The following is a 54,129-nucleotide window of genomic DNA, read 5'->3' on the forward strand; positions in this document are numbered from 1 at the left end:
CAATTTATATATATTAAGCTGATATGAGTGTATATCAAAATATATTGTATTGTATTGTATTGGCCAATACAAACTGATATTAAAGAATACACAGTGGTACCACTACCACTGCACCTTCCTTTCTTGTTAAAAAATGACAATAGCGTGACTCAAACCGAGCTCACCTAGTGTCTTGTGTCTAAATCCCAAATACAACCTTAAATCACTAGGTATCATCTTGTGATATTAAATGAAATAAAATAGCTATTATTAACTTTAATGTCCACATGCAATTTGATGATGCACGATCTGAAAGCTCCTACCCATAGAGGGGTTGATGCCCTTATATAGTTGAGCTGCCATGGTTCTCACAAAACAATTCCAAGATCTCTAGCCTGAGTAGATGAGATTCGTTTCCACATTAGACAGGGAGTAATGTATCAGTCAATGAAGTTTATCGTTATCGCCTGATCCGGGCGGGGAAATGATATGGCATGCCGTTATGCAACGTGATCCCAGAAGGTTCGGAGTCCACTAAGAAGCTTTTGGAGTCAATTACGTGTCACTTCGGTTCCTAGGCCCTGAACTGGCTTAGGTGCTGAGGTGCCTCTATACCGATGTAGCTCTATGCCGAGGTGGCTTTGTACCAAGGTGACCGAACACTCGAGCTCTGAAAACTATTGAGTAGGCTCCTCATGCTGAGTTGTCATCCTACTGGTAGATCGCGTCCATGTGACCTTTACTTACTAGGTTGTGCCAAATTACCCCTCATCAATTGCCCCCCACTCCTCGTGCCAGGGGTCCTATCCCGGCGTGGGGAGTTCATGACTAGCCCAGGTGGATTTGGCATGATGTCTAGGTGGTACGGACGACCGATCTTTGGTTGGACTTGTTCGACTAAGAAGTGACCTAGATCGCGTATCAAGTACGTGTGGACGTCAAGCCGATTATAAACTCAGTGGATGTCAAAACACACGCTCAACTGATTTCAACCTCGGGTAGCATGCAGTCAGTTTTCCTAGGAGTCATTGGATCGCATAAATTTCGACCGTTGATCCCTGGACATAATGGCTATAAATAGGGGCCGAAGGGCCCATTTTCTTCGCCACAAATAGCGAGTCTGAAGTCCTTGAGGTCACGCTCAAGTCTCCCAACTCGGTGTCAGCTATCCTCAAGTCCGAGGTCGTCTCGCTTCCTTTAATTTTCACAGTGAGTTCGTCTTCCCTTGCTCTGTTGTCTTTTTCCCTTCTTAATCCAATGTGTCTAACCATAGTGTAGATAGTCTCCTTGATGGGAGTGACGAGTCCGTTGGGGCCGAGGTGGGTACCTCGGCCTATGTTGAGGAGTTCAGTCCTACTAGGGCATGTACTTCAGTTGAAGGTCTAAATTTCACTTTGGGTAGGGCGAACATGTTGGGTCAAAATCGCGGGGTGTCCGAACAGGGAGCGTCCACCTGGCGTCGCAGCTGGAAACCAAATAGCTTCGGCCCTTCCACCATGACCATTGAGAGGCTGCAATTCTTGGCTTCCTACTACTAGTTCCTTGACAACCACGTGTACAACATTCCCTTGGGTTAGCATCCCTAGGATCATGAGTCAAATGAGATCGTTGTTTACGAGGAGCAGCTCATAGTAGGACTCCATTTTCCACTTTATCCCGTCATTGTAAATATCCTTCAATTTTTTAACGTTACTATAGACTAGCTTCACCCGAACTCCATCAGGTCCATTGTCGATATCATTTCCCTCTTCCATGAATATAATAGACCTCTTAACCTTGACGTTTTTAGTTCAATCTATGCTATTAAGAAGAACTCGGCCTATGCCTTTAAGGATGAGAAGTGCAACTACTATATTTCTCCTCGACGGGGGTACAAAGTCTTGCATGGATTCCCTAATAAAGTGTCGGCTTGGAAAAGGTGGTACTTCATAATCTCTATAGCTGGGGGTTGGCCATTCTCGATAGAGTGGAGGACAGCCATTAGTGATCCCAGAGTCCAAATGAATAATGAAACTTCAGCGATGATCCGCTCTTGGGTCGATCTCAACCTACAACTAAAGGACTTCTTGTCCAAAGAGAAGCTCGTGAAAGTCGAGTTGAGTCCTTCAGGTAGGCCGTTACTTTAGTGTATGCACATATATTTTCTTTTTCATAGTTTGTGCTTAAATCTGCGGCTAACTTGTTTGTTACTTGTTGTTGTTGCCATGGCTGACATCCCCATCGACGAGCTCTTCGAGAGAATACAAAAGGGGAAGAAGAAGAAGAGGACCTCCAAGAAAGCTCGGCTCCACACCGAAACTACCACCTCCAACGTCGGCGCCTCCATCCTCGAGCATCCACCAATCGCCGAACAACCTCATGTGATCGACTTGGTTGAGGAGGACCAAGGCAAGGCTACTCCACCTCGCATGCCTGAGGAGACCACATCTTCCGAGACCCAACATGTACCCGAGGAGACCACATCTTCTGCTCGAAGAATTTTGACTCCGAAGTTTGGCCTCCTCAAAATCAATGATGTGGTATTCACCGAGGAGTTCTCTCATTGCGTTGACTTATCGGTCACTCAACTTGGGGCCAAAGTGGCCACACACTGCATGGTGGTAGGTATTCAATCTTTGGGTTAAATTATACTTAGATTTTTCTCCATACTTAGATTTTGGTTCTTCTTTTGGTAGGTGAACTCCTCGCTCCATGCCCTGGCCTACCAATCTGAGGTGAACTTGAAATGAGCTCTCAAAGCCGAGGAGTCCTCCCAAAGTGCTCACTCCGAGCTCAACTTAGCTCACAATGAGATCAACCAACTAAAAAATGATGCGTAAGCCAAGAAGGAGCTATTGACTTTTCTGATGGCGGAGAAGGAGCTGGAGGAGCGTGAGGTGACTCTAAAAAGAGAGAATGAGAACCTCAAGGCACTGGTGAAAGAGCAAACTGAAATTCTATTCCAAGTTATGGAGGATGCCAAGGTCAAGGCCGTCGAGGAGTACAAGTCTTCGGTAGAATATCGCAAGAAGCTGGTTGAGGCCAGGACAACGGGCTACCGCAAGAGGTTTAAGCTCATTAGAAAGTTGACTCGATGTGAATTTCACCACCTCGACCTCAGTGCCATCACTATATCCAAGATCACCAAGAAGATGGCCATCGAAGCCTCTAAGGACCTAGACTCCGAGGAGGAGAGCGACGACAACCTTCTCAACAATGAGACAGCGAGAGAGGGAGAGGGAGCTGATGCCACCAAGGACCACATGGAGACAGATTTTCTTGCCGACACCTCTGTTGGGGATGAGGAGCCCCGAATTGACTGATGCATCTTTTCTTGGACCTCCTTTGTAAATACTCGATGTTCCGAACCACCAAGCTCGGCTAAATAGTTATAATCTTTTTATTGTTTTTTTTACTATGTACCCGAAGTGCTTTATCAGTGGAATACAAGTATTTTGCAAAACTCTTTGTATGAAAATTTTTTTCTAAGTATAGATTACTCCCAAGCTGGCAAGCTAAACCAAATAGGAGAAAAATTTTTCTAACTGTAGATTACTCCTAAACTAGCGAGTTTGACACGAATAGGAATAATCTAATTGTCATTATACGCCAGGGTGTCTTGTCAACTTGGCACCATAACCCTTAGGCTTCTGAAAGTGACTTAAGGTCCTCTCTCCAATTCATCATCTTTAGGATCAGCTCAGTGATCCTATGGACTTAGTCGTTTTTTGTTTGCGTTGAGGTTTACAGATAATTTCTCTTTAGGTTGTCCATGTTCCAAGCTCGAGGTACCTGTTTCCCTTCCATGGTCTCGGGCTCGTAAGTTCCTTCTCTAAACACCCGTCTCACCTGGTAAGGACCTTCCAAATTCGGACCGAGCTTACCCATGCCGGTCTCAAGTACCATTATCTTATGGAAGACCAGGTTGCTGACTGACCCAAGCATTATAATACCAAGCTACCCGTTGTTGGTAAGTCGTAGTTCGAATGTGGGTTAGATCGCATACCTCCTCAATGAGGTCCAAGTTAGTTTTGAGCTCGTCGCTATTCACCTCTTCATTGTAAGCTTCGAGCCGCAACGTCAGCACTTCAATTTCTGATGGGATCATAGCTTTCGTGCCATATGTGAGGTTTAAAGGTGTCTCGTCAGTCATGGTCTTGATGGTAGTCTAGTAGGCCCAAAGGACACTGGGTGGTTCGTCCACCCACAACCCTTTATCTCACACGAGACGACCTTTCAATCCGTAGAGGATAGCCTTGTTCATCACTTCAGTTTGTCCATTTGCTTGTGGATATGCTACCGAAGTGAAGTTTTACTGAATCCCCATCTTGACGCCAGTTCTAGAATTTGATGTCCTCGAATTGCTTCCCATTATCCAAAATCAAGACTTTGGGCAGTCCAAAATGTCACACGAAGCTTTTCTAGAAGAAATTTTGCACATTTCGGGCTATAATGCTTACCAACGGTTCGACTTCCACCCACCTCATAAAATAGTCCACTACCATGACCAAGAACTTCCTCTACCCGGTTGCCAATGGAAAATAACCAAGGATGTCGATTCCCCACTATGCAAAGGGCCACGGGCTAGTAAGATACTTCAAATTGGTAGCAGGTTGATGGAGGATGTTGGCATGTCTCTGACATCTATCGCATTTCTTGACGATCTCGAGTGTGTATGCCTTCATTGTGGGCCAATAGTAGCCCTACCTTAATGCTTTTTGGACGAGGGTTCTGCCCCCCAAGTGTCCTCCACATAATCCTTCATGGATATCATGAAGTACAAACTCAGCCTCTGAGGGTCACAGGCAACGTAGGTAGGGGAGCGTGAAGGATCTCCTATACAACCATCCATCTGTAAGGACATACCGTGGAGCAAATAATCAACGAGCGGGTCAATCCAGCTCGGTTCCGCTTGCAACACAGGAGTGGCCTCTTCTGCCCCCCCCCCCCCCCCCGAGAATTTTTGGGTCGAGGTAGGCCTTCTATGTACACAGATCACATGGTGTTGTCGCTGATACTTGCTAGTCATGAAAAGGCATCAGTCTCAGCATTCTCGGACCTCGAAAGTTGACTGATGAAACAAGAGCTAAAGATTGGTAGGATCTCCCTGACTTTGGTTAAGTAGGCCGCCATAGTCGAGTTGTGTGCTTCGTAGTCACCATTGACTTGGTTAACTACTAGTTGTGAGTCACTACACACGATGAGATGTTTTGTACCCATTTCCTTTTCTAAGTTTAGCCCGACAATTAATGCTTCATACTCTGCCTCGTTCTTCGACGCCTCAAATCTGAACCGGAGACTCCAACTTCACCTCACTAGGGCCGTACAATATCAATCCATCACTGCTTCCTCACTGGTTGGATAAGTCGTTTTCGTGGAGGATCCAGGGCTCCTTGTCCCAGGTCAGTACTGCTCTGACCGGTGTGTTAGCAGGCTCAGTTAGTTGCCTGGACATTGATGATGTGTGATCTAAAAGCTCCTATCTGGAAGGTTGCCTAGACGTTGTCCATGTGGAGAACTGGATCAAACTGTAAAACAAATATCAGAGAGACCGGTGGATGACCCGGTGAGGTCACTCCGATGCTTAAGTTAGTATTCTTGCTATGGTTGTGAACTAAAAGATTGAATGCTAGAGAGCTTGAATGTAGATAATCGCGCGTACCTGGGCCCTGGAGGGGTTGATGCTCTTATATAGTTGGCTTGAGTAGATGAGATTCGTTTTCGCTTTAGACGGGGAGTAACGTATCAAACAATGAAGTCTATCGTTACCGCCCGATCTGGGCAAGGAGAGGATAAGGCCTTCCATTATGCGGCGTGATCCTGGGAGGTTCGGAGTCCGCTAAGAAGCTTCTGGAGTCAATTACATGTCACTTCGGTTCCTGGGCCCCGAACTGGTTTAGGTGTCGAGGTGCCTCTATACCAAGGTAGCTTTATGCCGAGGTGACCGAACACCCGAGCTCTAAAAACTGCTGACTAGTCTCCTCTTACTGAGTTGTCATCCTACTGGCAGATTGCGTCCACGTGACCTTTACTTAATAGGTCGTGCCAAATTACCCCTCATCACAATCTAAATAAAAATACATATTTATGTTTAACATTTCTAACTAAAAATTAAAAAAAATAATAATATTCAAAATTAGTATTTTATAAACTAATATATGTATGTATATATATACATATACATACATATATATATACATATATATACATATATATATATATTGTATATTAATATAATTATTAATCAATATTTCAATTTACATTAAACATCAGCATATTTATCATTTACAAAAAAAGAAATTGTTTACAAAACATTTGAGAATATAATACTAAATCGAACCTATCAACTCTACTAATCTACATTTATATCAAACTTATTTTTATAATTAAAATTATGAATTTCATATGACATGTCTCTTAGAAATTTTAATAGAGTTGGCATATTTTAAGTTGAGATTTACATTTGTGAATTTAATAGTTGGTTGATCTTTTTATTCATCTAAAAATGTAAAAATAGTAAAATTGAAAATAATTGATATAATAATTAATAAGTGCACATTTTTTGTCTTGTACCCTTGATTGATGCATTATTAATGAAATTTTATGATATCTATGCAACCCACTATTAAGAGTAATATATTTTTTCATATGCACCATTAAAATATACATTTGCTAGGTATCCATATATTATTTATATCTATTTGACCTTAAAGCATATCCGTATTTGCATTCATATCCAAATTGTCCAATATATTACTCGATACTAATACTTTAATCCTTACTCAAGCCTGCCAAAAAGAATAATACATAAAAAAAAAACAAAGCACATACACAACCCAATTTAATCTAAGAATCGGAAGACCAAGATTATCTTCATGGATAAGTCTTGAAAGCTCTCCTAGCAGTTTTTTTTTTCTTTTTCTTTTTGAAATTCTCCTAACTCAGTGTAAATCAGATACAATGGTTGAAAGTAGAAAATCAATCAGGTTTGAGGTCTATTAACGCAATGTTTGGTTTGAAGGAAAAGGTAGGGAAAGGAAGGGAAAGATAGGGAAACTATTAACTAATACAAGGTTTGTAAAGGTTTCCCTACCTTTCCCTATATTTTCCTTCAAACCAAACATAACATAAGTGAAAAGACCAAATCGTGCCACTTATGGGTTTTATGATTAGCCTCTCTAGGAGTGTACTGAACTAAGTGGGAAGGATCAGATCATGCCTGAAACTGAGATGCTTGCACCATTGACCATTCCATTTATTCCTCTTTGAATATTCATATATAGAGTTATGAGGACAGTTTTACCAAAAAAAAAAAAAAAACGCATCTGTCACGTTAAGGGAGTATTGTGTTTGTATCATGGTTTTTAAAACCGGACTGAACCAGACGATTGAATCGGAAAATTGGAAACTGGTCAGGTGATCGATTCCATTTTACCTTAAAACCATTGTTTTGCCAAAAACTGTTGATTTAATCAGCAAACTGTTGACCCGGGTGTTCGAACCGTTCAATAGTTTTGGCCGTTTTTTATTTTTTATAATTTTTTAATTGTCAGAATGAACCATCTATTTGGTTCAAATGGTCGGACCCAAAAACCGGACCCTTGACCGATTTATTGTCCGATTCAGTTTTAAAAACTTTGATTTGTATAAAGTTAGTAATCATCTTAATTTCAGCTTTCAGCTTCATGAGCTATTATATTCAAGAGCTCACAACCTCTTTACAGACTTATTCACTGCAAGACAAAGCAATAAGTGATTCATCAAGTGCACGCTTCTACTGAATTTTCTTTTTAAATGGACCCATTTTCTTTTATTTAACTCTTAACAAAGAAAAAAAGTGAGAAATAGAAAGTTGTTAATAAATATGATGCCTTAAAATTTTTAAAGGCATGTTTGTAGAGTTATACTAAGGTATACCTGGATCCGATGGATGGGTTATGAGAAAAGATAGACCCAAACCCATTATAAGGACTGCCATGAGTAACCAAATTTACTTTTTTACTTAGACTCTGTTTGGAAGGAGTACAAATACAATTATGTAGTGCAAAGCCTTGCATTTTGTTTTATTTTACAAGTATTTGTACTGTATATATTTGTATTTGTACTCTTTCCTAACTGAACCATATGGTAAGTATAAAATTTATTTCAAATCAAATGCAGCAATGTCAAGCTGTCATCATCATCATCATCATCTAATCATTTTCCCAAATATATGTTTGGACCTTCTCCTCACAGAGCACACCTCACACATACCTCATAGGCACATCCCACCTTGCATTGGGAACATCTTCCATGGTGGCCGGTGGGATGTTTCCGATACATGGTGGGATGTGCCTGTGAAGTCGGTGTAAAGGCACCGCCTTATGAGGAGCAGATCCCAATTACCCAAATATAGGGGATTGGCTTAAAATGCCCTATTCTTTGGAGTCCAAATCGATTGGAGACAAAAGCATATGTATCAGATTGAGCAACCTATCATGAATGAACATGCCAGTGTTCGGTACACATAAAACATGGGCCCCATGTGTATGTAACAACGGTGTGCTCACTTGCCTTGCGGCCCTAGCCTGATGTGAATGATTTTGTCTCTAGTCCATATGATCCCCCATTCTTTGAGCCTAAATATGGATGGTTCAACAAGATTCAAGCAAGAGGAGATTCCCCCAAATGGTCCCCTATTCTTAAAAAGTGAGTCGATGCAGACCTAGAAGCTGAACCAACTCTTTAACAAATTTGGCCTATGAAGGATGGCTAGATGTATGAATTTAGCACCCAGTAAGCATCATAGTTCATACTTCATACCCACATTACACCCAGTAAACATCAGTTGTAATGTGGGTAGATGTGGGAAATGTTTGTAGGTAGGAGATCTGAGCTCTATATCGTTAATTTGGGCACAGCCATATGTTTGATCAAAGAAGAGGGTAATGAATAATAACCCAGACCCCATCAAAAGTTTTGTTTGGATATACATCTATGGATTGGATCAATTTTAGGATATGGTTCCTTTTTGGCAATCCATATCCACTAAATATGGGAATAAAAGTCGAATAAATCACAGATCTCAGTCCATGGTTAGGATTCATTGCACCTGTACAGTGGAGCTAAGATTTTTAAGGATGGAGTGAACAGTAAAAAACCCAAAATATAATATTGACATGATGGGTTGAACTGTTGATTTGAACAGTTGTTGAAGTGTTGACTCATTGACCCACAATGAAGGTAGTTCAACCTCCAAATCAGGTTTTAAACCACTCGTCATATTACCTTTTCTAACACATAATTAATAAATAAAATTAAAAATATTCTTTAAAATATATATATTAAAGAATATTAGTTATAGATTGTTTTGATGAGTAGAATATTAGTTATAGATAAATTATAAAATCAACGGGAGTAAATATAAACCACCCAACAAGTGATATGTGATTCATTGATTTATTTGGTGAAGGCAGAACCAGGCAAGTTGATTGATAGGATATGTAGGACATGTTCTACCAAAAAAAGGAGTCACAAGTTGGTGAGATATGGCTTTCTTGAACGAGATTGATCAAAATGTACATTTCAAAAGAGAAAGTCCAGGGGCCCACGTTGCCCAAAGGCCCCACAAGGATCGATTAGAGCCGCTAATAAATCAAAGCTTTCATTCTTGGTTGGTTCCTAGTTGCACTCTTGATGAAATGCATGCAAAGACATAAGATTGATCAATTGGTGAAGAGATCTTTCAATTGATTTAGACTATTTCATTTGATTTAACACAGTGAGGAATTGTAAATATTGCGGATAAAGGAAAAGAATGAAAGAAAAAAGTGAAGAATATTTAATTGATTGATTGAAACTTAATTTTGTGATTATTTGTAATCATGAGTTTTGCACCAATAATTTAACAATGAATATGACATAAAGCGGAAGGATAAATTTTAATAATAATGATAATGATGATGATAATCTTTTGTAACCATGAATTTTCCTATTATACTTCTGCCTAAGAGATAGAACGTGGGCATCTAGAAGGAGACCAGCTTCCCTCAGGGCAAGCCCATACCCACACCGTTCCAATCCAATCGCCATTTGCAACTTTGCATGGGGAATATCTCTCCAATAAATAAAACATATAAATATGGAGATATTCTCAATGCAAGACTGTAAAGGCTGCTCTAATAGGTTTTATCCTGAACTCATCTAAAAGACTTACTTGGCCAGGCTAACATTTGACATGATAGAATCATTTTATTTTATCTATATCCCCTCTGTTGAAGAATAAAATGGGCAGAATTTTTATCACTGCCAGAACTAAGGTTATCCTCACTTTGTATTGACATATTTTTGGAGTGATATTAGTCAATCCTAATTTTAATTTTCAGTTTAAATTTTTCTAGAATCTATTCTATATATAGTTAATGTAGTTGTCCAGGTCATCAGCTTATTCTCTCTTCTCACATGGCTTTTCAATACCCTTAAGATTTATGTTTTTTTTAATTAAAAATATAAAAAAGTCAAAATATAAGAGTATACAACAATCACTCCCTATGGAACATGAACATCTATTAACAACATCCATGTATATCATGAGTTTCTTCTAGAAAAGGCATATTTTGAAGGAGTGGGAAGGGTATTGTCTTCAGATTTGTCCCATGAATAGATGGTGGCCAAACGAATATTTGGAGAGCAGCCTTGTAGTCTCCATCCATTGCCAATGTGGAAAATTTCGGTTTGCTTCAGGCTTTTCACTAATAAATGACTTGAATAGTAGACTACAAGTATTCAATTCGATAAAATATTGAAAATTTATTTTGAATTTGAATTTGATTAAATATTTAAGTATTCAATTCAAGCTAAATTCGATAGGTTATTTATTTTAGTAAATTAATATATGTGATATGTATTATTTATATAAAATATATAAATTATTAATATAATTTAAATGTTATATATATAACCCAAAACATTCAAATATTTTATATATTATATATTAATTATATAATTGGTTGAATTTGGGTTTAAATCTAATTAGGTTACGTTGAAATTCGATTTGATTTGAATTCAAAGTTGGATTTTCGAATGCCATCGACATCCTTGGCAACTACCCCTTGATAGGGTTTTTATTTGAAAACCCTTTTAAACTACATTTCTTAGGATTTTTTTTTTTTTTTTTGTGATTAGATGGCTTGATTTTATTTCTTTTAAAGATTAATTACTTGTATATACCCTGTATATTTAGGAAACTATTTAAATATATATTAAACTTTTAAAACCTACTTATATATAACAGATAAAATGTAAAAGACAAAAATAACCTTAACTGTTCATTATATTTTCAAAACATGCCATATTCTTTCTGTGAATCTCACATTTTTCCTTGCTGTGAATCTCACCTTAATTCCCTATTTTCCTTACTGTGAATCTCATGACCTTTCCTTAGGTCACCATAGTGAAACAGAGATAGGTTTTCAAATTTGGGTTTCTAAGCGAATTTAGGCTGAAAATGTCTGCTATTAAAATATCACAATATTTCTGATTTCCTTCATAGAAATCACAAAAGAAAAATCATCTTTATTTTTTCTAATCTCCCCAAGAAATTACTGTTCATGATTTTGAAAATTCGTCTTTAAATTTTCGAAACATATCATGTAAATTAAAAGCTATAAAATGGAGATAACAGGAAATTTTGGGTAAATTATTGACTACTGTTGACAGAAATTATTTCAATTATGGCTTTGTGGCGCCTGTGGTCTCTTCAAGTTATGATTATTGGGAGTTTGGTCTAGTTCTTCTCTATTGTTGTTGCTAGTGTCGTTGTGTTGGGAGACGTTTGATTCGGTCACTCGCGTTCATTTGGTTAAGAGAGGAAAGGAAGGAAGAACAGTGGTAAAAATGAAATTATAAAAGAATTTAATAACATAATTAACAGTTTTGATGTTTATTTTAACAGGTGACCTATTCGGAATTTAAACATTTAAGTAGTTTTCTAAATTTAATAATTTTCAAAACAAAATGGTAGAATAGGATTCATGTACCCAACCCATTAAGATAATGCTTAGGTTTAAGTAATATATTAGGTGGAAGCTTCTATCTATCATATGCATATGCATGGTTAAAATATAAATGGTGGCTAAGCCTTTATTCAAAAAGAAAGGTCATTAAAATAAAAATTAAACACGAACCCATAATTCTTCCATCTATCTTGAGATCTCTTCTCTTCATCATCTAAGCATATTGTCTTAATGGTTGGTCTTTTCATACAGCTATGGCCTTCATCATTTATCAGATACATCTTTACTTGATGGTTAGTCCACAGAGGCTAGAGTGTGTTCAGAATAAGTCTTATTTGGGAAACATTAGCATCATTTGGCGTGTCTTTTTGTGTAGTTTTTCGGCTGTTTATAAACCAGAAAGATTTAGCTGCCAAGAGATGTGCAAAGCCCATTTTGAATTAATTTTGGGAAGTTTCAAATAAAGTTTCTCACATCTTTTACATTTTAATCTCATGCGGAAATATCCGAAACGATGCATAGAAAGACGCATGTCTGTCAAATCATCTTTAAACTGCCTAGATCTCATATCAAAAGTTCAATGCATCTATTGATTGTCAGAACTACGAAAATATCTTCTAAAAAAAAAACTTATCAAAAGTTCAATGCATCTATTAATGTGGATTTCTTTCCACGGAAGATATTTCATGGTCATATTAATCGTCTCTCTTTGAAAAGTTGAAGAAATGATTATCATGTATAAATCATTCAACACTTTGATAGAAAACCCAAATAAAATGTTTCTCCTGCGTATCCTCATTAATTAGCAAGTAATATATGTCTCACCTACCCTAACTTGATTAATTATCACAAGTCTCCGGCTTCCCATCAATTAAGGCCCCTCTCCATGACCCCAACATACACGTTTGTTTGGTTTTGTGAAACAAACAAAAGATGACTCACATGCACGCATTAACTACATCAAAATGTCCCCTCCGTTCACCTCCTCTGGGCCCTTGCTTTCATTTTGTAAACCAAAAGAGAAATAAATACTAATTTAAGAGAGAGAGAGAGATTCTCACAAGGCAAAATATATCACTTACACTTTTGAAATATAAAATAAGGAGAAAACTTCAAATCCATACAATAAAAAAACATAAACTACTAAAAGAAACCCAACACGATTTATCTTTTCTGTTGTTTATTTATTATCACGCAGATTGTATGGGATTTAATTAGGAAATTCTTTTATTAGTAACGGTTATTATAACATTTGTTCCCAAGATTTCTATTTTATTTAACTTCTTAGATATTTTCAATTTTACTTTTTTTATGAATGGCACAAATTTGGTTAGTCATGTCGAATGTGGCTTGCCCATAGTCATACAAGACAGATATACAAATTTAGACTTATCATCCACGAGATTTCTGAGCCCAATCAGGTCTCATTTCTGGGGCTTTCAACCACGGAATTCGATTGATTTTGGCACTAATAATTCCCAAGGATGAGACCCACTGAATGAGTAGCTCTACTTGCATTCATGTGTTCCACATTTCAGCTATAATGGGAGAGAAGTCTTGCCTTATTATCCACTACTGAGATCAGACAAGCTTTACATGAAATCATGAACATACATTTCAAAGTTATGGCTGAGCCGTGCAATCAGATAGGCTGTTGGGCCAGATCAAGAACATTAAATTTCTATCATGGTCCCCCTCCTTTTATCATCTCCTCTCTGGAAGAACCTGATAGTGACTCCTTGGCCCTTGCCTGTAGCTATTTTGCCAGTGAATTCTTCACAACTTTTGCAGCCGGCGGCCGACACCGACAGGATGGAAACCCACAACTGGTTATGGGCTTATGGCCATTGAAGGTTTAAGTCAATAGCAGACGATTTGGACCAACTTAACCAAGAAAAAAAAAAAAAAAAAAACTTGTGTATTATTTATCTGAAACAGGTGGAGTCTAGTCCTCCCAAATAAAATTCAGGGTTTCTAAGTGGCTAAGTTAGACAAATTATAGCCCAGAGCCCACCAGAAATCCAGCCAAGTTGAATTCATTTGGCCGAGTTCAGAAATGACATCAGAGGATAGTTATAAGCTGTCGTCATTTGAAATGCTCAACATCATCAATTGATAATGTATTTATATTAACCAAGCTGGATGACTATCAAACAATCAATCACATCTCTTTCTTATGATCTCATATTTTCTGCAGCTTACGCAATCCCTGATATTGTCTTGAAACTGCACTGAAAGCTAAAGGCTTTGTCTTCATGTGGCGTGCTCAAATGGAGGCCTTCGATGTCAAGGTTCTGTTTGAAAACACTGTAGATGTTTATGGAATCCTCTCATGGAATTAAGGTTCTCTGAGGTTTCTCTTCCCAAGAAAGGTCCACCATTCTTGTACCCATGGGAACACATTTGACAAACAATTAATTAGGGGATTCAGACTGAAAGTAAAAGGAAATTATATATCAGGAAAAGAAAATATCTTGAATTTCATGCATGATAGGCAAAAGAAAAGAAATAAAAAAAAAAAAAAGGTGTTGAAGGGACCAGCCATTTATTTATTTAGCATTTCACTTTCAATCTCTTGCATTTTATTAAAACTACAAGAAAAATAAAGATTTCATTTAGAAAAAGATATTTGGAATGCAGAAACTTTTTTTATGGGCTATTCCTAATTTCTTGTGCTAACCAAAAGTCATTTTCATGACTTTACTAGGGGTGAACATTTCTAGTCTGGCCTGGCCTGGCCCAGCCCGCATCAGGTCCAGAAATTTGTGGGCTGGGCCTGTGCCCAATACCAGGGGTTTCCAGCCTAAGATGTGTACATGTAGAATCATTATAACTTTCTTTGGTTTGAATTTTGAAACTTTGATTGGGAAGGGTCCAAGAACCCAACCCAACCACGACCTTCATGATCATGTTGGACTAGGGATGAGTAGATCAGTCTTAAGATCAGGTTAGGTTTTAATATATCAGGCTGGTTAGGGTTGACCTCAATCTGAATCAACTACGACTGCAAATTGAGTTGAGGCTGGGGCCCAGGCCCATTGAATATTTTTTCGAAAGGACCATTTGAAAACTCAACATATTCCCAACCCAACCTGACCCAAGTTGCAACAGCCACAGCAGACAAGACACATGGATACGTGCTCACCCATGAAATCGTGTACGGGTATCATAATGCATTCTCATGCATTGCAAAAGCATTTAAATAAGTATTTATGACTATTTTGTCAGTCATATTTTTTAAATTTTACAAAAACAATTTTATAAAAATAATTTTGTGAAAGTATTTTTATAAAAACATTTTTATGGAAGTACTTTTACGAAAGCATTTTTATAGAAGTGTTTTTACGAAAATACTTTTTATGGAAGTGTTTTTACGAAAACAGTTTTGCGAAAATGCATTTATAAAATTCAACTAGGGATAGTTTTATAAGTGGTATTTTAAAATTCAACTAGGGATAATTTTGAAAGAAAAAAAAAAATTTGAACAAGTGCTTATTGTATCAGCACTTAAAAATTTGAAAATTTGGGTTTAAAAAATAAGCCCTTATTTTTTAAATAAAAATTTATTTTGGGCTTATTTCCCAAACACCAATAAATATTTATTGGTGTTGTTGTGGCCCAAATAAGCACTTATTTTTAAGCACTCTCAAACTTGACCAATAAAATTTTCAAAATTCGAAAATAACTAAATTTAAGGTCTTAAGAGACACCAACTCCTCTCCCCTTTTCCAACGTTTCTGTCTTTCAAAGTTGAATTTTTGGTGGCATCAGAATCAATTATACATAGGGTATGTTTCGTACCATTGCTGTTTCCAACTGAAACCCTGCCAAATCAACCCCACCTAGGCGTTTTGAATTGCAATGGAAACTTTTTATTTAGTTGAGATTGCTTTAACTCAAAATAATAATAATAATAAAAAAAAAAAGGTTTTGTCTGAAAATTGAAACGAGGGGGCATTGGAGGAAACATCAAATTAAGGTTTCCCCCAATAGTCTTTGCATCTCAAAATGTTTTAGTTTTAGCTGATATCGCACTTACCTGTCATTGGATGTGGCATGGTGATGAATTGATATGGTGCATCACGTATCATACAACACTTCAACGTGATTGGTGTTTACATGGGAGAAAAATAAAATTTGATAAAATCTTGGATTTGGAAAATTCTTGCCAATTAGATTGGCATATTGAAAGTGTGATTGATGTATCGACCTGTATCAGTGTTTTTTTTTTTCAAAATCGATTCAGAGGATTTGGTTTAAGTCCCAGCTACCTTCTGAACCATGGTCTGACCCGATATAACCTTTATAGGGGCGTATCGGGAAACTCCCGGCATGATACATATTGACTAATACGTATCGATATTTTGAACCTTACTTTAAACACTTCAATATTAAATAGGACATGCCAAATACATATCTATTATAAATGCCTAATCAGCATTGTTGAGATTAAACATTAAGTGTTATCCAAACAGGTTTCTCCTTTAACCATTAAAACTTACACCATCCACACTACTCAAAACGTTTCAGCCTGAAATGGCAATGATACTAAACACAACCATAAACTAGCAATCTTATGAAACCCACAATATCTATTTTGCATATTTTGGATGGGATATGCGGCAAAATAAATTGAAACGTATAATATAGAATTATAGAGCTGTAAAGTGGGCCTAGCATCATATGGGCTAGTCATTGTAGCAACTGGGCGTGCGGCCCAGCCCATATCCCTGGGCCATGCCAGGCTTGGATTTTGAGGCCCATGGACCGGGACGACATGGCATGATAGAGTAGGTCTTGCTGACACGACCCATGGCCTAGTACAGAACGAGACCGGATCTGTTCCTTACATGCACATCCTACCATGCATTGGGAACATCTCCCGTACTTATAAGTTATTATTCACAGAAATGTTTCCAATGCACGGTGGATTTGTCTGTGAGACGCCCATGTGTGAGAAGCAGATCCTATTCCGCCCAGAACAACCCACATTAACAGCGCGACACATGGCAGCCTATACGACTTCTTCAGACATGTGGCTATTTTTACATGAGACATCATTACAATTCAAACAAAAAATGACTGTAACTACAATTGATTAAGCAAAAAACAAGGAAATTTACATGGGTGGTTGAAATTGTTGTACAAAATGGAAAAAGAACAAAATGGAAGCCAAATATGATCATCTCTGGGTTTGTCACTTGGACAGCCAAACATCCTGCCACACAGTTGATTCACAGTTGGAAGGCCTCAATCGGTGCCATCCCATGGTCATCAAGGATTTATTTTCTTGGGTTTCAAAACTTGTTGTTTCTTCTATGCTGCTATCCTTATGCCTTATTCCTGCAGCTCATGGTGCAGTCCTTTATGCAATGCTTTTCTGTATCAATTTTGATGCAGCCATTAAAGCAATTCTGGAAACAATTGTAGGCACTGATTGGAGTTGCACAAAGAAGTAGCAGCATCAACAGATAGATGAAGAGCAGTGCAAGAACAAGTCTTCTGTTGGCCATCTCTTTCTAGCTCTCTAACTTGTAAGAAATGAAAGTGATAAATTGATAATCTTCTGTGTAAGATTACCCAGAATGACACTTATAAAGGGCATTACTTGAACTAACAAGGTATGGCCGTCCTTATTTGTCGACTATGTGTTAGAACTGAATGGCTTAGTTTTTGCCATCTATTTTTGGCTCTGAAACCTCTCCTACCTAGTGGGCAGAGAAATGTGGGTGACAGAAAATCTGGAAAATAACAAATTAGTCAAATTAAAAGGAAAATAAAAAAAATAAAAAAAAAAACAGATAAATTTCACAAAAAGTGTGGTAAAGAATGGGCCTCTTCTCTACAGGGTTTTCCATTTTTTTCCATTAAGACCCGAAGATCGGTTTGTGTAACAAATTTTATTATTCATTTTTAATAGACTAGTAAAATTGCACATGTGCTATACGTGATAATTTCAAATAATAATAATAGTTATAATAACAATAATATTATCTAGATGCCTCTAAATGTATTTTTATAAAATTTCTAAATTTTCACCCATTTGACCTAACACAAAAAATGGTTTTATTTTTCTGTCAATTTTAAAAAATTTACTCATTTCCGTCACCAATATTTATCACACTCATTTTTGTATATTATGATAAATGTATAATATTAGGCATGCTTCATGGTTTTTCTTTAATTTTTTTTATGTTTTCTCTATAACTTGTTGTATTTTTATCTATTTAAGTTTTATTATTTAACTATGACATCATAGGTTAACCTAGATTGTTGAGTTGTTGACCCATCACCGGAATGTAACGATTTTGTTTCCTAGTGATTTTTTAAATTTGTGTTGTATTTTCCTCATTGTTAAAAGTAATCCTTGCTTATCAGTTATCACACTAAATTTGTTTAATATGATGAATATATAAAATGTGAAATGTGCACAAATTTTTCTACAAAATTTCTATATTTTTTGTATTTCTATCTTTTTTTATTTTATTATTTAATTATGACATCATGACTTGAACCATTTAACTTAGATGGTTGAATCAATAACCTACTAGCCAAAAAAACTAATTTTATTTTTTATTCCTTTTAAATTTTGTATTTTATTTTTATCATTAATAAAAATAATTATTGCTTATGATACCAATTTTTTGTTTTGATATGATATATATGATAATAGAGATGTCCCCATTTTTACTATATTTTTTTATTTTTTATTATATCTCTTTTAAAAATATTATTTAATTATGACATCATGAATTAACTCCTTCAGCTTGTTGTACCATTGGCAAGCCACGTACACAGAAAATTGGTTCCCTTTCCTTGTTAGTTTTAAATGTTGTATTCTATTTATCCCATTAATAAATATGTTTCTTACTTATCATACTAAGTTTTGTTTAATATATTGAATATATAATATTAGAGATGTGCCCAAATTTTTATGTATTTTCTTATATTTTTTTTGTATTTCTATTTTAATTTTATCTAATTATGACATCATCAACTAAGCCATTGGACTCAGATGGTTGAATTGTTAGCCTACTATCTAGAGGGAAAAACAATTTCATTTGTGAAATGGTTTTAAATACATAGGTTTATATTGGTAAAATTATTTGTTGTAGATTTAATTAAATATTTTTTATTAGAAATAGGTGGAATTCAATAGTAAGAAACAAAAAAAAAAGGAAAAAAAGAAATAGAGTGAACTAAAAGTGGCACTCTAAATCACATTTCCTACTACAGAGGGGCCAAATTCCAAAATAAGGGTATTTTGGTAAAGAAAAACCCAAGAAAACTCAAAGTCCACTCCTACTTTTGTTGTAGTATAGATATAGATAGGTAGATATTGCATATAAAAATCTGTACATTTTTCATATTTTTGTGTTCCTATCTCTTAAATATTTATAATTTAATTAAAACATCATGTGTTAATCCATTTGACCTGTAAGGTTTGACCATTGACCCACCACCTAGATTGGAAAATGTTTCATTTTCATATTGATTTTAATTTTTGGATTTCATTACACCAATAATAGTTTTTCTTTCTTATCATACTTATCTTTGTTTAATATGATTAGTGTATAATATTCGAGTTGTGTCTAATTTTTTCATTATTTTATGTTTTTTATAGTTCATGTATTTTTCTATTCTTTTAATTTACTGTTTAACTATGACATCATGGTTGATCCATTGACCCACCACTTAAACAAAGAAAATTGTTTTTTTTCTTGGTTTATTTTAATTTTTCAGTATTTAATTATGACTTCATGGATTCACCAATTTAATGCAAATGGTTTAATTGCTCACTTACCACCTTGAAAAACCATTTTTATTTTTGGGTCAATTTTAAAAGTATAAGTATTATACTATAAGAATTAGTGTTCATGAACATGATTAATAGAACTTAATGATGGGAAACAAAAATACCTTAATTGTATGATTCAATGAGAGAGAAAAGGAGATAATGCCTTAAATATAGGACTTCTTTATAGGCAAAGAAATTGTATTATAAAAAGGAGAAAGATATAAAGTTCAATACATTTGGTAACTAAGTTGGATGATGATCAAATGCCAAAAAAAAAAAAAAAGAATCAGAAGGATAAGTTTTTGCACTTTGAGCCAGCTTATGAGCTAAAACATTAAAAGGTCTGTTAACAGAACAAAAGTTTAAAAAAGATAACTGGTATATAAGGGTTTGGTATTGAGATAACAAAAAATGACAAGGCAAGGAAAGCTAGAAAGATTATTCAGAGTTCACATCTCCGCCCCACAGCACATCCCCACCGTGTATTGAGAACGTCTCCCAATAATAGTAACAGAACCAATGATGTCATCATCAGGAGATGTTCCTAATACACAGCGGGGATGTGCTATGGGACATTGTGAGGCGGAGATGTAATCTCGATTATTCAAGGCATTTATCAACATCAATGAGTTCGAATAGATCAAAACTACGTCGTGGTTATGGCAAAGGATAAACTGGAGTCCTTAAAAGAGAGCCATGAGTTCAGCTTCTTTTGCAATCCCATTGCTTTGAAAATGACCACCAAAAGCACATAGACAAGAGAGTGATAGAAAAACAAATATCACCAAAAGAACTAAGGTTCGGAGATAAGGTTCCACCATCTGTGAATAAAATGAAGAGAGTATTAGGAGGAACAAAAATATGTAATAAATTATCTATGGTGGAATCAAACCCGTAGCTTTCACAATCGAGGAATGGGAGCTGAGTGAACAAAGAATTAATTTTACAAATATGGGATTGAAAAGTATTAACCAAATTACAATTTCTGTCCTTACAATAAAGAGAGAAGAAACACAAAAAATAGGTATTTTAGTCAAGAAAAAAGTCTAAAAGCCTTGTGGAGTTACTCACACTTTTATTCAAGGTTTTAAAAATCGACCTAGAAAAGAAACTGTTTTGGCCTCCAATTTCTATGTCAGTTGTTCAACTGCCCAATTTGAGTATGTCAAAATGGTTAGATTTAAAATATAGTGCATTTTGCATCCTAACCAATAGATTAGAATATAGGTTAAGAAGAACATATAGTAAAGCTTTGAGAAGGGTACATGGCTAGTTAAAGCTAAGAACAAAAAAGGAAGCACTGATGGCAGTTGTTGCCATGTTCTTCCTCTCTTGTTTCAGCACTTGTTTACCTTGAAGAAGAAGAAGAAGAAGAAGAAGAAGAAGAAGAAGAAGAAGAAGAGCACTGCTTGCTCTATTCTTAAATCTCTCTCGTCTCTCTAAATCTTAGATCCCAAATCATACTAGCATCATTTGCATATCTCTGGCTGATCTCTCTCACCTCTCTCATCTGATCTCTTGAATTGATCTTTGGATCTCTTCATTTATAGATTCACAGTTTCTTCCCTATTATTAGAAAAAATAAATAAAACTCAAAATCAAATTGGCAAAAACTAAAAACCCTAATTAATTAGTTTTAGCCATTGGGAATAATCGAACAAGATTATGGGATATGTAATTTTTTTATTTCTTAATTTCTAATTTAAAATTTTGAATTGTCTTGAAGGCAACTTGAGAACTATTAACTGAAAACGGTTTAACAGTTAAACCATCCTAATTGATGATTCTTTGACCATTTCAATAGTATTTTACAAAATAGCAGTTCAAGGCCAAAATAGAACTGATGACCAGACCAGTTCCCAAGCCGAACAATTCAACCGTCTTACGTCAATGGCAATTTTAAAACCATACTTCTTATATTAATATAGATATAAATATAGATTTTTTACCAAAGATTTTTCATGATTATAATATTTTATTTGAAAAGTTGAGGAAATGGTTAGCATGAATAACTCATGCAACACTTGTGGTAGAACTCAAATAAAATGTTTCTCCAATCCTCATAATTTCTCTAACCAGTGATGTCTCACCTACCTTAATTGGCCCATGTCTCTGTTTGAAGCCCCTTCAATCCATCAATTAAGGTCCCTCCATTAACTCAACATAAACGTTTGTTTTGTAAAACAAACTAAAAGATGACTCACATGCACACATTAAATACACCAAAATGTCCCCTCCCTTTCAGCTCTTCTGGGCCCATGCTACCCTCCACAAGATACCGCCCATGCTTTCCTTTTGTAAATCAAAAGGAGAAATAAGAGAAATTAGAATGGACAAATAAATCTCTCTCTCCCTCAAAAGGTCACAGGCACACACAGATGCAAGTTACAGAAATGATAGGCTTTTTTAATTATGGTTTGTAACTTGAAATATAAAATAAGAAAAAAACTTCAAACCCATTAAAAAATATAAGTAGTAACCAATTCATTAAAGTTTTTATTGGTCAAAGCCTTTCTCGATTACAATTGCTCAAAGGTAAAATTGCAACTTTAAACTCTATTTTTATTCATAAAATATGTATTATATTCTCGGTAGAAACCAGCCCCAATAATAACTGCATGAGTATTTTGGATATTTTTGTGCCTCTTGTTAGAGGATTTTAACAAAGGGGATCTACTTGCAACTGTGTCAAAAAGTTTAACAGAAGTAATTGCAATTGTCAAACTTTCAGGAAGGTTTCAGCAATGGTCAGAAACTCCAGGGGAAGTTTCAGCAATTTGCCCAAAAAAGTCAGCTCTTGTTTATGAGCCTTTTCAATCAGTGAATTGGATTGATTTTGGTACCAATAGTTTCCAAGAACAAAACCCGCTAAATGAATTGTTCTGCTTGCGTTCAGGTGTTGGACATTTTAATTATAATGGGAAGTCTTGCCTTATTATCCAGTACTGAGATCAACAAGCTTTACATGGACATGAATTTCAAATTATGACTGAGCCGTGCAATCAGATAGGTTGTTGGGCCGGGCCAAGAACATTAAATTTCTATAATGGCCCCCCTCTTATCATCTTCATTATCTCCTCTCTGGGAAAACGGTAGTGACTTCTTGGCCCTTGCCTTCTGCTCTTTTACAGGTGATTTCTGCACTTTCGCCACCAAACTACAGGACGGCAACCCAACACCGGTTTGTCAACCATTGGCATGGTCATTGAAGGTGCAAATCAATAGCAGTGAATTAGAACCAATTTAGCCAAAAAATTAAAAAAAAAAAAAAAAAAAAAAAAAAAAAACTTCTGTATTTTTGCTAAAACATGTGGAATCTAGGAAGGAGCTCTGGGGTATCTCTTCTCAAGGAAGGTCCACCATTCATGTGCTCATGGAAACACATTTGACAAACAATTAATTAGAGGATTCAGACTGAAAGTGAATGAAAATTATAAATCAAGAAAAGAAAATATCTTGAATTACATGCATGATAGGCAAAAGAAAAGAAATTAAAAAATTAGGTGTTAGAGGGACCAGCCATTTATTTAGCAGTTCACTTTCAATCTCTTACATTTTATTAAAACTACAAGAAAAACATAGATTTCATTTAGAAAAAGATATTTGGAATGCAGGAATTTCTTTTATGGGCTATTCCCAATTTCTTGTGCTAATCAAAAGTCACTTTCAAGATATCTTCAACAAAATTTAAGAAATTTATTTCACTCCCTCTTGTTGGGCATCTAAATGAAGCTTAAGGGTTACAACTAGAGGTGATCATTTCTAGCCTAGCCCGGCCCAGGCCCGCAACAGGCCTAGAAATTTGTGGGCCGGGCCTGTGCCTAACACTTCAGCCCTGACCTTGCCAAGGCCAGGAGTTTCCACTTTCCAACGTAGATATTTACATGTAGAAACCTTATAGCCTTCTTTGGTTTGTGTAGTATGCTGGACCTTTAAAGTTTTAACAGTTAACTAGTGAGACTTACAATGACTGATTCTCTGTTTGTAGGGTGCAAAATGAGCTTGGACACTAGATTTCTCTTCATCAGTCCCTCATCGCCATCTCCTCCTCCGGTAGTCTCGGTGCCGAAGATTGGTGCCTTTCTGAACGAACTTTGATGTTCGAGTGACCTTAATGTTTTGAACTGTGCTAACATGTCTGTCATGCTTAACTGTGTTTCTAGAACTCATGTAATCTGAACCTCTGCTGATCCCAACACTTATCCGGTGGCTCCTTGGCCGCAGTGACCTTTGCAACTGCAGTCTTCTGTGTTCCCTGGACCGATGAGATAGTGTCCTCCTAACTTCAATGCCCCTTGGTACATGATAGGATATGCTTTCATCTTCAAGTTCATAACCACTTGAATTATACTCCTCTTCAATGTCCCTAATATGCTCTTCATTCATCCGTTTAATCCTTCTAAGCTTAACCCACAAGAATGTGCATCCATACTCCCATGCTGAGAAGCAGGTGACACAGAATGCCCAAGTCATTTTGCAAAGGCTCCTTCCAACACAGCTACAGATACCCATTTTGTATAGCAGATAGAGGAACAAAAGAACTGCACGTGGAGGGGGGGAGTCATCTGTTAATGTTTTGAAATTTGGAGAAATCTAAGGACCCCATTTAGTAGATTATACATCTTTATACCAGCATTAGTGCACCAATACCATAAAGAAAAGGGATGGGAGTAGGGTTGCAACATGGTTGGGCCAACCCAAAGCCAACCCGTAACTGAGCCCAAAATAATAGGGTTGGTTTGGGTTGATGCCTTAGGCAACCCAAACCAACCAAGTGTACTACGCTTGTAATCATATTCTTGTTCATTATGTCAGTATAACTAGTGTAAGAGCATGTGTTATGCACGTCTGCAAGTATGCATTAACCATATATGATATATTGTATTTGGATTTAACTTTTATAACGTATACAGAACTCAAAGGCAAGTATCCACTTTATATAGTAATAGATACATGTATACCAAAAAGAAAAAATCGATACAAGTTTTTGTTTATTGTAAAATATTACCATAGTATGATGTCTATGTATCATTTTCATACAAAATGGTGTTTGAAAGAGTATGATGGTGTGTACTCTTGACAATGTTTGTAAATTTGGTTGGGAAGGGTCCAATAAGAACCCAACCTGGCCAACGTGACCTCATGGTCAGGTGAGTTCACATCCTCTGTACCAGAACATTAGCAATCTGCCACACCATTTAAAAAATCAATTTAATTTTGAAATAGGAAGAGCAGGCTGGTATGACAGATTGCTATTGGTCTGGTACAGAAAATTATCTGTACTAAGGGCACAGAGGATGTGATTTCTGATCAGGTTGGGCTAGGAATGAGTACAGCAATCTGAAGATCAGGTTAGGATTTAGGTTTTTTTACCTTTTTTTTTAAGTCAGAATTGAGGTTTTAATATGTTGGGCTAGTTAGGATTGACCTTGATCTGAACCAATTAGGACTGCATATCAGGTTGCCAATTTTAAAGAATTTCAACTACATCGGGCTTGAGTTAGGGTTCAGGCCTATTGAATTTTTCTGCTTTAAAAAGGACCATTGAAAATTTAACAAATTTCCAACCCAACCTGACCCAAGTTGCAACCCGGCCTGAGTTGCACACCAGAATTTACACTTAACCCCATTTGCACTCTCATGCACACTGCAAACAGACAGTGCCTTTGGAACTACTTAATGGGGACCCTGGATTTGTTATTGGATAATATAGCCAACCATCTAGAACTCACCAATGTAAAACAGAGCCAACACCATAAGCATCTTGAGTAGGTTGGCAATGCAGAAGTTCTCGATGTAACAGATGAGATCCCATGTTGATCCACAAACTGTGCTGAATGACAATCAAAGGCAAAGAACTATCTTAGTCAACTCAGCAAAGATTGAAAAAAAACAAAATGAAAATATTCCATATCTAAATAAATTATAATACAGAAAGTATGGGTGGCAGTTCTAGTCCTAATGGGATGAAGAATTGCAGTGATTTCGCACCTGCAAGACTTTCCAGTGAGGAAGTCGACCGGAGCTCGAAACATATCATTGACAGCATTGCTGAATGCTGAAAGAAATGACCTGATTATATTGCCCATCTTGTCTCTAACTTGGACGGTTCACAGAACGGCTGGCTGCTCCAAGAAGTGTTCTCAAAAAGAACATGGTAAGTCAGTATTTAGTGCCAACATTGAAGTTACAGTGGTTCTGTGATAATTAATTTGACTAAGTTTTTTCTGTTTTTCTGTCTGGCTTATGGAGTCTGAAATTTATCCAACCAGCAGACAAACCCAGAAATGTTTATTGTCCCTAAAACTGATTGAAAGATTAGAACAGCTTGAATGCAAGCCGGTCTAACAAACAACAACTAGAAGCAAACTTGTATGCATTATCAAGTCAGAAGATGAAACAGTGCAGAAGATTCAGACAGTAAAAATAGCAAAGACAGAATCAAAAGTCAAAACACGCCACACCAATTTTATGAATCATGGGTTTAGTGGCGAAATTCATGGTCAGAGGCATTGCTTGAGCGTGAACGCGAGTAAGATGGAAACGTTAAAAGGGAAGAGAATGAGAAAAAAAAAGTTAGGAATCTATACCCATATACTAAAACAAAGCATGCTACGTTGGTGGAGAAAAGAAAATTTATGAGGAAAACTACCCATAACAATCGGTATGTTATTACCTTTGGAAAAATGGGTTTGGCCCGTGAAGTCACAGAGGTAAACGGTGAATGAGGTCGACCCAACCTGAAAAATTGGAAGAAAATGTTAGAGAAAAGGAGGAAGGGGAACAAGTTTGGAAGCCGAACTCTGTTCATGGAACAAAATGGCCGAAGTGCTTCGAGTTTTGGCCATGAAAAATTCAAAGTAGGAGAAAAAAGGGAAAGAGAAAAAATATATGTTATCACCTGCGGGAACGATCGTCGCCGGTGAAAACTTCAGAGATTTCCTCCTTCCAGTCGCCACTCGCCAGTTATTTTGCCCCTACGCCCCCAACGTCTCTCCTTTCCAGCGCGTGAGTGATATTTTATCTTTCAAATCGAATTTACCCGCCCCCCACGTGTAACGTAGATGATATGTACACGTGTTCGTAATTTTTTAAAATCCCATCGCGTGTAACGTAGATGATATGTACACGTGTTCCCTACCTTTTCCTTCACACCAAACATAGCAAGAGTTCCAAGTGGCGAGAAGGGTGTCAATGGATCGGTCTGTCGACTCTGTCCAACGGATCCGGACTGAGCGACTATAAGCTTATAATGGTTCTGGATCCGATGATTATTTGGACTTGGGAATGACAACGGATAGGGTAGGGTACTTTTGAAAATTACCCTATCCATTTTCAAAACCGCCTATATACCCCCAAATTCATGTTTGTCATAAATTCGACTAACTTTTTTTTCTCAATTTCCCAAATCCATCCTATCGAAAACCTGTTCCGACCCATTCCATCCGTAAAACCCCCTTGATCCCAATGTTTTCTACTAAAAAGAATTTATTAACATTTGTAGAGTGACTTGAATCCTGATCAATTAATGATAGTACTAAATCTCTTAATACAATTTTAATCAACTAAGCCATGTCACATTTTTGTGTTATTTAATGAAATAAAATAAATTTTACTTTGTGTTTATTCAAACAATCAATACATATATGATTAACAATTTCAACCAAAAATTAAAAAAATAATAATATTTAAAATTAGTATTTTATAATTAAATAAAATAAATAATCTATCAAATCCAATTTTACATCAAATGATGATTTTAATCCCAAGAAATTTATACAAATAAAATAGTAATAATAGAATAATTATCTTAGTACTTAAAATTTATAAATTTGTACATGATATATATCATAGAAGTCTTGCATTTTTGTTCTAAGCTCTTCCAATATGTGTTTAATTTCTCAAAGGATAAGAGAGAAGACATTCTTGTATGGCATGGGACCCATATGCCAATAGGCTTCTGTTAAGTCCCCAATGACTCTAGAAAAGCCCCAATCAAATTGCTCTTGATTGGATTTAAATAGAACACTAATTCAGCCCAGTTTGACAAGTCAAAACTAATCAAGTTTCTAGTCTAAGGTGGCGTTTGATAAATTTGAAATCTAAAGTCTAAAAAGTTAAAAAGATATTAAAAGTGTTTAAAATCTAAAAAGAGGCATAGATGCTTTTCTATTTTTTAGAGGCTTTGAATACTCAAGCTTGTTTGTGTTGGACCAAACTTTTAACATATGAAATTCTCTAATTTTACTATTTTTCCCCTAAAAATACTATTTGATAATTTTGAGCTCAATTTGTACTATTTCATATAAAATAATTTATCAAATTCAAAATAATATTTGATAATGAGTAATAAATAAAATTTCAATAATTAATAAAATTAATAACTAATAATTAATGATTACTAAAAATAACTAATATTTAAGAAAATTTACTAATACTTAATAAGAAACACAAAAAAAAAATTAATAAAAATGAAATAATTAACACTAATAAGGATAAAAATAATTAGTAAAAATTAATGAAATTATCATTAATAACTAATAGTTAAAATTTTAAAATTAAACAACTAATAATTACTAATTAATAACTAATAATGTTAATCATTAAGAATTAACATTTAATAACTAATACATAATATTAAAATAATTAAAACCAAATAAAGATGAAAATAATTAATAAAATCAGTAATTAATTAATAAATAATAATAATAGCAAATAATTAAATACTAAATGTGCAACTAATGTCTAATAAAAAATACTAAATTAATCAACAATAATAAAAATTAAAATAATTTATAATTAATACAAAAAACTCATATAAACTAAAAATGTTTTATTGAATTCAAAATAATATTGATTAAAAAATAAAAAATAATTTATTCAATTCAAAATATAATTTATTCAAAAAAAAACTTAAATTTTGGTCACAAATGCAAAACAATGTCTTAAAAAGTGAATGGATTGTGGGAGGAAGAATATGTAAGATAAAACTTAACGGTAAAATCCAAAGGAAATTGTAACACATGTATTCTCCATTAGAGTTTAGTTTAGTTTACAAAGATATATGTATAAAACCGTGAGCTCAATTGGGACCCCAACAACTCAAATACATAACTATTCTAAGGGATTCTTCGAAATGCTTCATCATCTGTTGATCTGTCATCAACTTCATACTCACTGGGGCCTTGGAAGAAGAGATCTTCTTGGCCTGAGAGAAGGATCCCATATTGTTCTTGGTGTGGTGATGCAGACATCTAAGAGCGTAGTTCCATCTACAAAAAACCTTGCTCCAAGCTCTGCTTGTCGAACTCATCCTCTGTTTTGGATTATGAAACTTTTTTGTTTGGAAATTGGGCGACGAAGGTTCCACATAATTGATTATGAAACTTTTTGGATTATGAACTCATTCAAATAATTGATTAAAATAAATTATTCAATTCAAAATATTATTTATTTAGAAAATTATATTATTCCTTAACTCGTCATCTCGCCCTCGCCTGAAACATTCCACATCTTTGATGCATCAATCATCGGAAAGCATAGACCATGCTCATCAATGGTTTCGGCAGTGCACCCCTAGGACGATAATCACAATGTGACGCGGTGACCGGATTAACAACGCGAAGCCCTTGTGGGTCACCATAGCAATGTGCCCCTGGGACTCACCACTCATGGAAGCCAACAAAGTTCAAGCCTTCTGCATTGGGAGAAAGTTTCGTGACAAGCTCGATTTCCTTATTCATAGTGTTCATTTCCCCTTTCCTCCATTGCATCCAACTCGCTTCGCAAGTTGTGCAGTGCTACCCCTAAAAGTTTAAGAATATAGCAAGAAGCAATGTTAGATGCAGTTCGTTCGATGCGAAGGTTTGCGGCCATGAAATCTGGAGCAATCTTTAGACGCGTATGTTTGTGAGAGAAATCAAATGTAGGTAACAATCTTCCTTCTCATTTGTTCAAGAGAGAAAATGCAAATGAATTAGGTTTCTTAGGTTTTGGGGTTAAACAGGGGTAATTCGTGCCATTTCTAAATTTTTAGAAGGGCATTTTCGACTTTGTGTTGGATCTGAAACACGTCTAAGCACGTTAAGTGCCAGGCTACAAACTTAAAATTTTAGATCTAAAAACAGATTTCATATCAGTTTTCAGACGCAACACCAAACAAATCTAGTGTCTGAAAAGTAAGTTTTTTATACACCAAACCTCTGAAAAGTTTTATCAAACGCCACCTAAATAGAAGTCTTGCAATTTTGTTCCAAGCTCTTCCAATATGTGTTTAGTTTCTCAAAGGATAAGAGAGAAGACATTGTTGTATGACATGGGACCCATATGCCAATAGGATTGAACTATTATTGGGCCCTCTCACTCACTTGAAGTGAGTTGGGCCTACTAGACCGAATTCACTCTACTTAAAGAGTGAATCACCTATAACATTATGGATTTGAACATTTCAGCACATTAGCATCTAATACTTAATTATTAGTATGAAATACTAATTACTTGGGCCTAAACCACCCTATGAGCCCAAGTCTAATGGTCCTAACCTAATTATATGTCCATTAGGGTTTTGGGCCTAATAAGGCACTTCATGATTTCTGAGTCATTAATACCTAACACCAAGATTTAGGGAAGAATTCATTCCCTTAACACATAGCCCAATTTTATACCCTTTCATCAATGGATCCCGAGAAGGAATTATTTTGAAAATATTTTCATAATAAATTATATATATATATATATATATATATATGATTTTGCAAAAATTGATTTTAACAACCTCTAAAATCCACTATCCATAGTTTTGACTACCCATTGAAGAGGGCATGTTCACAAATATCCTCTTTGCCTAACAAAGTGGTTGATCCTATCACAACGATCACTTGCCCAAACACCCCACTTAATTGCTCCAACATACTCAAACGTTGATCGCAAAAGGATTTCACTAATTGATATATCAAAAATAGTTTAGTTGGATATCTAAGTATCACTATCAAGGGTTTACAAGCAATGGTTCAGCTATTCCACCTATCCAAAAGTCCTGAAACAATCTAAAACTTTGTCCAATTAGTGTTTCAAGTAAACACCCATATCTACACTTTAGGTCACAACCCTAGAAGATGAGACAACCTACTCCATCACTTTTGTAGTGTGTAAATATCAACCTTGTCAGGGTTAGACTACCCAAGTTTATCCATTAGTTCTGAACATTTAAACTACTAGTAATTAAACACGTGCATTGCACGTGAGATTTTTTTCTTCATATTAATTACTTAAATTTTAGATATTTCATAGTTAAGATAGAAATTAAAAATTAATAAAAGTAACAATATAATTAAAACTAAGCGTAAGTGCTTATTGTAAATGTCTAAATGCACGTGGAATTTTATTATTATTATTATTATTATTATTATTATTATTATTATTATTATTATTATTAAATGCACGTGGATTATTATTATTATTATTATTATTATTATTATTATTATTATTATTATTATTATTATTATTATTATTATTATTATTTCATTTATATCATAATAAAAATGATTTTTATTTTAACAATTATGTTTATTTAATATGATGAATATAGAATATTAGAAATGTTTCCAAATGTTTTCAACAATATTCTGCACTTTTTTATTTTTTGTGTTTTATGTTTTTTTAAATATTTATTATTCAATTATGACATCATGAGTTTCTTTGAAAGGTTGGATCATTGACCCACCATCTAAATAAGAAAATAATTTTGCTTTTGGATTAGTTTTAAGTTATACATTTCATCTATAATATATAAATAATTTCTACTTATCATACTTCATTTTTGTTTGACATAATTAATATATAACTTTTTATATATTCTTTTGATTGCTTGTACTTTTTATTTTTTAATGATTTACTACTTAGCTATCATATTATCAATTAATCCATTTGACCCAAACCACTAACCCACCACCCAATAAGAAAATTAGTTTGATTTCTATGTTGACATTAAATTTTGTATTGCATTTCTGTCATTAATAAACTTATTTATTATGTACAATACTTATTTTTTTTAAATATAATGAATGTATAATATTAGATATATACCCAATATTTTATTTTTTTATAAATGTATAACATTAGATATGTGCCCAAATATTTCTCTATTTTTTATTTTTGTGATTCTTTGTATTTTTATTTTTAAAAATTTTATTATTTGACTACGGCATCGTTTCATTTCTAGGTTGATTTTAAATTTGGCATTCCATTTCAACATTGATAAGAATAATTCTTACATTTCATACTTTTTTTGTTTAGTATAATGATATACAATATTAAAGATACGTCCAATTCTTTTTATTTTTATTTGTATTATATATTTACTTTGTTTTAATTTATTTTACTATTTAATTATGACATTATTTATTAACCCATTTCACCCTATATAGTAGAATTGCTTACCCACCACCAGGAGGGAAGAAAATAGTTTTGTTTTTAGATTTATTTTTTATAATATTTATTTTTATACTATTAAATTAACTTATGAATTTAATTAGTAGAATTTAATGTTAAAAAAAATATATGTTAAATGTAGGATTTAATGAGGGAATATACTTTAGATATGATATTTAATGAGTAAAAATAGGAAAATTTTTTTATTTCCAATTAGTTTTAAATTTTACATTCCATTTCCGTTTAATAAAATCATTTTATTATTTATCATACTTATTCTTGTTTAATATGCAGAATATATGATGTTAAAAATGTTCCCATTTTTTTTTATTTCTATTTTTGTATTTTATCTATTTTTGTATTTTATTATTTAATTGTGACAACACGGATTGTCCCATTTGACAAAAAATGATTTAATTTCTTATAACCACCTAAACGAAAATACTTTTTTCAAGATATATTTTAAAAGTATAAGTTTTTGTGTTATTGAAATTATCAATTTATTATATATGGATTTAATTAATAGAATTTAATGATGAGAAGAAACAAAAATGCCCTAAATATAGGATTCAATGAAGGTGAATGCAAGTTAATACATTAAATTTTGGATTTAATGAGAGGGAATTGAATGCATTGAATATCTTAAAATTCCATTTTTCCAAGTCATTTAATATCAATAACCAATTACCCTATTTTCCCTCTTTTTATGAATAAATTTAAATATGGAGGGATTAATTTTGTCCTCAAAATATTCCAGAAAAATTATTGAGGCTATTTGTACTTTTTAAAATAGTATAGATTATGTATGGATTTAATTGGTGGAATTTAGTGATGAAAGTAAATAAAATGTTTTTAAGTATATGATCTAATGAGGATGAATGAAAGCTAATACCTTAAATGTGTAATTTAATGAAAGGGAATTGAATGCATTGAATAATAGCATTCAAATTATATTTTCTACCCTCACAAATAAATGGATCATATTTTAGAAAAGATGGTATTTCAGTTAAAAAAGTTCCAGAAATTTTAGAGGCTATTCGTACTTTTTATAGTAGTATAGATATAATGAATATGGTGTCTCAAACATAATCCTAAATGTAGTTCAAGAGTTAATTAGCAAAGGCACACCACATGACACATGAAATAAATGCACTTTTATTCATAATAAATATCAATTACAAACACTATTGGACCCCAGGGCATACCATATCCAACAAAAACCCCCTGAGTATTGGCAAATCTCTGGAGAATAACTTATAGTTCATTCGATTAATCAAAATATGAACTTAGCTCATGGTGGCAAAGTGGTTCCCATGCTTTGGAGGGTCAATTTCACAATCTTTTAAAGGAACCCTCCACATCACTCCAAAACTAGAGAAGAGATGTGAATATAATGTGAAATAATCATATATGGTAGAAGGCAAAGAAGGGAAAAAGAGGATTTTAAAAATTTTAAATGATTTTACATGTGAGTTTCACTAATGGAGGGTATGTTTAAGTCTAGTGGGCCCACAAGGTATATTTAAGTTTATTTGAAAACTTAGGGTATGTTTGAGTCTTTTACCCTATTAATAAAACTAAAAATTATCTAACAATAACTTATATAAACAATTCAAAAAACAAAGAGCAAAACTAAAATTCATTTCAATTGCATTTAAAATAAAAAATATTATTAAAAATTTATAAGGTTCAATTTGGGAAGAGTACAAATACAAACATGTACAATGCAAATACAAGTTTTAGAAATGTAACATACATGGTTTTGCACTATACATCATATCTATATATATACTCTTCCCAAATTGAGCCTTAAGTTTTATCAATTTTAAAATTATTTTTATTAATAAAATAAATAAAACTTATTTTGTTAATAAAAATAATAACCTATGAAAAATTAATAAACAATAAAACTTATTTGATAAATTTGGATTTAGTTCTCACAAAATTGTATTCACATGGTTTTCACAACCACTTACAGCTATGCATTGAGAATATCTCTTCATGAATATTTTGATAAATATCATCCCATGAATGAAAACATTCAAGTACGGAGATTTTTTCAATACACGATTGCTAGTAGCTGTGAATATGGAATGAGCACAGTCTTAGTCTTGTGGGAACTGAATCCGATCTCATATTCAATGGAAGAAATAGGGTCTTGAAGTGAGTGTCATACCAGAGATGGATCTACAATATATTAACATTTCTAGCCGATAAAGGAATCGATCTCAGTGATGGATGCTTCCAACAGTGACAGCAATGACTACTCTGTTTTCTTGGCTTAAATAGAATAAGACGATCAGGGGTAGCCAAACATCTCATGAATGAGAATGACAAAATTGAGATTATAATAAAACATAGCATAAATTACATATAGGTATCCTGTACTTTGGGGTAGTGAGAAATAGACACCTTGAACTTTTAAATGTGACACAACACCCTAATATTTTAGAAATACACACCCCCTGGTCCAATTTAATCCACATTACTGCGCAATAAAATTACCAAAATGCTCATATGTATTTTGAACACCTGTCTAACTATATTTCACACGACAATTATTCCTACAAAGCAATTTTTACTGTATTTTATTATTAATCAAATTTATCACAAACACTTAGAAAGAAGGGTAGGGGATAGGTTTGGGATTGTAGAATGTTTAAAATCACACATGACTTTACATGATGTGGATAACATGTATATATTAATATATATGATGATAATAGTAAAAATAATCATATTCTTTGTTTTTCTTTATATAAATTTTTATTTTTTTTCTTTCAATAATTTATTACATTTTTCATAATTTGAATCAGATCAAATCAAATTCAGATATCCAACATCCTTAACAAATTCAAATTCAGATCACCATTTGTGAGATCCAATCAAATCGATCTAATCTTGAAAATGTCAGATTTGAATATACCCTAATTTGAATCCGATCCATTTGCATGTACATCACCAATCTGTGTGATATGGAATACATTTAAGTAGTTCTGAAAACCATGGCCATGGAATACATTTAAGTAGTTCAGTACATGGTTTTTTTTTTTTTGAAACAAGTAAATGGAATATATTTAAGTAATTAACCCAGAACTTAAAAGGTAGAATTTCAACAGCATATAAATATTTGAAGCGTTTCCAGTCACTGAAGGTAGCCTATAATCAATCAGTCAACCAAAATTCTGAGAAAGAAAATTACAATATCTTTTAATAGTTTTGATTCTGGATCCAAAGAGAATATTTTGGGACGGTGAGAAGCTACCCCTACAAAAAGTGGCAGGCGGTAGTGTCCTGAACGCCAACAGGATAGAAGTCTCCAGTTGAGAATATGAGGCTTCAGTTTGCATTTGAAATTAGAGAGAGAGTGCTGCACTGGAAATAGGAAGCTCTGACTTTCAGCTCTATGAAGTGAGGTCAGTCCATCCTCCCCTTCAAGGTTCTCTCTATTACTTCAGTTGGTGTACTGCAACAAAGCCAACCAAAAAGAAAATGTCAGTCTACCAATAACTAGGGTGTGATTACATGCAATCCCAGTGAAAGCCCCAAATCTCCCCATTGGCCTTCCACTCAGTCATCACATGTAACCAAAATGGAGATATCTCATCAATAAAAAATGGCCGTGTTTTTTTTTTTTGATAATAATAGAGAGGTGCTACAGAAGATGGGGGTGGGTAGCACGACCCCAACTGTCAAACAAGCAGATATAAGCTAGACTCAGGGATGATACTTGTACAAATGGCCGATGTCTTTGATTCTATGTAGAAGAAGAAAAAAAAACAAAACTATGCAAAGATGTACAAGTCCTATTATATTGGTTCAGTCCATGAATGAACCAGCAGTCAGCCCAATGAGGAAAACTGGACCACCCAATAGATGGTCAACATTCATAAGATATAGCTCGCCAACCAATTGCAGGCAAATTTCGATAATCCTATGTTCTATATTTGTAGGGTGGTAATAATACTATTTCTATAAAATGCATCTCTCCATGATGCTAAACAAGGTGAATAAATGATGCTTGAGAAATGAATGCCATCGTAAACTCACTTATCTGCAATCTTCTTTCTTTCGTTCATCTCTAGCAGAGAAGCATTTACCATGCATAGATGATATAGAATAAAACTAAAGCATACAGAAGCACACTTCCTGATGGAAATGTGAAGGAATTAGGGCTTACACAACAAAGACATGTCCTCCCCACCCACTCAAACAATCACGATCTACTGATGACAGCAGTGCCTGAGATATGGTCTCAAATAATTCTTCTGGTTCCTGAGTAACAGTTCAAGTAACTAATCAGAACAAAAATTCATAAGCTATGACCATGACATAAGAATCAATTAGCCAACCCTTGTGAAACTAAAACACTTATATTCACTTATTTGTTTTGTTTCCTTATAATTTAATAGGAGCAGCTTCAGTTCCTGCAGATGTGAGACCAACTACTTTTCCTTAGGTTTCTATCCTCCCTGTATTACATGCTAAGAGCCCTCAAAAGGAGCATTCATATATTAACATATCCTGCCAACTGGGTCAGGACCATGGAAATTGAAACCAATATCCTCATCTCTTTTAACTGAAATAAACATAAAAACTGTTGAATTTTTCTTGAATCATTCTTTTTAGATATTTCAAAATGTAAACTTCCATTCATTTTAACAGAGAATTACTTTGTTGACTTACGTGTACTCATGGCTTCTGGCATGTAACAAAAGAGATGATAATATATGCTTGGTTCAGTTACAAATATTTTTCTGATTTGCACTTTTTACTCCATCATAAAGGTATTACACCCATCAAAGTTGTATTTTAACTTCCAAGTCATTTTCAAACCTTCAGAGTTGAGACAGTGTGGAATCTTGAGGTATTACATCTATTTATTTATTTTTTATCAATACATCTATTTACTTTTTCAATCAAGGGTTTATCCCCCCATCCCCCCCCCCACCAGATCACTATACTACTCTCATTCTTCAATAAAATAAAATAATAATAATATTGAACAAAAGCAAACTTCGGTCACAGTCAAAAGATGACAGGACATTATTTTAACGGATCAAAAGATAATGCAGACTCAAGACAACATAGACCCATAGATCTGCCAAATTTGTGCCTGGATCATAGGAGTGGATTTGCAATTGAATTTCATATTTTCATTCATGCCTCGGTTCTCCAGAATTTAAATAACTACTAATAATTTCTAATTCTTCTAAACACGGAATTCAAGGTCAAAATCCATGTTTTGCTAAATTCCACTTTGCAGTTGAAGTGGACATATTATCCAAGCTAAAACCACTGACATGTAGAATTGCCCCCCCCCCACGCATCCTGTTACCAAATTACCAATTGCAATTCCACTTAGATCCAAAGACAGTCTAAGAGATAACCATGTTACCGTATTTACATGTAACCTAGTAATTATGCCAATTGTGCTCAAGATATGTTCCAGCCTAACCTTCTCAAGGAATTTGTATTTTTATTGTGTCAACCACATGAAACTCAGTGACTTGTTGCTTCCTACTCAAACTTGGTGGTGCCTACTAAAATGAGATATCAAGTATTTGCCCCTTGTAAAAGTAGAAATCAAATAAAATATGCAACAAACCATGTCAGGCTTGTACATCGACTCGCATGCACCATAAAGAGACTCCGATGCAGTACCAGCAACAACAAAATCTTTTGCAAGCTCCCTGCAAGTTCCAAATGTAAGCAAAATAAGGTGACTCACCAAAAAAAGTTCATTAATATTAGACCCAAATCCGACAAAACTCAAAAGTAGGTTATGAAAATCTAGGTTTTGTAAGGACTAGAAATGCACTAAAAATATACAACAGTGAATCACATGCAACCAAGTTAGTGGTGTTGAGCATGTCTAGGCTTTTCTCTTGCCAAGTTTCGTTTCCCAATCTGAGAAATTGTGAACTACAATGCAACTACTGCCTGTCTCCGTAAATAATTGTGTTTTTAGTAAAAAGTACAACTTCACTAAAAAAGTTAAAGAAGATTACAATGGAATGGTGAAGACATTTCACCCAACATAAATAATGAACAAATTAACTCAAGTACATCTGAACTACTCCCATTAACTAAACCCATAGAAAATCATACGTATCCGCAAGATCTTCCTTACTAATATCTTTAAATTCCGGATGAGAAAAAGATTATTCCATGATTGAACAGCATATATCAACAACCAGCTTCCATCTTGAGCAATATTTATCTTAAAAAATGCATCTATTTCTCACTTTCCAAATACCCCAGCAAACTGCAGAAATAATGATGCTCCATAAGATTTGTGTCCTTCTGCTACCCATTACACTTTAGGTCACAGTGAAAATATTTGAATTCGGTTGGATTTTATTTCTGAGCATTAAAAATATCAAAAATGAAATCCCAAATAAGTTCTTTCCAGATGCAATTAATGAATAAATGCCTCACGTCTTCCTCTTGCTTCTTGTACATAAAACAAATACATGGAAGATAAAAGCCTCTAGTAAGGATGCTATCCAATGGTAAATTGCTAATAGCCAAGCAAATACTCTAGGAGGTGGGTTACCCTAAAACCCTTTAATTTGATCTTTCCAGCCAAATTTTAGTCATTGATTCATAGTATGATTTGACTGAAAATTCTCCATCAAGGTATTCTTTCCACACACTCACAAGTCACATCTAGTACATTAGTGTTTTTATGCTATTTTTTATTGGGGTTTTGTTCTTTCTAAAGAAAGAAAGAGAAACAGAAAAAGAAGATTTTATGTTGAAAGGCAAGATCAAGACAATCTAATTATTTGTAACTGCTAGCATTCTATAGTATGCACTTCTAAACAATAGCAATACAAACATGATAAAGAAAGGAAATTAACATACTTTGCACCAATTGAATCCATTGTGCAAATAAATGGCTTGTCATCATCTCCTAATCCAGCAATCACAGGCTGACAGAAGTATGGTCCAAACCTACAAAATGAAAACAACCACATTTCATTTCTTTTAGCGGTCTCACCTTTTTTTTCTTACAGAAACTATTGCACATAATTACATCTATAAAGTACCATATAATAAGCATCTGAAAACAAATTAGACAACCAATCCAATATGTTTCTACATTTTTCTATGTTAACAGAGCAACTTCTTTATGCATTAACTAAATAATTTATCAAGCTTAGGAAAAAGCCAGGACAGCAGAAAAAAAAATGCATCACAAAATAAACAATGAGAATTTTTATAAGAAACAGTAACTTTCAATAGAATAAATAATGAGAATTTCAAAGATAAAGCCATTGATATCTTTCTTCCCTTTGTTCTCTTTTTAGCTATTTGTGTAATAGGAAGTGTACATATTGTAATTTTGGATAGGTAAGTGTACATATTGTATTAATGATGCAAAAAAGGAATCCAACAGCCTAAAAGTGTTTCGCATGGTTAATGGGAAAAAATGATGCACAACTCCCACTACAAAAGGATATAGAACCCAAGTATCCAACCATACAATGTAGCTGTGCCAAATTAAACCATCCTACCCCCACCTAGAGAGAGATGGCTTGGCCAAACCTAGTGTCCAAAAGAACTTAGTTCAACTTAGATGCCAATAACATTCATCCAACTATTATACTTGAGTCATCCCCATCCAAAATCTACTTAAACCAAGGGAATGAGAATATATAAAGCCTTTTACAAAACAAAGATATCAACACTATTTGAATTACCATCACCATCAAGCCTAAAGGGATGAATAAAACAATCCACAAAGGCTCTGTGGCTCTTGGCTCTCCAATACCCAAAGGGCCAGGAATGCTAAACTAGAAACCCTTGAAATTGAGTTTCTACTGTAAATAGCATGCAAATGCTTTAGAAGGACAAAAGAAGAGAAGAAGATTAAAAGTTAAAAAGAAAGCTTGATTTACAAAAGGCCAAAGTGGCCGAGTCTGAGAACAGCCACTTTGTGCAAAATAAAAAATGTCAAAGGTTAAGTCCATATCCAGTCCATCCCTCTGAAAACCCCAGATAGCTAGAACCAGCAAAGGTATTGTAATTTTTCTATTAGCATCCCTTCAACTCTCACTAAAATTTTCACAAGGTCTAGTTAGTTCAGTTTTTATTCAATTCTTTAAGCAAGGGACTTCTATCACAAACACAGATATTTATTAGGTTTAGCCAGGTCCACCAGGGTTACTACATCTAAGACATAATCTAACACAGCAATCAGTTCCTTGTATAAGCAGTTATTGTTACACATATAGACACACTTTACTGCATCTGATACATAATATCCATCTCTAACAGTGATTTAAAAGGCGTGCCTAGGCACACAGGCGAGGTGCATTTTAGGGTAGGCGCCTCGCCCAGGTCCTACGTGTAGCACTTTCAAAAGGCGCACGCCTGATGCGCCTTGTGCCTTGAAGTAGGGCTTTATATGCTTGAAAATGTTTTTTATGTTTGACTTTATTTTTAAATTTTCATTTGAATATGCTTTACATGTTATGTTTATGTATTTTAATTTTAGATAGTACGTTTTTTAAAACCATTAATTTTAAAAATTAAGTTTATATTTCTTATTAATATTATGTTTAATTTTTTTTTTTTTGGCATTTTTCGAATATTTGGTTTTTTTTTTAATTTTCTGACTTTTTTTTTATTTTTTAGCAATCTTTTGTATTTTTGCACCTTGCTTCAAAAAGGCGCACACCTTGCCTTGCGCCTCTCGCCTCAGGGGCAAATTGGCCCTTGCACCTTTTTTGCGCCTCGTGCTTTTAAAACACTGATCTCTAGAACAATCAATTTTGTGTATGAGCTATTATTGGAATTTGGAAAGACGACATATCCCTTCGGATAACCACCAGCATCCAATAGAGTTCTCATTCATAGGCCATCTACAAAGGGACAAATGCAGACACATCAAATGAAAAATCTTTACACAGGGATGAATGTAGAAAAGTTTCTGTTTACTTCTTTGCATAAATAACAAAGCATAGATTAATGTGCAATTTAAAATGATATTTTGTCAAGCCCTTCTAATATCTAGAGTAAATTGCTTGCTGATATTGAGAATAGTATTAGTCTACAATCTATTAGGACCTATTTTATCCTCATTTACTCAAGGAAAGTCACAGACAATTTTGATAATTTTTACCATCAACTTCACTGTCAGTCGACATGATATACCATTCCATTTAAGCCAGTATAGAGAACTGGGGGCTGAATTGAACACGTAAGGATAGGTTTCCATTTTACGCTTTCACTAATAAAACATCACGTAATTGAAGAGTTAGAGTTGGATATCATCTTCAAACTAAAATACGAAGCATATTCCTAGAAGCAAATGCAATTGATTCTAGACAATATTTAAGTTACGGACCAAAACTAAGAATTACAGGTCCCCTAAATCTTGATCCAAAGTATAATTAATCGGATGTAGAACCAATCTCAAAGGGTCTAATCCAGATCAGATGAACCTTATTTCAGCCCTAAATTTAAATAATCCAGTTTTTGAGAAACACCATGACTTCTGCAAATTCCAACATAAGCGGTTCAATCTTAACAATAATGCAACTTGTGTGGAATCAAAACGAAATGACCAACCTTTTCTCGTAAAGAATAGCGGACACAAGACTGGCAAAGGTCTCGGGTTTCATATCCCTCTCTTCTCGAAGCTGGTACAGCTTGTGACGGAAAACGAGCCGTTGATACCTTTACATTAAGGGAAGATTAAGAGAACCCCAATTTGGAAATTAGAGGTGAGAAGAAAAAGACTGAAAAACAAAGAGAAGAGAAAAATGCTCACAGCGTTTGAGCATCGGTAGCTAGGCCTGAGAGACCGATATAGAGTTTATCGTGAATCTTGTAAATCCTCTGGAAATCGGTGGCAATGGTCTGAAGCTGAACTCCTAGGCGGCGATCGCTGGCAATGGCGAAGCAGTTCTTCCCTACCATTGCAATAAGGGCACTGCCATTGTACTCGAAGATCTGAGGAAAGGAACAAACCCAAATGAGATTTGAATGTTCCTTATAGAGATTAAAACGAAAAATGAGATGAATTGAGAACGAAAACCTACCGACATGGGGACAAAAGAGCGCTGAACGAAGAGAGGAGACTGAGGAGAGAAGGGGGATTCAACGAGCAAAGCAAAGAAGAAGCTTGGGAAGAAAGAAACTAGAAAAGCCTGTAAAGGGTTCTGGCTCCCCGGTCTCCCCCTGTAAATTTGTCTTAAACCAGCCGTTGGTCGAACCGTTGAAGAGGTCTGATCGAAGCAACCCGGTCGACCACATTTTGTAGTTTTGTTGGTTCTTGCAAAATGCTTTTGTGCAACTCTTTATTTACTTCGCTCTACAGACAATGTTGCAACACACATCTGCACTCTGCAGGTCAAATGACACAAGAATTGCCTACCTGGTTGTACAAATTGGGCTGGCGTAGAATGGGCAGCAATTGTTGAACCGGACAACTGATAAGTGTAGCCCATATCCACGAATTTGCGAGTTGGGCTAGATAGAATAGGCCTAAACCCAACTTAGCCCATTTCAAGCTTCCCGTGCTTTATCCACAACTATGACCAAAATGTTCATTTGGATATTACATTTTGGTATGCCTGGTTTTCTCGTGAGAGAGTCACTGTTTGAAAATGAGTTTTGGGTCAAAATTTTTAGCTCCAAAGAATGAATTCTTAGCCCCTGTTTGGGAGCGTTTACTTTTAAGCACTTATTTTAGTCTAGAATCACACCAATAAGCAAGGTTTTTAAAACTGGACCGGACAGGGGACCATTCTAGGGACCGGTTCCTGAGTAGAACGGTCTAATATTTTGGATAATGGTCCAACCATCCGATCCGAATGGAAGGCCCATTCTGACAAAATTTAAAAAAAAAAAACAAAAAACAAAAAAATGGCTAAAAACCATTGTATGGGTCAACAGTTCAATCGCCCTAGTCAGCGCTTCACTAATCAAATCAACGGTTTTTTGTCAAAAAACGATTTTGAAGTGAAATGGAACTGGTCAAATGATCAGTTCCCGATTTTTCCGGTCCAACCGTCCAGTCCCATCTGGTTTTGAGAACACTACCAATAAGCACTTATATAAGAAGGGAAGAGGGATTGTATGGGAATCAACACAAGCAATAAGGAAACCCACTCACTGGATGCTTTTTCTCTTCACAACATTTAAAACCCATAATTGAAGTAGAAACATATTATTCCAACTTTTCTACAAAGAGAACTATATTGAATGTAACACTTTTCTCCCTTCTCTTTGAAATGCTTTTCTCCGGTTCAGCATTTTCCATTCAAGATTCTAACTAAGAGACAAGAGTGTTTAGAACCAAACAGTGCCTAAGAAAGAGAAAGTTGTGCAAAAGTTTTAAATGTGGCTTAAGGTGAATTTGGGTAACACCAAAACGGGGTCTGATGATATGTTCAAAACTTGCTTTTCAGAGGTGGATCTCATTGTTTTGATGTGGATCTATGTCTAAACCATTCCTCAGTGATAATGTGATTTGGCAAGAAATGGCTTTATTCACAAAATGTTTTCAAATGCGTCTTGCATGGTTCATAAAAGACCAAAGTGCCTTCGTTTTCTTTTAATATTATGGAGGCTTTGAAAAATAGAAAAGAAAAGCTGATGGTTTCAAATTTCAAATCTGTAAAAATAGTTTTTTTCTGCTATCCAGATATCAGACTTCTTTTTCATCAAACGCCACTAATAGGGGTGAGCAAGAAAAATCAAAAGTCGAACCGATTATTCCAGTTAATCGAATCAATCGCTATACATATATTTATATATTATATATATTTATGTATATTGTATATTTTATATTATTTATATATTATAAATGAATATATACGTAGTATATATATTAAAAATAAATATATTTATAATATATACTATACTATTTATTATTTATAATATAATATTGTATATGTATTTCTAGTATTTTTATAATATAATATAATATGTTATATTTATTATATATAGTACTATAAAAATTGAAAAACCGATTTATCGATTAATCGATGGCCTTCAATTTAGTTTCAATTATTGGTAGACCCACCATGAGCACCCCTACCCACTAATCTATTGTACCAAGTCATTTTCAATTCAATGAACAAGAACTATTGTTTGGTGTAATGGTAAAATCTTAAATTTGTAAGACCTTGTATAATTGGAGCGGAACATTTTTAGATTGATCAATACAAATTATTTTGGATTGAGCTTGTAGGACATTTAGTTAGAAATATTTTGGATTGATTTTAGTGTGGTTGTTGTTTCTAACTAAACATGTTTTGGATTGATGGATGCAAATTGGCCATTCAGCATGAATGATTAGACTTCACTTGGTGGAGCAAGGAACATCAACCTGACATTGCTACAAACTACATCCTACACACGTGAATTGTTAAGGTATGTCTTTTTGATTTCAGATCTCAGTTGAGTAATGATCTTTCAGTTGTATAGGGGACATATCTTTAGCTGATTTTCTCAAAGTCATACAATATACAGTATATTGGGAGACACATTTGGTTGTTTTTGGTACCATGAAATATTTTGGGTTGATCAATTCAAATTGGTGAAAGATGTGTGCTATCACATTGCATATGAGAGTTACTTCAGTTTGAATAATTTTATCCCATGGAATAAGAAATGTCAATTTGATATTGCTTCAAAGAGCCAATACATGCATTTTTATGGTATGCCATTTTGTATTAATCAACCCAAACTGTTCTGTGTAATGGCACCAAATACAACCTTAATTATGGGGTAACATTTGAATCCAATCCAATTTGAGTATTAATTGGATCAAGCTTGAATCTAGGTTTGAACCAATCCATATTCAACCCATTGACAATCCTATTCATAAACAATATTGGCCTGTGGGAGTAAAGTTAATCTACAAGACCACCTACCATACATCTCTTCACCAAATTATATTCCAATATCAAACGTGTAACCATTAAGGTTGTGTTTGATTTGAAGAAAAAAATAGGAAAATCTTTTCAAACCTTGTATAGGGTTCCTTGCCTTTCCCTTCTTTTTCCTATCTTTTCCTTCAAATCAAACATACCCGAAAGTTTGCTTCAATTTGATAACCCTCAGTTTTAATTACAATCCTAACAAAGGAGATTCACATGCACTCTTAAAACTGTAAAACCCTAAGGGCTATAACCTGGGCCTGGCGCCTGGGTTCTGGGCCCAGGCTGGGCTTAATTCCAAGCCTATATAATATACTCAAAAGGTGAGGTGAGGTTTAAATTATTTATCTTTGAACACAAGTAATTTTTAATTCATTTTGTTCATGAAATACAATATTAAAATCACTTTATGTTTACCTTATTTATATACTGCAAACCAAATTCCATTAGAATATCAATACTCTTCTTGATGTTTCCATCAATACCCCACTACGTACAAAATCTAAGTGTGGGCATATTAAATTAAACCAGCCATGATGTGTCTATACCAAATTAAATCCCTCATGGTGGTGTGCCTATATCAAATTCAATGAACCTTGGTGTGATGTGCCCAACTCATTTTTTGGGTGAAAGTAAAATAAATGGGCATGAGAATACCCTCTACGGAACAAAACTTTCCGTCATTATAATCATATTTTTGAGATAGAAAATTTGTGTTTAATAATAATAAGTAGGAATAATTTCAGAATATACATTTTGAAAGGTAAAGCTAATACTTTTGTTTAGGTTGTTTTTGGTTGTGGTACAAATTTTATTTGCACTGGTGTAAAGGCATAGAAGTGCAAATAGGTTGAGTATAAATTCTGGTTTACTTTGCTTTAGATTTATTCTTGTCTTGTTTGTTTCTGAAAAGTAAAATAAGAAATAAATTGGTATGCTCCCACCTTATATGCAAGAAAATGGAGGTAGGAGGGTTATTTGTTTAGGAGTGGGGTGTGATTAGGAAGCATAATGGTGTGGCCCCCATTTTATTATATGCAAATTTTACACTCATAGTGTGAGCAAAGGATACAAAAATTACAAACTTTGTATTAGATAGAAGTACGAATCATAGTTATAAACAAACAAATGTAAAACTGAATTGGGTGCAAAATTTGTATCAGGTTCAAGTTTTGCACTACAACCAAACACAGCCTTAAGGGCATAATATGGTTGAATAGTTTTGCCATCCATAGCCAAGCCCAAAGAGAGTGAGTGACTTGGGTACTAAAAGATTTTTCCCCAGTCTTCTAAAATTTATGAATGTAAAAAAAAAATAGAATAAAAGGTAGGTGTGTGTGTGTTATGTAATGTGATGCAAATAACAAAGATAAGCAAATAAATAAACTATAAAAAAAAAAAAGAATATGAAGATTTTATAAAGCTTTGGCCAAACCTAGGGCTTCCAGGTGCCCACTAGACCACACTAGACTTCCAAGTGCCAATAAAGGTTTAGTAAACAACTAGACTTCCATGTGTCAATAAAACCTTATAAACAATAGGGCTTTCAGGCATCCATTAGACCTTACATAATTGGACTTATGAGTGCCAACAAGACTTGAACAGCTGAGCTTTAGAGTGTCAAGCAAACCTTAACATTTGGACTTATGGGTGCCAAGTAGACCTATAACGGTTTTCAATCTTAAACACATAGGCCCAAATGCGAATGGCCCTTAATAGGTTGATAGAAACATGTACAATCAAATCTATATCAAATGCAAGAGTGTATGCACAAAACTATAGGATCAAACGCTTGAAGAGATTTGAGAAATTTCAGTGAAAAACAAATAGGCCCAAAGTCTACTCGATTTTTCTCATTAGTATGAACTGATTAAGCTCAGAAATCTCTTCTTTCTCTAAAGACTCATGATCACAATGCTCTCTTTTTCCTCAACAGATTTTCATTGATCAAGTTCTTCATGTTTTCAATCCAGAACCACTAACTTATAGTGGTAGAGAGAAAGTGGCCATTATAGATCCATTGAGAAGGGACTAAACAATATTAGGAAAAGTTTAGAGCAAGTTCCTAACAAGATCGAAGACTTACTAAAAGAGAAAATATTCATTAGTGCCTTCAAACGGTAACATGTTTTACTAAGTGATCAAATACTATGCGCAAGGAGAAATTTTTTTTTTCTCTACCAGCCAATTGCTAGCAATTTACTAGTATCAAATATGAGACATAGTCGACTACTAACAATTTACTAGTATCAACTATGAGACATAGTCCACTATAGATTTTTTATAGTCAATTACTAAGTAGTGTCTAAATAACACTAGCCTCAACTGTCATAGATAATTGACTATAGCTTCATGGAAAATCAACTACCGATAGCTCACAAGCTTAGAATAAGCTTTAAGATTTTAGTTTCAAAGGTCTAGAAAATATTACCTTAGGTTTGTAACTTTAGATTTTCAATATTTAAATCTAATTAATATATAGTCCAAAAACACTTAAGAACTAAACCTAATTCTAATCATTAGTCTCTAAGGTTAGATCAACCAACTTTGATCGCATTTATGCCCATAGAATGCATCTCATGTAAACGATTTACATAAGTCTTAAAACAAGACACACAATTAAAGGTATTGGAACTTGATGCTTCTTTGTTTTCTGCTCTTGATAGCATATGTTTTTTTTTTTTTTTGAGAGTCACTTAGTTGATTGAAAGTTGCCTAATGCAATTCATTTCAAGCTTGATTTTTCATAGTAGTTTGTTAAACATCTTAGTTCAATTAGAGTTACTTGGAACAACTACACACTTAACACTATTCAATAGTACTCTCAATAAAACACATAAAGTCAACAAGTGTCCTAGTCCCAAACTGATTATTAATCAAGACAAAACCTCCTAATTAATGATCAAGTTTGACCCAATATACCAAATTATATTGATGGTTATAATTTCTTTTTATAAATAACAACATAAACTTTATATTTGATAATATAACCTTAATAAAAATGATATTAAAATAGCAAGTTATTTATATGCTAAATAATTTATATATGGTATCTCAAATTTACCATCTTAGACATAAAATGTAATAAAAATTACAAAAAAAAGTAGGAATATTTTATATTAATAAGAAAATAGTCAAACCGGGTTTGAAATAATTCCCAACAAGCAAGGACTAAAATCAACCCAATTATTAATTAGGACAAAATAACATAACCAAAACTGATATAACTGATTTGGCTTAGTTTAATTGATCGGGTAGAACTAATCCATTGATAGCCTTATTTATATTCTTTCAGTTTTTATGTTTTTTAATTGTGGCAAGTGAGAAGGAGTGAAAGAATGAAACAGTTCGGATGAGGTAGTCACAACGTTGTAAGCACGGTAAATGATTAATTAGAAATTTTTTTGACACCTATCCCTTAAAATGCCCCTAGTCTACCTTAAAAAAGATTAATACCCACTTTTGACATTTGTCAAAATATTTATCAAGTGCTCACTTAACATGCTTACTTTGTTATGCCTACTAGATAGGGTCCCAAAAAAAGCAAATAATGATTCAGCATTTGAAAATATTCCACCAATTTGCTTATAAAATTGTTTTCCAACAACTATTTTACATTTTAGTATCACTAGTAAATCTCTCTCTCTCTCTCTCTCTCTCTCTCTTATATATATATATCACTTCTATGGTCACCTAATCTTGTGGATATTATTGGACCACCCAAAGATAGAAAGCAATTGATCCAATGGTTAGCATCCTCTAGTATGTTGATTACTGTCTAATCGTTGATGCAAAGCTATCTGATTTTTAAGTTAACACCCAACAATATTTAATCAATCACAGGTAGCCTTCATAATCCAGTGGTTTTAATCAGATCAAACTGATCAGTGGTGGTGGGTCAGTCTAACCTGGTCTGAACTAGGGAAATGATTTGGGTCATCATACTATCATAATTTCTCCTCTTATATAAGATTATTCTAAGTATTAGATGATAAAGATAAGAGTGGGTCATCATACCATCAAACTGACCTGGTCTATATAAATACATATCAAACTCTATCATGATAAAACATAACAAATTCAACCATATCGTTATCCCAATTCCCAAAAACAAAGTATATATGAATTTGAAACTTTGAATTTCAGCAGTCTAATAGGGTTGATTGATTGGTTTGAAGTTCATTTGAAAATCCATCTTTTTGTTAACTACATTGACGAATGGTGATTTGGCACGACCTAGTTAGAAGGGGATACATAGGTGCGATCTGCTCAAGGAGTGACAACTCAGCCAAACGAACCCAGTCCACAACATTCGGTGCTCGGATGTTCAACTACCTCAGCCTAAAAACCACCTCGACACCCAATCCAGTTCGGGACTAAAAAACCAAAGTACCAGTTCGGATCTAAAGAGTCGAAATGCCACATAATTGACTCGAAAGGCCTCCCCAATGGACTGCGAATTTCTCGGATCACGATGAGATTCATCCTATCTCCACTTGAATCGAAGGTAGACAATAAACCTTATCAACACATTGCTCTCCTTCAAAAATGGAACAGATTTTATCCACACAGCCCGGAGATCCTGGAGCTCTTTCATAATGCCCACGACTATTTCAATATATAAGGACATAAAACCCCAAGGCAAAGGTACGCATGATTATTTTACTCACTAGCATTCAAGCATTCAAGTATTCAGCTCACATCCACAATATAGTACTGATTTGAGCATCAGAGTGACCTCATCGGGTTAGCTACCCCAGGTTCTCTGATCTACTATTTTGCAAATTGGTCCAACTCGGCATACAACTGGAGTTCGGATCATCTTCCGATTAAAAATATCTAGATCGCGCACCATCACACATGAAGCACCCGGTCATGAACTCTGGTTCAAAATCCATGCATCCCTAGTGTATATAACACGGTTGCTCTCTATAGCCCACCAAGTCATCATCATCGAAGTAGTAAAAGAAAGCACACTTTGATGTCTAAGCCGTTTGCTTCTATTTTAATCAATAGTTCGTGGCTGATACTGTCAAATTCCAGCTTCTCTCCCTGTCTCAGTCTACCAACAAAACCTCTCTCTCCTTTTACAAAACCAGTTCGATTGACTTCACAAATTTAAAAGCAAATGAAATCAAAGGCTCAGAGCCCAAGCATATCTCAAACTCTCTAGACATTTTTATTCTTGAAGTTGCCATCATATTGAAGTTTTCAGTTTTATTTCCTCGTGCTTGAGAGGTACAGTCAGGTGAAGTGGGGTTTATATTTGAACTCCCGATTGAAGGGTGAATAAGTGAATAAGATTTTGATGGGTTTGTTTTGCTGAGAGAATCGGTTAGAGATGGGGATCTGTTGGCCATATTGGGCTGTGTTTTGGTAGCACTAGCAGTCAATATTGGAGGACTCGGAAGATGTCACCTGCAAACTGCAACCGAAGTTCGCTCATCATCGACGGGCAGCGGAAGACAAGACTGTCTTCTCCGGTTGAATTCACTATCCTCGCAGCACTGATCAGGTACTCCACCACATTTCACATCTCTCTCTCTCAATATTTATTTAAATAATCAATATCTAAAGAGTGTCTTGGGGTGAGTTAAAACTTGTTAGGTTATAACTTATATTAGAAGGAAGCAAGTCATCAGCCACCGCTGTGCAATTGTTTTTAGTGGGTAAGATATGGTTTTCTGTAGAAAAAAAACCACAAGTTCAATGCTGCTTAATCTTGATCATTTAATCCATTTTTATTTTATAAAAATCTTGTTTGTTTATTGAGGTTTGAGTTTGACTCATCTAGATATTTGTTTTTTCCATGCATGCATTTCTGACCGTCAAAATTAAAGGATGACCTGATGGGCTGATCTATTGCCCCTCAAAGTTATAGACCGGGTAAATATGAATAATTTGAGGTATGGATGGAATTGCCAATTTTGCCAATCTCCAAATTCCATCATTTGGGTGCATTTGTTGGTGTCTTGAAATTTGATAAGACATGGAATAGGTTTGGCCTTTGGATCATGCTAAGATTAAGATTAAGGGTGATCATTTCATTTCTACGGAATTTAGTGAGGAACACAAACCAATTCATCCAATTATAATTATAGTTCTTCTTTCTATCCCAAAAGAATATAATTCTTATGTGACAAGAATCGCTCTATTCACTGATTCTTCAATGATTTTTGGTAATGGGCATAACTAAGACCATCTTCTGGATCAAACGGCTAACTCTTTGTTATTCACTTACACAGTAGCATCTCGTTTGATGGCTGACAATTTAGGGGTGGAAGTTGGGCTGGGTTGGGTTGTGTTGAGGTCAATCTTATTCCAATTCAAGTTGGTGAACCCGGCCCCAATCTCCAATCCTAACCCTAACTCAACTCAATGACTTTGTTTTGGCCGGGTTTCCCTAGGCTTCAACCCTAGCTCATCCAACCCCAGGATAAATCTGGTTCATATTTTTCTACCTCAACTCTAATTTGATTCAAGTCGACGTTTTCATGCGGGGTTCAGTCTAATCTGGTCTAAGTAGGGTTGTCAATGTATTCCATAAGTATAAAATGTAGGGTTGTTCACGGGTTGGGTTGGGTTGGTTTATTGGGGTTTTTCTCAATCGACCCTTTCTGGTCGGGTTACCTGAGATGGAAATTGAAACCGACTCAGTGTAAGCAAAACGACATGGTTAGTTTGAGTCGGGTTGGGTCGGTTTGGGGCAGTTTCGGTTTTGCTCCTGTACAAAAAGGACATAGAAGCCTAGAAGGAAATATCTATTCTGAAAACTGAAGTTTTTAAGATATTTTCTGAAAATATATTTAAAAAGTTAGAATTATAATAGAAGACAAAAGTTATCAAGAAAATAAGAAAATAGAAAGTCAAACTGTTTTATAGAAAGAATGCTGAAATTTGTATATTTCAAGAAACTTTCTAAGTTCTAATCTAAGTAAAAAATGACACCTAATTCTAATTATAAATGTCTAATTGGTTGCCTATTTGGTGTAAAAGACTATAGAAACTATGATAGAGACAACTTAATTAAATAGGAACTAGAAGACTAAGTTAGGTTGTAATTAGGAATTATGATAGAGGCAATTTAGTTAAGTAGGAACTAAGTCGGTTCGGTTCGGTTCGGATCGGTTTCAGTTTTCACACAAGAAAACCAAAACCGACCCGAACCATCAATTTATGAATTTGTACAACCCGAAACCGACCGGTGCTTATGAAAACCCAGCCAACTTGGATTGGGTCGGTCCGGGTTGATCGATTTGGTCGGGTTGGGCCTTCTTATGAACAGCTCTAATGAAACCCAATTTGACATCTGATCTGATTATTTTGAAATTTGGATTCTAATAATCTATTCACATAATTGAATTGGATTTGGATTTTACAATTGAATTTTTATTTAAAAAATGAAGCAAATTCTAATTAAATCCGATACTATTCCAAGTCTAATAGGTTTTCAATCTGATCCCACCTGATCATATTATAATTGTTGTTTTTATTAGTCGGGTCAGATTTGAATGTTGCTTGATCCGATCCGAATACAGCCGAAGCCAAAGTTGGAGTCCTTGGGGATGGGGGGATCACAAGGTGTTGTTGGGATAAAACACCACGACCTTCATTAATGAATCTTCCTGGCCCCACCCTGGCCATTGTTGAGTGAAATAATTAATTCAGTTCATTTGTTAAATTAACCGACAACATTAATTTATAAAGTTCTGCAATTAAAAGCATTACCAGGTATTATTTTAGTGTTTTACTTTCACTTGGACTGTTGGCGTTTTTTTCTCTTTTGTTGTGATACTTGGATTTTTTTTATTAAATGGATATTTGGACGGTTGAGCAGTTTGAGCTTGATTAAAGGGGTTATGCTTTTTTATTGTAGAAACCAAATTCAATAATAAATGTATGGGTATTTTGGGCATTTTAAAAAGGGAATCTAATTGCAACTATATCAAAAAGTTCATGGAAAGTAATTACAATTAACAAATTTAAAAGAAGGTTTCAATAACAGTGAAAAATTTGAGCAATTTAATTACCCATATTTAAAGTTGCTTGATCTTGTAATGAATTAGGTAACTATGGATCTGATGCATAATTTAATTTTAGTAACTATGGATCCTTTTTTTATTAATGCATCCTAGTCATCAGGCTCTGATTGTTTGTCGTGCCAATCTGAATCAAATACAAATTCTGCTATCCAGTTTTGCATCTGTTAATTTGTTTATAATTATGATTTGTGCTCTTATCTGATACAGATTTTGTACTCTGTCTCTCATTTTGCACTTTTTGGCTGTGCACGTTTTGCATCTTAAAAATGTAAAATTTGCATCACCTTCCTTCTGCCTTAATTATCTCTCATACAAAGTGGAGACTAACTATCATCTTGCTTCCTACTTCCATTAATCTTAATTTATATAATGTGAGGAAAACATCATTTTACTTCTCACAAACAAATAAGACAAAGGGGACGTTTGGTATCATGGCCGTTTTTACTTGAAATTTTGCCACATCAGCAGCACCTAGGTTTTTTGAGTTTAATGCCCAATTTTCTGTTCTGAGTTAAAACAGTGATAAAATGTCTCTACTAGAAGCATAAATCAGGGGTGTCTTAAAAAATATCAATTTGGTGTTGGGTTCAACCATGGTTTTTAAAACTGACCTGGTGACCGAACCGATCAGGGGTCCCGTTATTGGGTCAAATGGTTCGAATGATTAACCGGTTGGTTCAGCGGTTTGCTGACCAAAATCAATGACTTTGGGGAAAAATAGAACCGGTCAGGTGACCGATTCCCAGTTTTTTTGATCCGACCGTCCAATCCAATCCAGTTTTGAAAACTATGGACTCAACTATGATATCGGAAAGATATAATATTCGAAAAACTTCTGACGAATCAACTGAAATTATAAATACCATAGCCAATCAGATGTTAATTATCAAATTTCATAAACGGGTTTTGATTGATCAAAACTCTTCCGATATCATGCCTTTCCCGCATCACAGACTGATGCAGTGCTGACATAGATGAAAAACACATATCTCACTTCTCACCAAACA

The 54,129-nt window shown here is 34.6% G+C and overlaps 2 protein-coding genes across 4 annotated transcripts; both read right to left on the reverse strand.

The window, feature by feature from the left end:
• Positions 1-23,069: 23,069 nt before the first annotated feature.
• On the reverse strand, positions 23,070-26,780 carry LOC148851940 (uncharacterized). Of its 3 annotated transcripts, XR_016099652.1 has the most exons (6): positions 26,651-26,780; positions 26,426-26,489; positions 25,741-25,874; positions 25,482-25,582; positions 23,715-24,290; positions 23,070-23,119 (listed from the first exon to the last, which is right to left on the reverse strand). XR_016099652.1 is itself a non-coding variant. In XM_088946905.1 (5 exons), the coding sequence occupies exons 3-5, from the start codon at positions 25,796-25,798 to the stop codon at positions 23,782-23,784; spliced, it is 663 nt and encodes a 220-aa protein (XP_088803031.1). In that variant the 5' UTR covers positions 25,799-25,874; positions 26,426-26,489; positions 26,651-26,780; the 3' UTR covers positions 23,343-23,781. The 3 variants fall into 3 exon arrangements, 2 of the variants coding, with proteins under 2 accessions (XP_088803031.1, XP_088803030.1); XM_088946905.1 differs by lacking the exon at positions 23,070-23,119 and having other exon boundaries at positions 23,343-24,290; positions 25,482-25,577; XM_088946904.1 differs by lacking the exon at positions 23,070-23,119 and having other exon boundaries at positions 23,343-24,290.
• Positions 26,781-35,254: 8,474 nt separating this feature from the next.
• On the reverse strand, positions 35,255-42,381 carry LOC148851941 (proteasome subunit beta type-3). The gene is made up of 7 exons (XM_088943995.1): positions 42,234-42,381; positions 41,963-42,144; positions 41,761-41,868; positions 39,049-39,138; positions 37,787-37,871; positions 36,359-36,453; positions 35,255-35,644 (listed from the first exon to the last, which is right to left on the reverse strand). Exons 1-7 carry the CDS (start codon positions 42,237-42,239, stop codon positions 35,596-35,598), a joined length of 615 nt encoding a protein of 204 aa, XP_088800121.1. The 5' UTR covers positions 42,240-42,381; the 3' UTR covers positions 35,255-35,595.
• Positions 42,382-54,129: the final 11,748 nt, after the last annotated feature.

Source organism: Nelumbo lutea, chromosome 5 (genome assembly GCF_056320005.1).
Source record: "Nelumbo lutea isolate HS-2025 chromosome 5, American lotus-T2T, whole genome shotgun sequence".
NCBI lineage: Eukaryota > Viridiplantae > Streptophyta > Magnoliopsida > Proteales > Nelumbonaceae > Nelumbo > Nelumbo lutea.

Bases quoted from the DNA above. Each gene is read 5' to 3' on its own strand.
- LOC148851940 (XM_088946904.1), bottom strand. From the start codon at position 25,838: ATGGGCAATATAATCAGGTCATTTCTTTCAGCATTCAGCAATGCTGTC. The intron at 25,583-25,740 runs GTGCGAAATCAC...ATTGTCATTCAG, and splicing joins CTCACTGGAAAGTCTTGCAG to CACAGTTTGTGGATCAACAT. The intron at 24,291-25,481 runs GTGAGTTCTAGA...CTCCACGTGCAG, and splicing joins GTTGGCTCTGTTTTACATTG to TTCTTTTGTTCCTCTATCTG.
- LOC148851941 (XM_088943995.1), bottom strand. The intron at 36,454-37,786 runs GTTTGTTGCATA...ACTGTTACTCAG, and splicing joins CGATGTACAAGCCTGACATG to GAACCAGAAGAATTATTTGA. The intron at 35,645-36,358 runs GTAAGCCCTAAT...GCTTTGTTGCAG, and splicing joins GGAGGACATGTCTTTGTTGT to TACACCAACTGAAGTAATAG.